The 72089-nt window shown below is 42.6% G+C and overlaps 3 protein-coding genes and 1 long non-coding RNA gene across 7 annotated transcripts in view; 2 read left to right on the top strand and 2 right to left on the bottom strand.

Moving 5' to 3' along the window:
• dus3l (dihydrouridine synthase 3-like (S. cerevisiae)) overlaps nt 1-1369 on the top strand; it is a 9793-nt gene extending 8424 nt beyond the window's left edge. For both annotated transcript variants that reach the window (XM_038724657.1, XM_038724656.1), the window contains exons 15-16: nt 303-431; nt 547-1369. In XM_038724657.1, the coding sequence (XP_038580585.1) occupies nt 303-431; nt 547-619 (202 nt within the window). In that variant the 3' untranslated portion in view covers nt 620-1369. The remainder of the gene's footprint in view (nt 1-302; nt 432-546) is intronic.
• A 7895-nt stretch (nt 1370-9264) lies between these two features.
• Nucleotides 9265-36679, bottom strand: LOC119907082 (zona pellucida sperm-binding protein 4-like). Of its 2 annotated transcripts, none has more exons than XM_038724659.1 (12): nt 36499-36679; nt 33977-34291; nt 33774-33883; nt 33446-33656; nt 33213-33335; nt 32947-33119; nt 31444-31541; nt 30481-30629; nt 10319-10496; nt 10102-10234; nt 9419-9493; nt 9265-9349 (listed from the first exon to the last, which is right to left on the bottom strand). In XM_038724659.1, the coding sequence occupies exons 1-12, from the start codon at nt 36644-36646 to the stop codon at nt 9341-9343; spliced, it is 1722 nt and encodes a 573-aa protein (XP_038580587.1). In that variant the 5' UTR covers nt 36647-36679; the 3' UTR covers nt 9265-9340. The 2 variants fall into 2 exon arrangements, with proteins under 2 accessions (XP_038580587.1, XP_038580586.1); XM_038724658.1 differs by lacking the exons at nt 9265-9349; nt 9419-9493; nt 10102-10234; nt 10319-10496 and adding exons at nt 29136-29223; nt 29293-29367; nt 29977-30109; nt 30194-30371 and having other exon boundaries at nt 36499-36677.
• A 697-nt stretch (nt 36680-37376) lies between these two features.
• Nucleotides 37377-39465, bottom strand: LOC119908162. Its single transcript, XR_005445200.1, has 3 exons — nt 39413-39465; nt 39269-39328; nt 37377-38216 (listed from the first exon to the last, which is right to left on the bottom strand). It is a non-coding gene; the product is annotated as an uncharacterized LOC119908162 (long non-coding RNA).
• A 24485-nt stretch (nt 39466-63950) lies between these two features.
• On the top strand, nt 63951-69220 carry LOC119907109. Of its 2 annotated transcripts, XM_038724701.1 has the most exons (14): nt 63951-64135; nt 64685-64999; nt 65093-65202; nt 65320-65614; nt 65975-66154; nt 66209-66397; nt 66495-66617; nt 66711-66883; nt 67646-67743; nt 67851-67999; nt 68109-68286; nt 68371-68503; nt 69006-69080; nt 69150-69220. In XM_038724701.1, exons 1-14 carry the CDS (start codon nt 63988-63990, stop codon nt 69156-69158), a joined length of 2175 nt encoding a protein of 724 aa, XP_038580629.1. In that variant the 5' UTR covers nt 63951-63987; the 3' UTR covers nt 69159-69220. The 2 variants fall into 2 exon arrangements, with proteins under 2 accessions (XP_038580629.1, XP_038580630.1); XM_038724702.1 differs by lacking the exon at nt 65975-66154 and having other exon boundaries at nt 63952-64135; nt 66236-66397.
• Nucleotides 69221-72089: the final 2869 nt, after the last annotated feature.

Here is a 72089-nt window from a genome sequence, read left to right on the forward strand (position 1 = left end):
GCAAGATGGGACTTAAAATATAAAGCTGCTATACTTATATCCTGGGTTCACAGAGTACACATCTGCTGCTTGAATAGGAATATATGGTGAATGTTTTAAACTGAAATCTAAACTTAAATCTGATCTATGACATCCCTGTTAGGAAACACGGGATGCTCTTCTGTCACAGGACCACTCAGTGAATTAGGTCAAAAGAAATTAAGCAAAGAACTTGTCAAACATTATCTGGCTTTCATATTGAAAACTTAATGAAAAGTGAACTGGAGAGGAAATAAAGATGATGTCCCATCCCTGTCCCTCAGATATATTCCAGTGGGTCTGTTAGAGCGAGTGCCTCAGAAGATCAATGAGAGACCTCCGTACTACATGGGCAGAAACTACCTGGAGTCGCTGATGGCCAGTCAAAATGTTGGGGACTGGGTCAGAATTAGGTGAGCAGAAAACTGTGTTAATCTGCAAGTATCATTCAAAATCAAGCAACACTAAAATGTATTGTTAAAGTGATATATTTACTTATTATAAACTCTGACTTTATCCCCTCTCCAGTGAAATGCTACTTGGACCTGTACCGAACAATTTCAACTTTTTGCCCAAACATAAGGCCAACGCCTACAAGTGAATTTCTACTTCACTACTAAAAAAACAAGCAGGTTTTTCTTTTGGCTCTAGAGAATAAGATTAAAAGAAAGGAAATTATTGTTTTAAATGATAAAGACTATTGAATAGTCTGCTTATTTGACTTGTGGTGCAGTAGTAGACTATATGGGTGTTTCTGTTCTTGTACTGAAAGAATAAACTCTTTTGCCTCCCCGAGAAATTTCTCTTATTTTACATTTTTAAAATAAGTTAAAGAGGCTGAAAGGTGTGATATCTGAACCATCATCATGGAAGAACTTTAAAGCATAAAAGTCCAGCAATGCTCTGTGAAATACATTTGATCATAGCTGTTTACAAAAAGCTTTTCTTTTGGTGATTGAAATGAAAGCAAGCTGAGTTTAATTATTTCAGTCAGTGAAATTAATCATTTAAATGTTAATGACAGCCTTTATTAGATACAACTGTAAAGTTTAATCTATTCAACATCTTTGTGATAAAATGTATTTGTGTGATGCCTGCAATATGGTTTTTACTCAGAGCTGTTGATTCTACTTTTGAGATGGAGAGTAGATTGTTTCATATTGTATTTAATCTATTTTAATGATAAAAACAAAAAAAAACATGATCATACTTTACATGAGGAAGACAATGACAATATTAGAGACACCTCCAAATATAATGCAGCACCCAAAGGAAACCCCTGTGTTGATTAAAAGTATAACAAGCAATATCCATGGTATTTAAAAAAATAAAATAATTCCAATAATTCTAACATGCTTGCATTATTCAAAATGTCTGTCTGAAAGATAAATTCCAGTTATACTTAAGAAAAAATTTCCAGATTTCAAAAAGTGTCCAGGAGGGCCTTCCCATTGATTCATGGCTGGCGTCAGAGTTGAGCTGCTGGTGGTCGTGAGTGTGACTGCACCAGGATGAAGTGACTTAGGTGGCAGTTAAAAATGGCGAGGGGGCAAATCTTTAAGTGTGTGTATATATATGTATATGTATGGTGTGTGTAAATGCTTCAGCACATGCCCTTTTTCTTCCTCAATCAGGGGTGCTTTTTAGAAAAATAAATGAATATGTATATTTATTCCTGTTTTCATACAACTTCCCTGTCGCACAGTGTTTTCTTGGCTTGTGTGAAGGTGATGAACAAAAGACTAAATTACCAGTGCCTCAAGTTTACCGCTAATTAAACAAAAGACATATACAGTGGGGAGAACAAGTATTTGTTACACTAATGATTTTGCAGGTTTTCCTACTTACAAAGTATGTAGAGGTCTAATTTATCATAGGTACACTTCAACTTTCAGAGACAGAATCTAAAACAAAAATCCAGAAAGTCACATTGTATGATTTTTAAATAATTAATTAGCATTTTATTGCATGACAAATATTTGATACATCAAAAAAGCAGCCACTGATGTCACTGTTACTGGCACCAGACCTAGGGGTAATCTGGCCCTGCAGCAAAGGTTACACAGACTAGGGAGCACTGTGTAGCCACTGTGGATTAATAGAGAGATGACCAAAGTTGGCGTCTTGCTCAAGCCAGAGATCGTTTATTTCTGAGCTGCGCATGAGGGGAGCTTGTAGCTGCAGTCTCCCTACTTGATCCAAAGCATTACCAGAGCACCATCTACTGACGAGTAAGTGCATACCTTTATGTTATGACTTAGTGTATACTAGGATAGATCAATAATAACAAAAAAAATGGGGGGTATCTGTTTACATAAAACTAAACATGTAGCATTTCCAACCTACTACATCACCATCAATAATTGTGTGTGTGTGGTAAGTGCAACATAACAGCAACAATAATAATGTATTTGATCAATACATTAATGTATTCAGGCAATTCAGAATTCTGTTACTTGGCTGTATGAAGCTGAAGGCTACTCATTTGGCATCTTGCTTGTGAAACAAAAAGTAAATGTATTTAAATAAAATTTATTTTAAATATGACTGCTGCCCAATGCCACAGTTTAGTATGAAGATTTTTTTTTTATTTTGGAAGTGTTATGTATTCCAATTATTTCCTTGTGAAAAATAAACAAATTATTAATGAAATTATATCCCTCTCCTTGGTGGAGTCATTTATTCTAAATTAGCAGCATAGAAAACATGCACATTGTGGCATAGTTTCCTTTGCTGTTGCCTGCTCCTGTGATAAACCTAGTGAATACTAAAGAAGACCATGGTCTCTGTGTGAACTGATTATTTTGTAGAAAAGTAAAAATGTTGAGTATTAAACAATTGCGTGAGTATGAGGAAATTTAAATAAATTGGAAGGAAGTTAGAGTTGTGTTAATATATTTAATGTTTTGTTTGAAAAAAAAATTATACTTATGAGAAGTGCCCTTTTTTACACTTGAGCCCCTGCCAACCAAAATTTTTGTGCGTGTCCCTGTTCCTTTCACATACCTGGACAACAAACACCAACCACAACCACAGCAGGGACAGATCAGGAAACAGAGGGAAAGCACGGGAACACAGGTGTCTTATTTGCTTAGGAAGATTCATAACTGAGTGAAGTGACCCCGAAGTATTTAAGTGGCGGCCATGATAAGAGCTGGTCGAATTCTCTAAAAGCTAAGGAAAGGTGCCTCAATGCTTCCTTTCTCCTTTAGCATAGGGTACACAGGGCAATCCTTTAATGAAAGGAAAGGAGAGAATGCCGTCCCACAATTCCTTGCGGCGGCAACATTTAAGGCGCTGTACGTTCTCAAACTCAAACGATAAAATCCATTGAACACATTTAGCAAAATCCTTGCAACACAGACGCACATTTGAGATACGTGAATAGACTCTCACAATTTCCTTCTTTCTTTTGGTTTGTTTTATTTTGGCTTTGTTGTAGGCCTAATTTAATGCTGTTTCAACACCATTTTATGTTTCAGATTGTTGAAATATACCATAAAAGTAGTAAAGTAGTATTTGAATTTTCTACAATAGAAAACAAAAAAGAAATCACGGACCATGACGGATAAAGGATGTTGATCACCATGTAAGTTACCATTGGCTATTAAGCCTTTTCTCTCTTATGCCATAACTTGCTAATATGCACATCTTAAACTGCCAACAATAACTGAGACCCATGCCAGCTGTGTTACTAGTCTTGTAACGTGATCACAGTGAGGATAATGTTGCAGCGTAGCCTCACGTTATGTATTGCCAGCCTTCAGCAATATCATTAATTAGCCTTATTTTACTTCAGTCATAGACGCTGACACCCTTAACACCTTACAGTTATTACTGTACAAATTACAATTATTTCAGTGTTTCCCTCATATTGATTGATCTGTGGCGGCCTGCTACATTATCAATGCTGACCGCTGTAGCATGTCTACCTATGGTTTTTAATACAAATGATGAATATTAATATTTCAGAAATATTAATCCATAAATCCTCGTTTTCGGGCACCACCGGAAATTCAGTTCGCCCAGGGTCTCCGGACTCCCTAGGTAACGTTATGGGTTTAATAATTACACAATTATTCCTAGTGATCCGTTAGTAGTAATTGCTTAATCATTTCTATAAAATCAGTCAGTCAATCTCATACTGAAGGACGTAACTCCTCCGTTACAGTGACCTGGAGCTAAACAATACACACACAGTTCCTGTAATTTAGGGAAATTTATTAGCTAGCTAAAAGGTCGATATAAATGCGGTTAAATATACATCAAATAAATAAACAATGGCTAAACAGACAGAATGCAAACAATGAGAATGTAGTGGAGTTCAGTGTAAATTGAGTTGTTCTATTGTGGGGAGAATTTGATTTATAGGGAGGAAGAGAACTAATAAGCGCACGTTATATGATACTAACTCGGTTTAATTTGTCTAGGAGTTTTAGGCTGGAATGATTAAGGATTAAAGCTAATGGATTAAAAGACTATTGGACATCAACTCCACCACAAATGCTGTTGGTTTCTTACTGCTTGTTGTTTCTCTCAGCCGGGTTGCTGGTCGGCGGCCTCACGCTAGCTGAGTTTTGTGCGTTCTCGGTTGAGACGGCTTAACAAGCCGTCGGCCGGTCGCTTTCTCTGCCAGGGAATTGATCCTTGGCTCGGGTTGTCGGTTTGATTGTCCATTGTTACTGCTTGCGTAACTAACTCTGTTGTCGTGGGGAAGAGTGAGTTAACTCGACGAAATAAAGCTTAAAAGAACTTGGTCATTCTTGAATTGATGATGTAAAAAATTTACTGTTTGTAAAGGTGACTTTATAAACAAAAGAAAAAGATAAATTCAATGAAAGTTTGCTGGAAGACAAAGAGAACTACATCAAATCACGGCGCTGGGCCAGACCCTTAGGTTGCTAGGAGACGGGAGCACGCTGAGCGCGTGCCGAGAGCTGCTGAAGAGCCGAAGTACAAGAGAAGAGAGCGAGTAACAAAGAGCTCCGCTGTGTTGTTTGTCTGGCCCCTTGGGGCGTCTCCCCAGGGGGCTTGGCTTCCGGTCTCAGGAGGAGGCTTCGGTGCATTAACTTTTAATATGGTCCTAAAGATTATTTGCGCGTATTTTAATCAAATACCTCTCCACAATGTAACCTTAGATGTCAAACGGTTATACCGTTCTTGGTTTCAAGCATTCGATATAAGGAAAGAAAACAATTACTTAGTCGTTGTAATATTAGAATGGTTAACATTACCAGCTAAACACATTTTCAGGATTTCAGAATGAAAGAGACTTAACTCAGTATTTCCTGGATAATATTGGCTGTTACACATTCTTATTTAGAGAATATAAGCAAGTTACACAAACATGGCATCAGATTACGAACAAATAAGTACAGAGTAATACAATTATACAGTAGAAGCGGCATTTCAGAACGATGGCATGTAATACTTAGTTTGTCCTCTAGGGGGACACTGGTCCCACGAGAGAACAATTGACCCTCTCACTAGGGAAGAAATGGTTATTTAACATTAAATTCGAGCTGGAAAACTAAGTAAGTAGCACAGGATAATATTTCTGTATCATGTTCTTTAACAAGAAACTATATAAAACGGTGTTGAAGCATGGCATTAGTATAACATAAATAAAAGGAATATCAGTGAGTTTTGAGGAAGGTTAAACACTGCAAATTAACTTTCTTTATGGATTCTTCTTTTCAACAACAACAACATGGTAATATAACTACTCAAATGGAGAGACCTGCTAAGTAACTTAACAAAGATTATTTAATTAAACAAGGTAATAGGCAAGTTACAAGGAGACAATATTCTTGTTCCCACAAAGGAATCTGGTGTTCTGGAGTTTCTTACCAATTCACATCTGTGTGTGAAGATGAGAATATCTTTTGATGTGAGGTAATTAAACAAAGAGGAAGGACAGTTGCCATGGTTATGTGTGTGGAGGGGCAGTTTAGGGTTTCCTGCCCTCCTTCCAAAAGAGTTCTGATAGGCTGTTCAGAAGAAAGTTAGTTTCTGGTTAGTGTTGATATTGTCATTTTAACAGTCAGGGCATCAAGTCTTATCTCAGCTTCACCAGAGGTGGTAAGTTTTACGATCTAACTGCCCAAAACAACACTTAGGGAAAGCAAACCTTTCACTTGGGTCAGGCTGTCTGTAGGGGGGTAAATATCTCAAATCTCATAATAGCATAAAATAATTAAAACAACACTGGCTGATCCACTACACCGCCACATATTGATTTTTAATTATTTTTTGTTTTTACTATTTAAAATGGGTAAAATCATATATCATTACAGAGGTGCGGGCAGTGCATATAGGCTATTTGCTCAGCACCCTCTTCTGCTCGGTCGCTCCCTTTCTCTGTCTCACCATAGTTATGCTGTAATTCTGTGGGAAACACTATGTTTACATACAATAATTGGGATTCATGTTGATAAATATGGGTGGGCAGGAGGGTGAGTGTGAGCAAGCATTCTCAATGTGACAAACCTGTCCATTATTTGGTGACCCATCGTATATGCCTTTTTGCTATAGGCCTATTGGTAATGAAGTGATATTCCACAGTATTGTCCACCCTTAGATGGCCTGCATTAAAACAACACGGAGTGCAGTGTCAAAGATGCGCTTTTCGTAGTCCACCTTCAGAACATTGTAGTTTCATCAAGGCAGGTCTGTCAGTAACATCCACCATCGCATAATTACGTCGCCCAAAGAGCAGTCGGATTCTCTGAGTCGTCTTTTCCTAATTTCCTAAGGTCGTCCTTATGAATTCTCCTTCAATTCAATTTCAATTTCAATTTCAATTTTATTTATATAGCGCCAAATCACAACAACAGTTATCTCACAGCGCTTTTCATAAAAGAGCAGGTCTAGACCGTACTCTATGATGCTATTTACAGAAGCCCAACAGTTCCCACCAAGAGCAAGCACTAGGCGACAGAGGCAAGGAAAAACTTCCTTTTAAGAGGCAGAAACCTCGAGCAGAACCATGGCTCAGGGTGGGCGGCCATCTGCCTCGACCGGTTGGGGTGAAGGAGAGAGAGAAGGGGGGGGGGGGGGGGGGGGGTACAGACAGTAAAGGTGATGTTGCTATAGACAAAAAAAATAAAAAAAAATAAAATGAAAAATGGTACAGAAATTTATAGTAGTGTTAACGATTACAGTCGTAATGTTAATGATTATAATAACAATAATAATAACAGGACTAGCAACAATAGTCATTGCAGCAGAGGGTGTCGAGCAGGAACACGGGGGCAGCAGGTGACCCGCAGCCACAGATCCAGACTCCACAGCTCCAGAGCAAGAAACACCTGCAGGAAGTGATAGGAGGAGAGAGGAGAGGGACGAGAAAGCACAAGACTACCAGAAAGGGGAGAAGTTGTGTTAGTAACATGCAATAATGGGATGAGGTTGCATACAGAGGGAGAGAAAGTAGAGGAGAGAGGAGCTCAGTGCATCATAGGAAATCCCCCGGCAGTCTAGGCCTATAGCAGCATAACTAAGGGATGGTTCAGGACTAACCTGAGCCAGCCCTAACTATAAGCTTTATCAAAGAGGAAAGTCTTAAGCCTACTCTTAAATGTGGAGATGGTGTCCTTCACATCTTTCCTTGACCTCATGACGTTTTCCATTAAGGTCAAGGAAAGATGCAGCAATAGCCTAAGCCTGATAAGGAGGTTGGCCAGGGGAGGAGTTAAGTCAAGGCCGCTACACATTAACCTGCACTTGGGGAAACGTTTCCCACCACACAAACTTTATAATCCAAGTATTTTTTTAGGAATATGGAAGAGCTGTGTTTACACCTTTAAAATGGTACGGGGCTAACACTTGAAATGATCCACTGAGAGAGTTAATGTCCAACACTACACAAAAGTGTTATATATAACTAAAACCGGTTGGTGTTAAGAAGTGATCAATTTTAACTCCAAAAAGATTCAAAAGTTACACTAAATTAGTGTTAAGGTACCAACACTCCAAAAATAGTTACATTAACAGTCTTTGATGTGGACCCATATAGACACTTTAAAAGTGTTAAAATCAACTCTGACCGTGTTAATTTGGGTTTGCTGATTTTACTGTGTGGACGAGATGACTCAGTGTCTGTTCTCTTTTATTTCAGTGAGGTCCAGGGCCAGGGAGTAACGTATTACATGTAACGGCATTACGTAATCAGGATACAAAAATAAAGTTACTGTATTCCCACACGGCCTTTCTTATTTCCCAAATTTCATTTTAAAGAGACGTGAATTAAATACGACCTGTTACACAGCTGCATCATCTGTCCACTGTTTCAGCTGTGATCTCTGCAGACCAGCTTTTGGCATTAAAGGCTACAGATCATATCTTCACAATCCAGAGACATGTCTGTCAACATTATGACACGTAGAAACATCTCGAGGTTCCAATAAACATTATAGCATCTGTTGAAAACAGTCATAGATTACAGCAGCCTAATCATTAAGACTACACAGCAATACTTTTTTTGCGGTGTGCCTTTTGCCTGAAAACAGGAAATTACTTCAGCCCTCAGCCTGATGAGGTGAACGTTTCATCATCAGTCCCTTTACAAAATGACACTGTAACATTTATCTCATATTCCCAATTAAAACTGTATACTCTACTATATGTCTGTTTCTGTATAAGTACATTGCATTATCCCTCATTAAGTCCTTACACACAAAATCCTTACGCATTTTGAATGAAACATTTTATTTTGAAGGAGATATAAGGTATTTTGCATTTTGTGTGCAATTTTGGGAATTGTGTGTTGAGTTTTGAAAAAAGGAGACACTTCTGAAAATGTGTGTAAGCAGTTGTAAAAAAAACAAAACAAGAGTCAGAATTCCTTGTACGTGTGGTTTAAACCAGTGGTTCTCTAAGTGGGGTCTGGGGACCCCCAGGTTGTCCCCAGCAAAAAGGGGAATCATTTTCACTATATTATTATTAACACTAAAAATATTTTTAAATTTTGGAGGATGTAGTTTTGGTATTGAACTACTGCATTATTCTGAGGCGTTTCCGTTGATCCTCTATGGAGATTTGCATTCTCATTCCCCCCTCCTTATCTACATATATACACAGTGTAGATTCCTCTGCTCAAACCTTGATCAAAAACACTGAAGATCACTCTACCAACAGTGTCCTTTTATGAACAATGTCACTGTTTCACAAGGGAAATGTGGTTTCATTCCAGTCATTTACAGACTTACAAGTCTACATTAACAAAAACCCACAAGACCAGGTATACTGTGTTATAAAATGGTTCATTTATTCCATCCCCCCCTTTATCTTCATCTTTATCTTCAAGTCTTCTGCAGCATCCTTATGGTGCCTAGAAGAAAAGAAATTGATTAGACTTCAAACTGCGCTGGTAGCACATTTGCATAGTTTACAGACTCACCTTTCCATCAAAGCACCGTTGTTCACATGGCCTATCTGCTTCAAAACACACTTCTGTAGAGCACATGAAATAGATCTACAGGGGGGAGGGAAAAAACCCAAACACATTCATCATGCCAGAAAAATAAACAGTTTACACATTCCATTACAGTGTTTTCTACAGAATGACGGCACTGTGGCACATGCGTTCTCACAGCAACACGAGCCGCATGTGACCCCATCGAAACCAACATGGTACCAAATGACAGCGGTAACAACCAGGTGTTGTCAATTGTGGATGGCCTCATTCTCAGAGTGATTAATAATTAAACTGTCAAAAGGGGTCACCAAATATACTTTGGCAGCCATTAATACACAAAAACTCTTTATGGGAAACAGGGATAAGTTGCCTCTACTGTACAAAATTTCAAGTGAAGACAATTCAATTGGAGCAGAGACTTCTTCACATTTGAAAACTAGACAAGCTGTAGTACACAGACTTATTTTGTAAGTTTCATTTCAGCTTTGCAATCAAAACAGCGGGATAGGATACATTTAATCAACAGGTCACTATTCCATTTTAAAAAAGGACCCCGTAATGAACAAGTCACCACATTACTGTGTCAGGGAACTTCTCAGTCTGCACCGGTTGTACACAGCATAGCTTTGACCATTTAGACCCATAATGGCTTCCTGAATACTCACTTCTTCATCAAGGTATCTGTTTGTCTTTTGAACAATAAACTGGAAGGCTTCAACCACAAACCGCCTCTGGTGACGATTTGTGGAGTCAATGATTTTAAGGACGGACACATTTGGAGCATAAAGGTTGGGACACCTGGAGACAAACATAACTCATGGTTAGGTAGACAGAGGGCGAGGAGGATGTGTTTTATTCCACATGGAGTTCATTCATGCTTACCCTTCATAAATAAGCACCAGAGCATTCCTTGCAGAGCGAGGGTAAGCTACACAGTAGTTGACGAGGATTACCGCATCTGGTTTTGGAGATATCAGGCGCAGCTCAAGATAGACTGGATTGCCAAGCAGCAGTCGCAAGGGCTGATTGTTTGTGGGCAAGTAGCTTGAATACGTCTGATCTGTTGGGGTTAGACAAAGGGTAGACTCGTGTGCAGTCCTACTCAAGCAGAATTGATCAAGATTGTACTTTTTGCAATTGGTTTAGAAAATAAGGCATAAATACCCGACCTTTAGCAATTCTCAAGTCAACAGCACATAAGCCATTAGAGAGGAGCTCTGATGGCAAGCTGGAACTCGGGGTCTTCACCATGTAGCCAGCGCTGGCTAGTGACTGCAGAGCAACGCCTGCTTTGCTATAGCGACACTCAACCATGAACCTATGCAAATACACGGGTTAACATTTAAGCTTAGCACTACACACAAAAAGCAACAGAGTGGAAGAATTGTGCCCACAGAGTCAAAGTGTATTGTGTAACCCACTAACCTGAGCGGATCACGTGTTGTAATTATGCCATACTGGAGGGTTAGAGATTGGACGACAGTCTGCACTTCAGCCAGGTAGATCATCGTCTCACCAACTTCCTGTCAAGAAACGTCAACTTCTCAGCTGTTGGCTTCCAGTTTCCCAGCAGATTACACAGCATGCATGATGTACCGCCTGAAGCACACCCCTTAGAGTCATAATCCCATCACTGAATCCTACTATGGCAAAGCCATAACCCACCCTGCTCCGATTGGTTCCGCCTATCAGAGAACAGGACGTTCTTGCTGTCTTTAGCAAATTAGCTGGAAATTGTTAAACCGTAATACGTCTTCTAAAATGCAGGTCAACTGTTCACAGTATAGGTAGCAACCCCGTTGCATAAAATTAAATAAAACTAACTTTTAGGTTGCTTTTTTTTTTTTAGCCTGAGATTGTTAACGTAACAAGATCAAGTGAAAATGTTGGATAGAATAAACCGTGTTTGAAAGGGTAGTAAGCCATGACTCGGCATAAATACCACCACCATCTCCCCTTCAAGGGATCTTTCAGTCAATCTCAATCAGATGTGGGCAATAAACTGGACTTGAGCATTAAGGTCTGCAGTGTGAATATAGCTTAACTAGGACTAAGCTTTTAAATTAAGTTTTACGGTAGTCAAGTTGTGAAGCATCTTCCAACTGACTAAAAAGTAACAAAGGGGAGGACTTACATAAGCATGAACTCCACATTCTGTAACGTTGAACTTAAAGATGGCAACTTTGTCGTTGGCAATGACTGGTTTACAGTTTGTACTCCCAGTAATAACAAGCTTGGTGGGGTCCACAGGGATGGATGCAGAGTTGGCACGAATGGCGAACACAAAGTGTTGATCGACAGTGCACTCTAAAGAGAGAGAGGGGGTGGGGGTCACTTGAAATACAGACATTTCCTATTTGAATGTTTTTTAAACCACTTCTCCCTAAACAGAAGCCTCACCATCCATTGGGTAGTAGCAAGCAGATGTAGAAGAATCCACACAGCATCCCATCATCTCACAGTTTGAGGACGATATTCCTGACTGGCCACAAGTCACCTGCTCCCCTGTGGGGATGCCACAACCTAATAGGGCAACGACAAAAACATTCTGACATCAAAAATCTAAGTCGTGTGAAATGGTTACCATTCAACACATTTGCTGAACGCAGTTTCTACTCACCATGTGTCTTTGGTGTTGGTGGTACTTGCGATGCAGGCTGTTGCGGCCTCTCTGGGATAGGGTCAATGTGCTTTAATGTGGGACTGGATTGGCCACTGGAGCGAGGGAACATGCCTGGGTCAAACTTCAGACTCCTCTCACAAGATGCCGGCCGCGGCGGCCGCTGGGGCGGGGGCGATGCCGGCCGCGGCGGCCGCTGGGGCCGCTGGGGCGGGGGCGATGCCGGCCGCTGGGGCCGCTGGGGCCGCTGGGGCGGGGGCGATGCCGGCCGCGGCGGCCGCTGGGGCCGCTGGGGCGGGGGCGATGCCGGCCGCTGGGGACATGCAGGCCGTTGCGGCCGCTCTGGGATTGGGACAATGCGTTTTAATGTGGGATTGGAGTCGGCACTGGAGCGAGGGAGCATACCTGGGTCCAACTTCAGACTCCTCTCACAAGATGCAGTAGCAAGTTGTGTCTGATCAAACTCATTGACATACAACAACTGCAGGCTGTAGCGGTCATTCTGTAACAATTCACAAAGAGAAATTAACTCAATTCAAGACATGCAAAACTACACAAGAACTTTGTAAAGACTACAGAGCCAAGGCAGTTACTTTACAGTACATTTACAGAAACCTACCCGTTTCACATAGCACCCGGTGAAGGGTACAGCCAAGGTGTTAGTCAGAGGGTTCACTTCATAACCACAAGACTCTGGAGCATCCATAACAGACAGCAAGTCCTTTGAGCCTAATGAACAAAGTGAAAGCCTAGTAAGTTCACAACATGCATTCAGCAAAATAAAGACTTGAGTTTCAATAGGCAGAAAAGTCAAGTACATACCCACAACTTTAACCTCACTTAATGAACCTGTCGGCAGAGTAATTTGGAAGCCAAGGTCACTGCAAACCACATCTATCCCAGTCCGACGCTGACTGGTACTGCTGGTGTGGCTCCTTGAAGGGATATATTCAAATTCCATCTCAAAACCACCATCAGTACCTCTGCGCCATGTTCTTGGACTAGAATCTACTGCGTCAGTCTGGTCTTCGTTGGCAAAATTAGCGAGGTTTCCACTGGTGGTGGCACCTTCAACTTGAAGTAATGATTCCTCAAGAACTGCATCTTCACCATCATCGTCCTCCCTGCTGTCATCTGGAGGGGAGAGAGGTAATTGTTACCAATGTCAGATGACTGCTGTCAAAAAAAAAAAAAAAAAAAAAAAAACACACACACACCACATCTTTGTTTCAAACAGGCAGTAGCAGACTATATAGCATTACAGGAGAATAGTAAATGTTAACATTTAAAAAGGAGGATCATTTTAGGAACCAATTTGATAGTTTATATTGATTTGTTTGTAAATTTAGATATTTTTGCATTATTTGTTAATGCTCATGTCCTTGCAGGTCCAAAGGGCATAAAGGAGTGTGCCAAAGCCACCCTAAGATGGTCCTAAGCCCCCCCAAATAATAAGAAAAATAATTTTAAGATTTCTTTTTTTTTTTTTTTTAACAGTGCAGACATGTACTCAACGAGAAGCAAGAATATTGCTAAATACTTTAGAATACTACAAATATAATTTGTATTTATTGTCTTAAATAATCCTGGTTGTTTCCTCTGCTTCATAATTAAATCGCTGATGTGGTCGGGCACTAGGACCCTGAGGGAGGCTGCCTCTAATGCAGCAATACAGGTTTATGTGAAAGAAGACATTTGCAAGAACCTGCTTTCAGTGACCACACGCTTATTATCAGTGCTGTGTCATTGGTGATTGTTTACCTGGCAAGGTAACACTTCGTGGTTCAGACCGCTGGCGACTCTCATAAACATTAGTATGTTGAACTTTCTTGATCTGCGCCCATCCTTCTACTGAAACCAGCAGAGTTGCAGTCAGGACTACCAGCAGCTCAACTCTAACACCAGCCATGAATCAATGTGAAAGCTTTCCTGTAGCTGCTGAAAACCCAGACAAACATGCAGCCCCTTGAAATGCTGCTTGAAGTTAATTGAGTGCACCTGATGACCACTGATTGGCACTCGCTTACTCAACTAAAGTCACAGGTTTGGGAATGAAAACCGCCTGTTTACTAAAGGAAAGGCCTATTTCATGTTTCTAAGATGTTACAGTACTTTTAAAATAAATCAATTGACCAACATTTAATTATGTAAATGTATGACTTTATCTTACAAGTTATAGGCACACAGTCAGTGCAAATACTTAATTGGAGTTTTTTCTGAAGTATAACTGGAATTTATTTTTCAGACATACATTTAGAATAATGCAAGCATGTTCAATTATTTATTTATTTTTTTAAATAACACCATGTATATTGCTTGTTACACATTTAAACAACACAGGGTTTTCCTTTGGGTGCTGCATTATATTGAGGTGTCTGTCATCGTCTTCCTCATGTATGTACATGTCATTGTTTTAAAAAATCATTAAAATAGATTAAAAATAATATGAAACCATCTACTCTCCATCTCAAAAGTAGAATCAACACCTGAGTAAAAACCATATTACAGGCATCACACATACATTTGATCACAAATGTTAAATAGATTACACTTTAATTATACCTAATAAAGGGTGTCATTAACATTTAAGTTATTAATTTCACAGAGCTGGCTTTCATTTCAATCTCCAAAAGAAGCGCTTTGTGTAAACGACGATGTATTTCACAGAGCATTGCTGGACGTTTGTTTTAAAGTTCTTCCATGATGGAACTGAAATCACACCTTTCCGCTTCTTTAACCAGAAGAAAGATAAAATGACACAAATTTCTCAGGGTGGCAAAAGTGTTTATTGCATAGATTTCAGTACAAGAACAAACACATAGTTGAGTACTGCACCACAAGTCAAATAAGCAGACTATTCAATAGTCTTTATTTAAAAAATATATATATTAAGATAGAGGGAGAAAGAGAAACATCTTTATTTCCTCTCCAGTTCACTATTAAGTTTTCAATATGAAAGCCAGATAATGTTTAACAAGTTCTTTGCTTAATTTCTTTTGACTTAATTCACTGAGTGGGGTTGTGACAGACGAGCATACCATGTTCCCTAAACAGGGATGTTATAGATCAGATTTTGATTTTAGTTTAAAACATTCACCATATGGCCCTGCAATGGACTGGCGACCTGTCCAGGGTGTACCCTGCCTTTATCCTGATGTCAGCTGGGATTGGCTCCAGCCCCCCTGCGACCCTGTACGCAGGATAAGCGGTTGACGATGGATGGAGGTTTACATTTTTAAGTCCCATCTTGCAGCAATTTGGAGCCACTAGTATATGTAGTGACTATTATAACTTCTAGTTTGTACCAGTATAAACATACTGAGGCTGTTTCAGTATTAAATTAAAAACCAGTAATGAATAAGGCTTGTTCATAGTAACAGACATACAGTATACTGAAGTGCATGTCATTGCCTATCTGCATATGAAGGAGAGCCACTCCAGCATGAAGGTGCGGGTCTTCTCCACACGAGCCCCAGTGCTCCAGGATGAAGTTGCTGAAATCCCCGAGTGTTACTTAGAAACTGTAATGAGTTACAAATTAATCCTAAGGTATTACTTTATTACTCTCCCTTTCCGGTGTGGCTGACCTGCTGCGCATTCACGTCAAGGATGGTGTGTCCAGTAACGCAGCATGACTTGGATTATTAACATTACTGTTTTGAAAAATGTAATCCATTACACTACTAGTTACTGGAGGAATTACTGTAATATTGCCCAACACAGGTAACAGGAGAGTTACCAGTTTGTTTCAAACCCAAAAGACAAAGTTTCATTAAATCAAACCTGTAAGTGAGATTGTCTGATCCTGGCTTTTCCACTTCATAAAAGCACTCCACTGACTGCTGGAAAACTAGGGACCATGCTTTTGACCTGGGTCTAAACTAACACTGTTTAAGTAAACTAAGCATTCTGTTCGATTTTATATTGCTGTGCTGGCACCTGGTCATTTTGCAATGGTGAGCCGCCACGACGACTTAAACTCATGTTGCCATTACTAGCCACCCTAACAAGTAATCTAATCAAATTTGAGGTGCCAGTAAATGGCTTCAACACACAAAACATGACCATCTTTATATTGCAAATGTGGCATGCTGGACCAGGAAGGGGGGGGAACTGAATGAAAGCCAAGCTACGCCACCTAGGGAACTGCACCCTGGTAAGTTTAAACCTTGATTATTTGAAGGACAAGAAAAAAGGCCCACATGAATGTTACTGATGAGACAGAGGCATGGTTCAAAATATACCAAAGATTTTTAATAACAAACTGGGACTTGAACTGCTGGAAAGGAAATGTAAAACAGCAATACTATGATAAAATGGTAATAGAATTTATTACAATAATTAGTTAAAACAGCCGTAACAAAAAATAAGCAGAGGTCACTTGTGACCAGGGGTAGTACCAATATCCACCTTATGTGCACTACAAACCCCACAGCATAATGGTGCAGTCTATATCTTGTCCTGGTGCATTTACATCCAGGCATAAGTGAAGGTACCTTGCCTCCCAACAAGATGGCACCCTGCTCAATATGAAATACAAAAAGAATCCAAAACAATTTCACTTAAAGTAACCCTGTTGGCTGGACAAAGGGCAAACCATCACAAAAACCCCTCACAAGAATATACAACTAAAGCAAATCTAGAAACTAAAAATCTCAAAACTAAATTGACACAAGTTACAGACAAAAGAACTAAAAACAAAATGTAGAACTAAACCAAACATTAAACTATCAAGCCGAAATGGGGCAAGACAGTAGTGGTCTAAACCAGGAGTAACCCGGAGAAGCGAAGGAAACAGTTAGCCAGGGTCATCCTCAGTATGTTTTAAATACAATTAAAACCATGAGTCTACTTACCACCTCAGATAACACTTGTGTAGTAACAAATGATCCTCTGAGAGAGTTAATGTCAAGTCAATTCAATTCAAATTAGCTTTATTGGCATTAATGTGTAACAACAATATTGCCAAAGCATCATGCAAACTACATAAGAACAATCAACCCCATACATTTCATTAAACAATAATGAAAGCGTAAAGTAATTAAAGCGTATGTGTGTTTGTGTTAAAAAATAAAAATATATTAAAAATTAAAATAAAATAAATAAATAAAACTGTAAGCATGTGTGTGTATGTGTAAAAAAAATTAAACATTAAAATAAATAGATAATACCATAAATGTGTGTGAATATTAATAGACAAAAAATAAAAGAAATTATTAATTGATAAAAAAAAAATCAATCAAATGTAAAAACAAAACAATTACTAAAATATCAAGCAATCAAAATAATAATAATTTGAAAATTATTATTTAAAAAATATTTAATAAAATATTTATTAATACACTACATAAAAGTGTTATATTTAACTAAAACTGGTCGGTGTTAAGAAGTGTTAAAGAGGTGGTATTATGCTCATTTTCAGGTTCAAATCTTAATTAGGGGTTGTACCAGAACAGGTTTACATGGTTTCATTTTCAAAAAACACCATATTTGTCACTGCACATTGCTGCAGCTCCTCTTCTCACCCTATGTGTTGTACGCGCCGCTCTTGAGTTACAGAGCGATGTATCTTACTTGTACAAAATCTTTGTTGGGAGTTGCACATGCGCAGTTCCCAGGTAAGGACTACTAGCCAATCAGAAGCAGAGAAGGACGGGTCGTAAGAAACAAGGTAGTGTGAACCAAATCAAAGCCGCTTCAGACTGCGACCGTAACCTAGCAGATGGTTTAAGTTACTCACAAGTCCACAACCACACATCATCATTGTTCCACATCTTACCATAAACCACTACAGAAATCACCATATTTCAACTCAATTTTACATAAAAATTGGCCAAACAATTTGAAAGTTTTCTCAGTAGCTTTCACATCAGCTGTAACATTATAACTTTAGCTGTGATAACGTTTACAAGAACTCCGCACAATCTGAAGTTACATTGCCGTGTTTATTTTAAATATAATTCACAACCAATAAAGCATACTTACAGGTTGTGATTGTGAATTTCCAGGCCCAAACAGAGTCGGAGTTGCATCGTCTTTTAGGACTAAACGTTGAATTGTTGCCGATGTTCTGACGATCTAATGTTATACTGCCTTGCCGAAAAATGCTACCATAGTGCAAATCGATACTCGACTCTACTCGGCCCTGCTCCGTTTTCCATTGCAGATAGTACCCAGAGATAGTACGTAGCTTGTCGTCATAGCGACGCCACACACAACTGCCACGACGTAATGTTCAATGCGACACACATACCAGCGATCCACACAGCTTTCTCTTTTTTAAGTTAAAATGTTTCAACATTACTCAGAATGTAAAGACAGATAAGCGGTATGAAAACCTTCCAGCTGTGTTTTCCTCTGCCGTTGTTGCTGCAGCGGTCTGTGTGACGGCGGGAGCAGAGGGCTCTGTGAGCGGGCGGCTGGCCGGCATCACATGCTCCTCCCGTGGGTTGGCACAGGCTTCCCCCGCAGCCACTTGCGGAGCTCCTCAACTCTGAAAATGTTCAAGCACATATTTGTTCCGCTATCACTTCTCGTAAAACTGTCAATATTCAAAATCTACACAGCTGATTTCTCACCTCAAAACTTCTCAGATGTGGATTTAGTGATGAAATGCCACACAAAACTGTAAAATCTAAAACTTTCTGTTGCTGGCCTCTGTCTGGCACATGCAATGATGATGCAGTGAATAGTGTATATTCTTTCTGACCAATCAGCAGTCTGTCGTGTTTTCAGGTTACGTTTTAGTATCCCTCAGCTCGCTCCCTCTGACCCCCGCAAGCTGCTTGGCAAGCTTTATGACGTGTTTTCATTGTGATGTCACAAGTAAAGGAAGTGAAGGGCTGGACTACAAACGAGTTGTTTTCAAGTGGTTCAGAGCAGAGCTTTCTGTGGGAGATGGGAACTTTGGGCTTTGGGCTTTTTCACTTTGCAAACCTGTTACATGCACAAAAAAGATATATAACTCAATAAAGGAGAGGGGAAAAGCCAAAAAGCATAATACCACCTCTTTAAAAATTACACTAAATTAGTGTTAAGATACCAACACTCCAAAAATCAGGCACATGCACACATAGACATAAAAGGGGCTTCATTACCTGCCCTTTTTCAAGAGAAAGTGGCCTTTTTTGTGGGGTGCTTTTTAAAAAAAATAAATGAATACACAGTATATTCCTGTTTGCACACAGCTTCCCTATAAAACAAATATATTTATTGGGGAAAAAACTAAACATCAGGTCAGAAGATCACACTTTGTTGAGTTCTGATGCCCTCTCTCTCTCCCTCTCTCTCTTTCTCTCTCTCTCTCTCTTGCTCAGCAGCAGCACAACACAGACAGACAGGCCGCAGCCCCTCCCAGCATCTGGCTTGTGTGGAGGTGAGTGGTGATGAACAAAAGACTAAACTACCAGTGCCTCGAGTTTACCACTAATTAAACAAAAGGCAAATATAGGCCTATACTTCCTAACATGCATGACTCATGAGCTGCGCTAATGTAATAAGTTAGCTGAAGTTCAGTTAAGGCAATATCTCATGGCCATACAGGATAATTTACTGTACTTAATGGAGGCACTACATGTGAATACAGTAGGGCCTAACATTTGTGTCTAATAACGTCATCACAGTCGCCACATTGATATGCAAAGTAGGCGCTAAATAATTAAAATGTGCTAATTTGCACACATTTGAGAAGTTACTGCAGGTGAAGATAGATAGAAGATAGACCGATAGATAGCTATAACTTTATTGATCCCCGAGAATAGGATAAACAAAATAACTAAAGCATGTCACCACAGAACTTCCCCAGTTAATGACTTACATCAATACCTTGTTTTGGTTAGTTTAGAATAAATCTATAGATGCAAACAGACAGAGGGTAGTAGCCTTAAAGGTTCAGTGTGTAATATTTCTGAGGATCTACTGACAGAAATGCAATATAATATCCATAACTAAGTTTTAAGTGGTGTATAAAGACCTTGCATAATGAACCGCTATGTTTTTATTACCTTAGAATGAGCCATTTATATCTCCATAACCGCAGGCACTCGCTTCTATGGAGGTCTCTGTATATTGTCATCATGTTTCTACAATAGCCGACAAGGACAAACAGCGCTACAGAGCGCGTTTCGTCATCACCATGGCGTTCTTCTTCTCCTTGTGTAATTCCGGTGTTCTGACGATATATGCTGCCTTGTTGAAAAATGCTACCGTAGCGCTAATCGACAGCAGAGTCTATCGAGTCGCTCTGCCCTATTGAAAAATGCTACCTTATGTGTTACCTTTTCCAATCCCATAAAGTTATAACTCTCACAGTATTTTGAAATATTCTGTTTTTTGATTATATTATAACATCATTTCAGGGGTAGCGTATTCTGATTAATGACTAATATCCCCTATCAAATAATGCTCCCACCACAGAATCATTTCATATTGCACCACTACTCACTCCATGTGTACTGTACGGAGATGGGGAGCATGTGGAAATACTATATTATGCCATCTTTATTTAAAATATCAATTCTGATAGAGTAATAATGTTTTTCTTTTTTTTTTGTTACTGACGATCAGCCACTTTCTCAACGGCATTCCCAACAGCAAGGTTGCACAGATTTATGGCCGTGGAAACAAACCACGCTTGTGGGTCATACGCATGCGCAGAACCGCTAAGTAGCACATCTCGATAGGTAGCATAAATTGGATCTTTGAATTCCTGAGGGAAGCAAGATGGCGTAGTGAACGGCTGCACGGAAGAAGCTGTCTTGCTCAATTTCCTCAGAACACTCTTTAATTACATATCCCCACTGAAGTATCTTTACTGTTGAAACTAAAAAGAAAGAAAATAACTGGAAAATGTCTCAAACGGAGTTTGAAGACATTTCTTCACTCTCTCGAGGACAGGATCATGACTATGCCATGTTGGACCCAAAGGACACGACGGATAGACCGAGTGGTGATAAACGAAGCTTGGAAGACACATGTGAGTTCACTCCCTCCACTCCATCTAAAGGAGCTCATGTTCGAAAGATAGCAAAGCCAAACGAGGATGAAGTATCAAACTCCACAATCCTTGCTGCAATTAACACATTAGCTGCGAGGTTTGAAACGCAAGAAAAAAAACCTAGAAGATCTTAGCACGCAGCTTAAACAAAACTGTGCTATGATAGCTAGCTTAACCAAAGCATCTGACTTTAACGCTGCGGAGGTCAAAGACTGCAAAACGAAAATATCTGTAATGGAAAAAGAAGTGGAATGCCTAAGAGTGGAGAACATTGAGCTAAAAGAAAGGTCAAGAGAAAATGACATATATAAACGGAGATGGAATTTAAGAATCAAAGGAATGAAGGAGAAAGTGAACGAGGAAACCAGAAGAGATGTAATTCAACTGCTTGGCAAAATAGCACCTCACTGGGAGAAGAACATGGATGACATCATGGACACAGTTCATCGGATCGGCCAGAAACCTGAAAACAGAACGTGCTATATCATTGTCCAGTTCACAAGACGACAACACAGGGATTTTTGGAAGATGACGAAGGAGTTGAAGGTGTGCCACAAGGCTGGAATTAAGTTTCTGGAGGATCTCACAAAGGAGGACAGATTGGCAAGAGAAGCTTTGTGGCCACTCATTAGCCAGGCAAAGAAGGCTGGAGAGAAAGCATACTTTCGTGGTCCATTCTGTTTCATAAATAACCGCTGCATTCAGATTGGAGACGATTAATTAAGAGTTCTTTCTCTGAACGATAATCGAAGAGGTATGTGGGGGGTATTAATAAAAGGTGAAATGTCCTAAGTTACTGAGTTTACAACCATAGAAAACTACATTTTCTGTTGAAGTTTAATTACTTTACATTTACTCCTGCTGTGAAGTTTACCAGCAGATGTTTGGTTTGAAAATCTCTTTATCTTTTGTTTCTCTGAAATTTTCTAACATTGCAATTGTGCATATGTGAGTCCCTAATCTCGCCTCCCAACATGGTTAGTTCAAGGCCTCGTTCAACCTTGGCGATTGATGTTATTGTTTTTAATGACTAGTAACCTTTACAACACAGGGTTGTAACAAACTTCAATATTACTTTTTTCTGATACTGTGCGTGTGTGAGCATAACATTAACTGTCACATCCAATAGATCCAGCAACTGCAGGCAGAATGAGTGTGTGTGTGTGTTGTAGTGTTGGCTTGATGCACAATGTGCATTAAACTGGATTGTTTAAATCAGAATTCGGTATTATTGATTTCAAATTATTTATTGATAAAAATGTATTTCTCTGAAAACATTCTGTTCTGACAATATATTCATGAATAATAAAGCTATTGAAATTACAATGTCAAAAGGTACATATTTCAGGCATTGGTTCCCTGATATTGGAGTTAAGGGATTCCCTAAGTGTTTTTCTCAGAAACTTACAGGTGTGAAAGTAGTGAGAGAATGCGCAGGAGAGAGGTGATTTGATGCCAATATATTCAACAATGAGCAAGCTATTGAAATTGTTCAATTGTAATTTGCATAATTAAGAATTTAATTAATGTATTAATTTATTTTCATGTTTGTTTACAAACTTAGAGGTGTGAAATGTTTGAGGGTGGTCACTAGTTGTATTAGCAGTGGTTTGAGATTTAAGTTTTAAGTTTTAGTTATTGAAGATTGAAATGGATGTGTTGCAATTTGCAGACGGTCTCTAACTCCCCCTACAGCGACAGGCGCATTTGACAGACATTCAGTGCATTGCGCTCTGGACTGCGTCGTTATCTTCAGCGATTTTGAGGTGATCACAGCTATGAAACTTCTGCCTGAATTAGCTCTCCAATATATCCCAAAACTGGAAGAAATGGAGATTTTGACACGGAGCTATTGAATGTAACAGGCGCGAAAACCGACGAATGTTGAATATAAAACTAACTTCATCCCGGTGCATCAAAGCTCAGATCAGACAGCTAAACTTATTATACTTATAATCCGCTTTTACTGCGCTGGTAGAAAAAATATGTAGTTGGATTGTAATTTCATGTAGTTCTTCTTCAGCCTCTGTTATGGCTTTGTTAGGGGGACATAAATGTGCCATTACCTTCCTGAGACAGCTGATGAATATTATTGGCAATAAAACAGTAACAGCATGGAAGCTCAGATCAGTGAACTTCTGTTGAATAATGAATACTTTCCGAATTTGCATTATATTATTATTGGATAGTGCTTTGCCACTGTGCACACAAATGTGTGGTAGTAAATTACAGCGGGATAGGTCAACAATTAACCTAGCCCGCATGTGTTTAGATGGTGGGAGGAAGCCAGAGTACCCGGAGAGAACCCACGCGGGCACAGGGAGAACATGCAAACTCCACACAGAATGGCTGGGGCAACCGCGGTTTGAACCCATGACCTTCTTGCTGTGAAGCGACAGTGCTAATCACTGCAATTGCACCCCAATTCAATTCAATTCGATTTTATTTACAGTGAGGAAAATAAGTATTTGAACACCCTGCTATTTTGCAAGTTCTCCCACTTAGAAATCATGGAGGGGTCTGAAATTGTCATCGTAGGTGCATGTCCACTGTGAGAGACATAATCTAAAAAAAAAGATCCAGAAATCACAATGTATGATTTTTTTAACTATTTATTTGTATGATACAGCTGCAAATAAGTATTTGAACACCTGTGAAAATCAATGTTAATATTTGGTACAGTAGCCTTTGTTTGCAATTACAGAGGTCAAACGTTTCCTGTAGTTTTTCCACCAGGTTTGCACACACTGCAGGAGGGATTTTGGCCCACTCCTCCACACAGATCTTCTCTAGATCAGTCAGGTTTCTGGGCTGTCGCTGAGAAACATGGAGTTTGAGCTCCCTCCAAAGATTCTCTATTGGGTTTAGGTCTGGAGACTGGCTAGGCCACGCCAGAACTTTGATATGCTTCTTACAGAGCCACTCCTTGGTTATCCTGGCTGTGTGCTTCGGGTCATTGTCATGTTGGAAGACCCGGCCTCGACCCATCTTCAATGCTCTAACTGAGGGAAGGAGGTTGTTCCCCAAAATCTCGCAATACATGGCCCCGGTCATCCTCTCCTTAATACAGTGCAGTCGCCCTGTCCCATGTGCAGAAAAACACCCCCAAAGCATGATGCTACCACCCCCATGCTTCACAGTAGGGATGGTGTTCTTGGGATGGTACTCATCATTCTTCTTCCTCCAAACATTTAGGCTAACATATTCTCCATCTCCCAGCCAGGTTTCAGTAAGACAAAATAAGTCAATATCATAATCTGATATTAGTTAATTTACTAGTACACCTTTAGAAGAGAGAGATCTGATGTTTAAGAGTCCACATTTAATTTTCCTATTGTTTTGCACTATTGCTCTTGTGGTTTTAATTTTTATGAGGTTTTTAAGCACAGCTCCTCTTCTGTTTACCTTTGATTTAAATAATTTCGATGGTCGGGGGGCAGACACTGCCGCTATAGGATTTTCACTAAGTAACTCCTGAAATGGAGGAGCAGAGAAGTGTGTTAGACTGCGACTCTGCCTCCTGGTCTAAACTCTGGGTTGTCATGGATTTGGTCCACTAATAAACTTGGCCAGATTTCTAGAAATGAAAGCTGCTCCTTCCCAAGTGGGATGGATGCCGTCTCTCCGAATCAGACCAGGTCTTCCCCAGAAAGTCTGCCAATGATCTACAAAGCCCACATCGTTTGCTGGACACCACCTCGACAACCAGCGGCGGAATGACGACATGCGGCTATACATGTCATCACTGGTCAGATTTGGCAGGGGTCCAGAGAAAACTACGGTGTCCGACATTGTTTTTGCATATGTACACACCGACTCAACATTAATCTTAGTGACCTCCGATTGGAGTCATTACCGCCGACGTGAATAACAATCTTACTGTATTTACGTTTATCCTAAGCCAGCAGTTTCAAATAAGACTCAATGTCGCCCGCTCTGGCCCCAGGGATGCACTTAACTATGGCCGCTGGCTTTGCTAACTTCACGTTTCTCAAAATGGAGCTGCCAATGATCACAGTTAGTTTCTCAGCGGGTGTCGCTGAGTGGGGAAAATCTGTTAGAAACGTGAACAGGTTGATGGTGCCCCGTGGGCTTTGAATGCTTACGACTATTCCTCCTTCGGACAGTCACCCAGCCACCCTTTCCTGGCTGCACAGGGGATGCCGGGGGAGGGCTACCACAGGCTAACTCAGGCCGTTCCGCACCGACTACCGGGGACTGGCTAGCTACAGTAGCTAAAGACTGAAGCCAAAGACTGATCTACCAAGGTGCGGAGCCGGACTTCTAAATCACTGAGCCTCGCCTCCATGTCTAAAAATAAACTATACTTATTACACGTACCATTACCGCTAAAGGAGGCAGAGGAGAAACTGAACATCTGACATACCGAGCAGGAGAAAGTAGGAGAGAGAGAGAGGGAGAAGGAGAAGCCATCGCTAGCTGCTGAGCTAATGTCGCTAACGGCTAAGCTAAAGTACTGTAGCGTTAGCTACCAAAACGTTTGAACAACTATGAGATTGAACAGCTGTCACTAAACGTTGGAAAGAACTGTGAGTGCTTAGGCAAAATTACTGTAAGAATAAGTGTTTAGCGGACAGTTGGTTGCTGTAATCTAACAAATTTAACTGGTATTTAGCGAGAGCAGCACAACACGGTACCAACACACAAGCACCGGAAATGGAAATGAGTCGACACGCTTACCGCAGTACGTCAGCAACGTCAGAGCCTCAGGCAGTGCTGCTGAATCGCTAACAGTGTCTGAAAGGGAGGGCTCGTCATGGATGTGGGTCATTTTATTTACTGTGAAATTATTATTCATTCATTTTACTAAAATGGCCATTACAAATTTAAAAATAAATAAATTAAGGACATTTTGCATTGAAAAAGCATAGAAACATCTCGAGGTTCCAATAAACATTATAGCATCTGTTGAAAACAGTCAAAGATTACAGCAGCCAAATCATTCACTAGGCTACACAGTACTCTTCTTGTGGTGCGCCTATTGCCTGAAAACAGGAGATCATTTCAGCCCTCAGCCTGATGAGGTGAGAGTTTTATCATCAATCTCTTTACAAAATGACACGTAGACAGATGCTAGACACCCAAACACAAGAAAAGCAATCTAGTGTATGCGGTCCAATGCAATGAGGAATGCACAGACCTGTATATTGGGGAGACTAAACAACCACTACACAAACGCATGGCTCAACACAGAAGGGCCAACTCCTCAGGTCAAGACTCTGCAGTCTACTTACATCTGAAGGACAGAGGACACTCGTTTGAGGACCACCAGGTGCACATTTTAGACAGAGAAGATGGATGGTTTGAAAGAGGTGTCAAGGAAGCCATCTACACCAGGGTTGAGAAGCCGTCATTGAACAGGGGAGGGGGTCTACGCCACCACTTATACCCCACTTACAATGCTGTCCTTTCATCACTTCCCAGGAAACTCAACAAACTTAACCCATTGGCCTCAGGTGAAGATACCAACGATGGTCGTTCAGTCTTGGCCACAGGTAGTCTCAACGACTGTAACGACTGTCGTCACAACACCAAGGAACACTAACGAACCAGCGGTATCGATGACCCGGGCCAACGACCCCACTGAGGTTAAATAGCTGAGTTTCCCTGCCAGTCAGTCAGAACTGAAGAAGTCCTTTGGATAAGGGACGAAACGTCTTCCAGTATCTTCAACCAAGTCCAGTTGCCCTTCATTTTAACCCTCGTTGGACACGGTGACATTTATATAATCCCATAGTCATATAATCCCATTTAAAACTGTCATCAGAGGACTCTACTGTTGTAATGACGTGCAGACTACATGGGCACTATTATTATAACATGAAACACAGCAGATCAGTGCTGAATGTTCTGGTTGATATTACAGGCTAATAATTTGACTTCAGCAGCCGAGTGCACTGTTTTGTAACAATTGTAGCTGCTGGATTGGTGTGATGCGCGGATCGGCTCGGACATTAAGGGAACTCATATAGGCCTATGCATTAATCATCCACCCGCCCCCACCAACTAATTATTTTATCAGATTTAGAGACCACACCTGCATGGACATTTTACCACACCTCCACCGGTCCCTGTAGCTTTCCATGTGATTTCTTTATTGTGTTATATAAATGTACTCTGAGTGTTTGTTATCTGTAACGATTTACTTTGATGATTAGAGAGGCTGCTGTCAGTCATTTAAACATTTCCATCTGTGCAGTAATGTCACAGCAAATATCGTGGGACAAAACAAAAAAACCCTGCAGTAATAAACTTGACAGGATAGACAGAGGAAATAGAATTAAACTTTCAGCTTCTGTAATCCATGTTTAGACTCTGATAGAGCTCGGGACTGATCAGGAGGACGGTTGATTTACTCCAAACAGTTTCACTGTATTAACCTGGACTGTGTGTGAGAACTTTTAGATGTGTTGAAGAACACAAAACATGAATTAACATTAGATTTTGACTGATCCTGTCGGCTGTCGGGAGATAAATACGCACAGCATCTCTGGAGAGGCTCTTCATCCAGCCGCTATTCAGTGTTCATTTTTACAATCCTGCTGCCCATCCACACACCACATTCAACAATAACAACATCATCACATCAGTGATATCAAAGTGAAATTACATTAAGGAATGTGGTTAGAACAGCGCTTTATGAGACGCTACACAAATGGTGAAGGGCAGAAAGTTTGATTGCGCATTTGATTACAGCTGCATGTCATGCCTCTTTTAAACTTCACAGCAGCTGAAAAGACTTCCTAAAGGATACAGTGATGTATCCTCGCTAGTAGCTCCTCCAGCAAGACTCCTCGATGTGCATTTTAGGAATTGAGATGTCCTTCAAGATGGTGCACTGAGATCGATTTCCGGGTCACAGGCTCCAGGAGGCACAAATTTGGAAATGAGAAAGGTCCCCTGATCAGCGTGTAGCCAGTAGTTGAAGGTGGTTACGCCCCTACCCCATCAATGCAGAGCCTGTGCGACTGATTCCAGCTCCCAGTAACCAATGGAGGCCAGATTGACCACTGGAATACAGTGCGAAGGTAGTTTTCTTGCCAGTTCGGTGTTCGGATCGGTTCATGTTGTTTTCACTTGGAGGCTGCTGAGCGCAGTTTCAGTACCCGCTTGCCCTGTGCTGCTCCTGGCCTGAAAACCTCCAGTGCTTGAGTAAAAATGTAAACCTAAATACACACCCTGGTGCTCTGAGCTCCCAGTCTGGGCAGGGTAAGCTAATTTGACCAGTAGTTGCAGGCTAACTAAGCTAATTAGATAATGGCAACTAGTTAGCAGCAGTTAGCTGACTTGTTACAGCAACAAGGAAAGCTGTCTGTCCATTGGGGAACTCTGTAAATCAGAGTTGAGGCAGAGCAGCTGGGGAACATCCGGTTTAAACTTGCTCTCAATTTACCAACACAACTTTATAGGAAGATAGAAATAGTTAAACACAAACACTGTGTCTCTTCCTAATCTTACATGTAATGATTGCACCCCTTCTTTTTTGGTTTTGGCAAACTTATTGTATCAATGTGCAGTCATCAACATTTACCTTAGTAACTACGGCTGCATGGTCTGAAACGCATCTTTCTAAACTTTACTTAAGGTTTTAGTAGGTGTGTGATGGGTCAGTCTTTCATTTCGTGCAGTCTCTCAACAATGTCCAACCACTAACAAAACTTGATCTGTCTTCGTGTTGCATTTTCCCTTGTCATGTTACAGTAATATATCACAACATTCTTAAGCAATTCACAACCCAATATCACTTTCAGCTCTCGAGCCATATATCATCCAAATATTTTTAAATTTTGGAGGATGTAGTTTTGGTATTGAACTACTGCATTATTCTGAGGCGTTTCCGTTGATCCTCGATGGAGATTTGCATTCTCATTCCCCCCTCCTTATCTACATATATACACAGTGTAGATTCCTCTGCTCAAACCTTGATCAAAAACACTGAAGATCACTCTACCAACAGTGTCCTTTTATGAACAATGTCACTGTTTCACAAGGGAAATGTGGTTTCATTCCAGTCATTTACAGACTTACAAGTCTACATTAACAAAAACCCACAAGACCAGGTATACTGTGTTATAAAATGGTTCATTTATTCCATCCCCCCCCTTTATCTTCATCTTTATCTTCAAGTCTTCTGCAGCATCCTTATGGTGCCTAGAAGAAAAGAAATTGATTAGACTTCAAACTGCGCTGGTAGCACATTTGCATAGTTTACAGACTCACCTTTTCATCAAAGCACCGTTGTTCACATGGCCTATCTGCTTCAAAACACACTTCTGTAGAGCACATGAAATAGATCTACAGGGGGGAGGGAAAAAACCCAAACACATTCATCATGCCAGAAAAATAAACAGTTTACACATTCCATAACAGTGTTTTCTACAGAATGACGGCACTGTGGCACATGCGTTCTCACAGCAACACGAGCCGCATGTGACCCCATCGAAACCAACATGGTACCAAATGACAGCGGTAACAACCAGGTGTTGTCAATTGTGGATGGCCTCATTCTCAGAGTGATTAATAATTAAACTGTCAAAAAGGGGTCACCAAATATACTTTGGCAGCCATTAATACACAAAAACTCTTTATGGGAAACAGGGATAAGTTGCCTCTACTGTACAAAATTTCAAGTGAAGACAATTCAATTGGAGCAGAGACTTCTTCACATTTGAAAACTAGACAAGCTGTAGTACACAGACTTATTTTGTAAGTTTCATTTCAGCTTTGCAATCAAAACAGCGGGATAGGATACATTTAATCAACAGGTCACTATTCCATTTTAAAAAAGGACCCCGTAATGAACAAGTCACCACATTACTGTGTCAGGGAACTTCTCAGTCTGCACCGGTTGTACACAGCATAGCTTTGACCATTTAGACCCATAATGGCTTCCTGAATACTCACTTCTTCATCAAGGTATCTGTTTGTCTTTTGAACAATAAACTGGAAGGCTTCAACCACAAACCGCCTCTGGTGACGATTTGTGGAGTCAATGATTTTAAGGACGGACACATTTGGAGCATAAAGGTTGGGACACCTGGAGACAAACATAACTCATGGTTAGGTAGACAGAGGGCGAGGAGGATGTGTTTTATTCCACATGGAGTTCATTCATGCTTACCCTTCATAAATAAGCACCAGAGCATTCCTTGCAGAGCGAGGGTAAGCTACACAGTAGTTGACGAGGATTACCGCATCTGGTTTTGGAGATATCAGGCGCAGCTCAAGATAGACTGGATTGCCAAGCAGCAGTCGCAAGGGCCGATTGTTTGTGGGCAAGTAGCTTGAATACGTCTGATCTGTTGGGGTTAGACAAAGGGTAGACTCGTGTGCAGTCCTACTCAAGCAGAATTGATCAAGATTGTACTTTTTGCAATTGGTTTAGAAAATAAGGCATAAATACCCGACCTTTAGCAATTCTCAAGTCAACAGCATATAAGCCATTAGAGAGGACCGCTGATGGCAAGCTGGAACTCGGGGTCTTCACCATGTAGCCAGCACTGGCTAGTGACTGTGGAGCAATCCCTGCTTTGCTATAGCGACACTCAACCATGAACCTATGCAAATGTGGATTAACATTTAAGCTTAGCACTACACACACAAGCAACAGAGTAAGTAAGTAAAGTTTATTTATAAAGCACTTTTCTCAGATAAAATCACAAAGTGCTGTACAAAAGAGTAAATAAAAACAGTATAAAATGTATATAAATATATAAAATTAAAATGACACTAGTGAAAACCCATCAACCAAAAGCCTTCTTAAATAGACATGTTTTCAGATCCTTTTTAAAAGAGACAACAGTGTCTGCCAGACGCATGGACAGGGGCAGAGCGTTCCACAGTCTGGGATCAACAGACTGAAATGACATGTCCCCTCGGGTCTTAGGGACTGCAAGTAGGTTCTGGCCAGAGGACCGAAGACTGCGGTCAGCGGAATACGGCTTCAAAAAAGGTCCAGGATGTAATGTGGGGCCTGCCCATTTAACGCTCTGAAAGTCAGCACTAAAATCTTAAAAATCAATCCTGAATTTTACAGGGAGCCAATGGAGGTCCAATAAGACTGGTGTAATAGGAGAACTTCGAGGGGCACCTGTTAAGTCTAGCAGCAGAATTTTGAACAATTTGCAATTTGTTCAAAGTAGACTTATTCAGACAGATAAAAACAGCGTTGCAGTAGTCGAGTCTTGTCGATATGAAAGCGTGAATTATCATTTCCAGATCCTTCTTTGACAACATTTTGCGGATTTTAGAGATGTTCCTAAGGTGATCGAACGAGCTGTTTTGAGTGTGTCTCCAGGGACATGGCCTGGTCAAACACAGAGTGGAAGAATTGTGCCCACCGAGTCAAAGTGTATTGTGTAACCCACTAACCTGAGCGGATCACGTGTTGTAATTATGCCATACTGGAAGGTCAGAGATTGGACGGCAGTCTGCACTTCAGCCAGGTAGATCATCGTCTCACCAACTTCCTGTCAAGAAAAGTCATATTTGAATGCAAGACTTTACCTTTAAGTGCACCTTATGGCACACGATTAAAAATCGGAAATCTAGATGCAACACTATCAACCTGTGACATAACTGTGTGCTACAATGGCAGGTCAGGGTGAGGAACTTGAGGCAAATGTAGAGGTCTGCAGCATCAAACACGCTGCCTATATTTGGGACAAGAGTCTATCAGGGACAGGCCTTTTACTTCCTTTCACTCCAAACTCTTGCTCAGCAAGTTGTTAATTTCAACCAGTGAATTTTACTTGTATAACATTCACTTATTTACCATACCTGTAGGTCTGAATTGTTTCTTTAAAAGTAACTGAATGATTGAACTGCGGGGAAACACACTGATCTTAAGATGAGTGCGTGTCCATATTGACAAGTTTAAACATTTCCATATATTTTTAGGAGCGATCTAAGCAGGTTAGAACTAGCTGAAGATGGCGACTCGGTGGGCTGTAAGGTGTTTTATACATTTAAAGAACTTCTCTGAAAACCAGACCCGGTGTCTAATTGAGTCCTGTGTTTATTTTTTAAACACGTTTCTACACCAGGCCAGTAAGCAAAAAAAAAAGAAAAAAGGGACATCTAGGGCAATCACTATCCAATCTGATTATTTTGCTCATATGTGACTCAGCAGCTTTTTTTGTAACAGTGTGAAAAGTTCAAGTCACATGGAATCTGATTCTTTACAATTCGGGCTACTTTAACATGTAGCCCAAATCAGATAAAGATTCCATTATGCAGATAAGCATAATGACAATGAAGTTGAATCTAATCAGAAGTGGTACTAAATGAAGAGCCGTTTGGGAGCCAAAAGGGCCGGCTCTTGGAAAGGAAGGCAGCCATAAGATCTGACTCCCTTCAAAGAGCCCTAATCCCATCACTGAATCCTACTACGGCGAAGCCATGACCCACCCTGCTCCGATTAGCTCTGCCGGTCAAAGAACAGGACGTTCTTGCTGTTCTGCTGTCTTTAGCAAATCAGCTGAAAGTTGTTAAACCGTAAAACGTCTTCTAAAATGCAGGTCAACCCTGTTGCATAAAATTAAATAAAAAACTAACTTTTAGGTTGCTTTTTTTTTTTTTTGCCTGAGATTGTTAACGTAACAAGATCCAGTGAAAATATTTGATAGAATAAACAGTGTTCGAAAGGGTAGTAAGCCATGACTCAGCATAAATACCACCACCATCTCCCCTTCAAGGATCTTTGTAATTTTCAGTCAATCTCAATCAGATGTGGGCAATAAACTGGACTTGAGCATTAAGGTCTGCACTGTGAATATAGCTTAACTAGGACTAAGCTTTCAAATTAAGTTTTACGGTAGTCAAGTTGGGAAGCATCTTCCAACTTGCTAAAGTGTAACAGAGGGGAGGACTTACATAAGCATGAACTCCACATTCTGTAACGTTGAACTTAAAGATGGCAACTTTGTCGTTGGCAATGACTGGTTTACAGTTTGTACTCCCAGTAATAACAAGCTTGGTGGGGTCCACAGGGATGGATGCAGAGTTGGCACGAATGGCGAACACAAAGTGTTGATCGACAGTGCACTCTAAAGAGAGAGAGGGGGTGGGAGTCACTTGAAATACAGACATTTCCTATTTGAATGTTTTTTAAACCACTTCTCCCTAAACAGAAGCCTCACCATCCATTGGGTAGTAGCAGGCAGATGTAGAAGAATCCACACAGCATCCCATCATCTCACAGTCTAAGGACAATATTCCTGACTGGCCACAAGTCATCTGCTCCCCTGTGGGGATGCCACAACCTAATAGGGCAATGACAAAAACATTTTGACATCAAAAATCTAAGTCGTGTGAAATGGTTACCATTCAACATTTCTATTCAGCACATTTGCTGAACGCAGTTTCTACTCACCATGTGTCTTTGGTGTTGGTGGTACTTGCGATGCAGGCTGTTGCGGCCGCTCTGGGATTGGGTCAATGTACTTTAATGTGGGACTGGATTGGCCACTGGAGCGAGGGAGCATACCTGGGTCCAACTTCAGACTCCTCTCACAAGATGCAGTAGCAACTTGTGTCTGATCAAACTCATTGACATACAACAACTGCAGGCTGTAGCGGTCACTCTGTAACAATTCACAAAGAGAAATTAACTCAATTCAAGACATGCAAAACTACACAAGAACTTTGTAAAGACTACAGAGCCAAGGCAGTTACTTTACAGTACATTTACAGAAACCTACCCGTTTCACATAGCACCCGGTGAAGGGTACAGCCAAGGTGTTAGTCAGAGGGTTTACTTCATAACCACAAGACTCTGGAGCATCCATAACAGACAGCAAGTCCTTTGAGCCTAATGAACAAAGTGAAAACTTAGTAAGTTCACAACATGCATTCAGTAAAATAAAGACTTGAGTTTCAATAGGCAGAAAAGTCAAGTACATACCCACAACTTTGACTTCACTTAATGAACCTGTCGGCAGAGTAATTTGGAAGCCAACGTCACTGCAAACCACATCTATCCCAGTCCGACGCTGACTGGTACTGCTGGTGTGGCTCCTTGAAGGGATATATTCAAATTCCATCTCAAAACCACCATCAGTACCTCTGCGCCATGTTCTTGGACTAGAATCTACTGCGTCAGTCTGGTCTCCATGGTTAGCAAAACTGTAGAAGTTTCCACTGGTGGTGGCACCTTCAACTTGAAGTAATGAATCCTCAAGAACTGCATCTTCACCATCATCGTCCTCCCTGCTGTCATCTGGAGGGGAGAAAGGTCATTGTTACCAATGTCACAGATGACTGCTGTCAAAAAAACCCAGCCATTTCCTTGTCAAATCGATCTAGATAGCCCAGTCAAACGGTTTCTTCCAAAGTCCTTATGACTAAGCGGTTGCTAGAGTGGACTGAAACACAAACATCTCAGGTCATCTATGCTTGATATTATGGAAATACATAGGCTAATACATTTCTCACACATTTGATCCACTAAGTTAACAATTTAGTTTGTTTTAAACAGGCAGTAGAGCAGACTATAGCATTACAGGACAATAGTAAATGTTAACATTTAAGAGGAGGATCATTGTAGGAGCCAATTTGATAGTTTATATTGATTTGTTTGTAAATTTAGATATTTTTGCATTATTTGTTAATGCTCATGGCCTTGCAGGTCCAAAAGGCATAAAGGAGTGTGCCAAAGCCACCCTAAGATGGTCCTAAGCACCCCCAAATAATAAGAAAAATAATTTTAAGATTTTTTACAGTGCAGACATGTACTCAACGAGAAGCAAGAATATTGCTAAATACTTTAGAATACTACAAATATAATAATTTGTATTTATTGTCTTAAATAATCCTGGTTGTTTCCTCTGCTTCATAATTTAAATCCCTGATGTGGTCGGGCACTAGGACCCTGAGGGAGGCTGCCTTTCATCGCTGCTCTGCTGAGCGCGCGCACGCACACACACACACACACACACACACACACACACACACACAGTGAAGGAAGATTGATTCAGCGTAGCGAGTGATACAGAATGAAACTGTAAGTTGTTAGTAACGGTTACTTGCTGAACTTAAGCCACGTTTACATGAGCTGAAGGAGGGGGGGTATTTTAGTTAGCTATGGAAAACAGTAGTGTTGATAATGTGAATGCCGTTAATATTGCCTCTCTCAAGTAGCCTATTTAATAAAACAAAAAAATATAGATGTTGCCTAAATGGCTAGGCTATACATTAGCATATACCCACAGGAAAATATAAAATAAAACCAATCATACATACACACACACACTACATGTATCCATACATATAGTAATCATTACTCCAAATCTTTTATTCCTTCCACAATCAGGTTATTAAAATCAGACAGTAGCCACTTTAAAGTCTCTTTAGAAACAGCTTATGTATGTTTGTATGCAAGCCGAACTACAGAGCAAAATCACACTGATTGAACCAATCCACAGTGCAGTAACAGTAATTAAATAGCATTCTTTGGACCTGCAACTTATCTAATAGAGAGAGGAATTAGACATGGCATTACTATCACATTTACATGAACTGGGTAGCATTTAAGTCCAGTCTGGCCTAAGTGATTTCATTCCATTCAGTATTGATGTGTATAAAAGCTAAAGCTCGTGCCTGCTGCACCGTGACATAGCGAGTACCAAGTACCCCCAGACCTACCCCCATGATTTGAGGATTCATGATAGAGACTGTATTGTCACTGTATACAAGATACAATGAAATGAAGTTTAGAGCAAAACACAAAATTGCATATAAGCAACAATGATTTCTATAAAATAGTGTTAAAAAAACAGCACATTTTATTCTCTTGATATATAGGCTATATATAAAAAACCCACCCACATTTTTTGCTTCTAACGCCCATGTTACATATAGTAACTTTTGTTCAACAGAGGAGAAATGAAAAAGTCAGAGTACGTCTATCGCTTTTTATTTGTTAACATCTTGGCTTCTTCACATAAGTGTAGTCCTAATACAGTAACAAAAGAAACGAGTGCAAAGATTTTGCAAGTACAAGTTACACATACCATGGGGGCTAAGCCCCCCGTCTTTCAATCCTAGTGACGTCCATGCTTGTACCGTTGCCTTTAATACTTCAGTTAAGGTTTAGTTCATACAATCATTTTCTTTCAACCTCTCATCTGGTCATTATTTATTTTTCTGGTCATTTTTACAAGCAAGCAAGCGTCCTCGTCAGCCACTGGTCAATCCAATCATAAAGTCTGTGAATTAACTCTGTAAATAACGGTTACAGAGTGATGTCTGTGTGTTACTGTCCATCATAAATTACATAGTGGTACAGCTGTAAACACACAAGATTTGTTAATATGATGGAGTTCTTAATGCAGTAATACAGGTTTATGTGAAAGAAGACGTTTGCAAGAACCTGCTTTCAGTGACCACACGCTTATTATCAGTGCTGTGTCATTGGTGGTTGATTACCTGGCAAGGTAACACTTCGTGGTTCAGACCGCTGGCGGCTCTCATAAACATTAGTACGTTGAACTTTCTTGAGCCGCACCCATCCCTCTACTGAAACCAGCAGAGTCGCAGTCAGGACTACCAGCAGCTCAACTCTAACACCAGCCATGAATCAATGTGAAAGCTTTCCTTTAGCTGCTGAAAACCTAGACAAAGATGTAGCCTCTTGAAATGCTGCAAATGGTGGTTTGAAGTTAATTGAGTGCACCTGGTGACCACTGATTGGCACTCGCTTACTCAACTAAAGTCACAGGTTTGGGAATGAAAACCGCCTGTTTACTAAAGGAAAGGCCTATTTCATGTTTCTAAGATGTTACAGTACTTGCTACAATTGACCAACATTTAATTATGTAAATATATATGACATTATCTTAATATATTATATATATATAATATTATAGGCACACAGTCTGTGCAAATATTTTATTGGAGACTTTTTGAAACCTGGAAGTTTTTTCTGAAGTATAACTGGAATTTATTTTTCAGACATACATTTAGAATAATGCAAGCATGTTCAATTATTTATTTATTTTTTTAAAATAACATGTATATTGCATGTTACACATTTAAACAACACAGGGTTTTCCTTTGGGTGCTGCATTATATTGAGGTGTCTGTCATAGTCTTCCTCATGTATGTACATGTCATTGTTTTATAAAATATGTGCCATATTAAAAATTTAAATTAAATAAACATTACAGGCATCATATACATTTTATCACAAAAATGTTGAATAGTTTACACTTTACAATTATACCTAATAAAGGGTGTTCTTCCATGATGGAACAGAAATCACACCTTTCAGCCTCTTTAACCAGAAGAAAAATGTAAGAAATTTCTCAGGGTGGCAAAAGAGTTTATTGCATAGATTTCAGTACAAGAACACAAACACATAGTTGAGTACTGCACCACAAGTCAAATAAGCAGACTATTCAATAGTCTTTTATTTAAAAAAAAATATATGTTAAGATAGGCAAAAGAAACCTCTTTATTTCCTCTCCAGTTCACTATTAAGTTTTCATATGAAAGCCAGATAATGTTTGACAAGTTCTTTGCTTAATTTCTTTTGACTTAATTCACTGAGTCGGTTGTGACAGACAAGCATACCATGTTCCCTAAACAGGGATGTCAGATCAGATATAGATTTTAGTTTAAGACCCTCACCATATGGCCCTGCAATGGACTGGCGACCTGTCCAGGGTGTACCCCGCCTTTATCCTGATGTCAGCTGGGATTGGCTTCAGCCCCCCCCGCGACCCTGTACGCAGGATAAGTGGTTGACGATGGATGATTTATATGGAAGTCCCATCTTGCAGGCATTTGGAGCCACTAGTATATGTAGTGACTTAATAGAACTTTGTTCTTTATTAATGTCAAACATTTTGGTAAAAGTGTCAGATACCACCCCGACTCAAAACTGTTTAGTGAGATGACTAACAGCAGGCCTGCTATTAAAATACTGTTACTACCAGTATAAACATACTGAGTCTGTTTCAGTACTAAATTAAAAACAGTAATGAATAAGGCTTGTTCATAGTAACAAATGCAATATATTGAAGCACATGTCGTTGCCCATCTGCATAAGGAGATCCACTCCAGCATAAAGGTGCAGGTCTTCTCCACATGTCGGGTGTCAGAGCCCCAGGCTGAAGTCGCTGAAATCCCCGAGTGTCCAGTCACTCACCGCACAGCAAAAAGAGAAGGGATCAATTTTTGGTGTTTGACAAGTTACTTAAAAACTGTAATAAGTTACAAATTAATCCTTTAAAAAAGTATTACTTTAATGACTGGGTGATAAGTTACATTACCCACTGCGTTACTATATTGCTTTAGCTACCACCCTCTCCTCCCCCAAACACGTTTTAATTATATTCATGACAGCAGCAAGGACTAAGTTTATGGTTTAAAGCAGAGCTTTTGATCCTTTTCTGCACATGCATTTATAAGGAGTGTATGGCCTTCAGTATCTTTACAAAACATGCATTGCCATCACCACCATGACTTAAACTCATGTCGCCACTGTTGCAACTCAAAAAATTTTAGTTGCCAGTGATAAAATAAAGGTTAAGAATGAAAGCCAAGCTATTGCATCCCAGAAAATATTTAAACCTTCATCGTTTGGAGATTAGAGAAAAAGGCACACAGGAACATTACTGATAAGGCAGAAGCTTGGTTCAAAAATATACCAAAAAAAATTTTTTAAATTACAAAACTGGGACTGCTGAAAAGGAAACATGAAACAGCAATAACTAATAAAGTGGTAAGTAAAAAGATTACAATTAGTTTAAAATGGCCTTAATATAAACTCAACTAAAGAAAAAAACTTTTTATAAATGCAGCTACCCAAAAATTTAACAAACTAAGCAGAGGTCACAGACTATGCCGAGTACCCGGGGAGTGCTACCACTACCACCTTGAGTGCAGCACCACAAACCTCACAGCAAGATAGCCAGTCTATATTGTGTCCCCATGACATTACTTAATGCAGAACAGTGAAGGGACCTTGCCACGGGTACCTAGCCTCCCAACAAGAGGGCATCCAGCTCAAAACAAATATAAAGAGAATCAAATTAACAAAGTAACCCAGTTGGCTGGATAAAGGACAAACCATCAGAGAATCTCACAATATATAACTAAAGAAAATCTAAACTAAATTAATACAAGTTAGACAAAAGATTTAAAAAAAAAATGCAAGACTAAACCAAACATTTCAAACCATCAATCTACTCACCAGCTCCGAGATGGGACAAAGATACAACAAACAGTCACAGGGCAGGAGAAAAGGAAGTTCCTAACAGTGTCAAACAACAGAAAAGCAACTAAAATCAACTGCTGAAGGGAAAAAGATGTGCATAACCATATTCCTTTCACATACCTGAGCAACAAACACCAATTACAACCACAACAGGGACAGCTCAAGAAACAGAGGGAGAACAAGGAACACAGGTGTCTTATATAGCCTAAGCCTGATAAGGAGGTTGGCCAGGGGAGGAGTTAAGTCAAGGCTGCATTCAACACCACCACACTAGTGTTGTAGTTATGACCGCTCAAAACGAGACCAAGTCAAGACCAAGACCAGAGTTTATCGAGACCGAGACAAGACCAAGACTTGTAGGGGCTGAGACCAAATCGAGACCAAGGGCCTTTCTCATTTCCCAAATTTCCACCTCCTCGACTCCTCGATCCTCGACTCCTCGAGGCGCATTTTAGTCCCGCCCACCCGAGATGCGAGCTCCAGGAGTCAAGGAGGAGACGCAAGGAGAGAGGAGTGGAGGAAACGGGCATTTAACGAAATGAGATGTCCTTTCCTCGGAGCCCTCATTTTAAAGTGACGTCAATTAAATATGACCTGTTGCACAGCTGCATCATCTGTCCACTGTTTGAGCTGTGATCTCTGTCAGAGCAGCAGAACAGCTTTTGGCACTAAAGGCTACAGATCATTTCTTCACAATCCAGAAACATGTCTGTTAACATTATAACATGTAGAAACATCTCGAGGTTCCAAAAAACATTATCTGTTGGAAACAGTCAGATTACAGCAACCTGATCTTTCACTATGCTACACAGCAGACTAAGACTACCACTTTTTTGCAGTGTGCCTTTTGTCTGTAAACAGGAGATCATTACAGCCCTCATCTTGATGAGATGAGCGTTTTATCATCATTCCCTTTACAAAAAGACACAGTAGCCTAACATTTATCTCATATAGTCCCAATTACAGCTGTCATCACAGGACTCTACAGTTGGAATAATGTGCAGACTACATGGGCACTATTAAAACATGAAACAGATCAGTGCTGAATGCTCTGGTTGATATTACAGCCTAATAATTTGACTTCAGCAGCTGTTTTGTCACGATTATAGCAGCTGAATTGGTGTGATGGGATCGGCTCGAACATTAAGGGAACTTATATAGGCCTATACGCATTAATCATCCACCTGCCCCCCACCAACTAATTATTTTATCAGATTTAGAGACCAGCATCTGCTTGGACGTTTTACCCTCACCTCCACCGGTCCCTGTAGCTTTCCAGGCGATATGTTATATTGATGTATGAGTGTTCTTTAATGATTTACTTTGATGATTAGAAAGGCTGCTGACAGTCATTTAAACGTTTCCATCCGTGCAATAATGTCACAGCAAATATCGTGGGACAAAACAGAAAAAACCTGCAGTAATAAACTTGACAGAGAGGAAACGGAATTAAACATTCAGCTTCTATAATCCACGTTTAGACTCTGATGGAGCTCAGGGTTGATCAGGAGGACGGCTGCTTTACTCCAAACTGTATGGATGTGTAGAAGAACACAGAATATGAATTAACACCAGATCCTGACCAATCCTGTCGGCGCGTCGGGAGATTTATTATTATTAATTTATGTTGCTGTGGCTCGTGCGTAAATGCGCACAGTGTCACTGGGGAGACGCCTCATCCAGCCGCTATTTACTGTTAATTTTTACAATCCTGCATGACATTCAACAATAACAACATCAGCGATATCAAAGTGAAATGACATTAAGGAATGCGGTTAGAACAGCGCTTTATGAGGCGCTACATAAACGTCTCGGGTTACGTATGTAACCCTGGCTCCCCGAGAAGGAGAACGAGACACTGCGTCGGTTACAACACTATGGGAACGCCTCTAGGCGAAGCAGGTCTGAACGTGAATGAAATCACTCCAATCCTATTGGCTTGTTGCTAGAACGGTAAGGTGACGGAATAACCGGAGGAGTATAAAGCACACCTGTACACACTCATCATTAGCTTAAACTATGAAGCAGGCGCTTCAGGCGGGGAGAGAGGTGCGGCGGGCCGACGCAGTGTCTCGTTCCCCTTCTCGGGGAACCAGGGTTACATACGTAAACCGAGACGTTCCCCTTCGAGGGAACTCGAACTGAGTCGGTTACGACACTATGGGAACGAGATACCCACTAAACCGTGCTGAAAACCCCGCCTGCCCCAGTGTGCAGTAAAGTGGCACGACTAAGAGTATAGCGCACGAGTGCCAGGTGCCGAAGGAAGGTCAAGACTGTAAAACCGAATGAATGTGTGCGGAGTGGCCCAGCCAGCCGCTAAACAAACATCCTGCAAAGAGGCCCCGGAAAGGAGGGCTCGAGAGGCCGCTATGCCTCTGGTAGAATGAGCCCTCACAGCCACAGGTGAAGGCAAACCGCGCACCTGATAGGCCAGGGAAATAGTCTGAACAATCCAGTTGCTAATAGTATGTTTGGATGCAGGGAGCCCAGCCCTGGGAGACCCAAAACACACTAGCAGCTGGTCAGCCTTCCTCCAACGGGAGGACCTCAGAGTGTAAATACTCAGTGCTCTGACAAGGCAGAGCAGATGAAGTCTCCCGTCCTCCGCCGTCACATGAGGTGGAGGATGAAATGCCTGCAGCACTGTGGACCCTGCCGCACAAGAAGGCACTTTAGGGATGTATCCTGGACCAGGGTGCAGGATAGCCCTAATATTCCCTGGGGCAAACTCCAGGCTTTGCGGGGAAACCGAAAGCGCTTGGAGATCCCCCACCCTCCTCAGAGAGGTGATAGCAAGGAGAAAGGCCATCTTGAGAGTCAAGTGCTTAGCCTCAGCTGACTCCAGGGGTTCGAAGGTGGTCTCAGCCAACGCCCCAAGAACCAGTGGGAACCTTGGACCGAGTCGCAGGTCTCATCCTCCGGGCACCACGGAGGAAACGTACAACCAAGGGAAGTTTCCCCAAGGACCCCTCCCTCAGAGGGGTGTGGAAAGACGAAATAGCTGCCACGTACCTTGAGGGTGGAAGGGGAAAGACCAGCAGAGAACCGGTCCTGGAGGAACTCAAGTACCTGAACCACCGGGCAGGTAACAGGGTCCACCGACCGCTCCCTACACCAAGTGGAGAAAACGCTCCACTTCAGGCCGTACATCCTCCGTGTGGATGGGGCCCTGGAGCTCAGGAGGGTCTCGACTGCTCCGGCTGTTAGACCCGCCTCTAGGTACTGTGCCCCCTCAGGGGCCAGACCCACAGTCGCCATATGGCGGGGCAAGGGTGAAGAACCCGGGCCTGCGCCTGGGACAGCAGGTCTCTCCTCAGAGGGACCCGCGAACGAGAGAAAACCATAGCGGGCAGTGCGTAGTCTCTTGAGACACAAACAGATCCACGTCTATGGGGCCGAACTCTTCGCACAAGAGCTCCACCACTTAGGGGTGAAGTCTCCATTCCCCGGGCCTCAGCTCCTGCCTCGACAGCAGGTCTGCTCCCTGATTCTGTGTCCCCGGGAGATACATCGCCCTGAGCTATAGTAACCTCTGCTGGGACCACAGGAGGATCTGACGCGCCAGTCTGTACAGAGGGCGCGAGCGCAGACCGCCCTGGTGATTCAGATAGGCCACCACCGGATCCCCTTGCAAAGCGGCCGTCCATGACCGCGCCCCAGCCCGTGAGGGAGGCGTCTGTCAAAATGACCAGCCGGCGACAAGACCCTCCCAGCACCGGCCCCTGGGACAAGAACCAAGTTTCCTTCCAAACTGATAGGGAACGAAGACACTTCACACGCTTAACCCAAATCAGACGGAGAGGATTTCCCCTCGGGGAAAAACCCTTGTTCCTTAGCCACCACTGCAGGGGTCTCATGTGCAGCAGTCCAGATGGTATTACGCTGGACGCAGCCGCCAGGAGACCCAACACTCGTTGAAAGTGTTTTGAGTGTGCGAGAAAGACTCCCCTACCCCGGTCTTCCCTGAGCTCCGTCGGGACTGGATGACGGTCCTCAGATCGCGTCTCTCAGAAGGCTGAGGGTGAGAGCGCCGTCTTGCTGCCCCAGCTCCTCGGGGGGGCCCCCGAGAAGCGACACTCTGCTTCCTCTCCTCTCTGTAGGAGCTCGTAGAGGGAAGGGACCTACGCCTGGCAGCCTCAGCTGCCTTGGGTCCAGACCGGCGAGGGAGGTACTGGCGGAACGCTTCGCCCTGCGTCTAACACTCCGTGGTTCTGTGAAGCTCCGCCAGATCTTCCTCAGAGGGACCCCCCCTCTGAACCATCTCCTGTAGCAGGTCGGCTTGGTAGGCTTGAAGCACCGCCATGGTGTGCAAGCTCGCACCTGCCTGGCCCGCTGCCATGTACGCCTTCCCCACGAGCGTTGATGTGGTGCGACATGGCTGGAGGGTAACGCCGGCTCCTCCAGGGAGGACGCAAGTCGAGGGGAGAGATAGCTCGCAAGCGCATCCTCCACCCGAGGCATCCTCCCATAACCACGGTACCTAACCCCCATCACATTACTGTAGTTCAGTGATCGGGGTGTGGAAAGCCATGTAGAGAAGGGTCTGCCCCATGATTACTCAGTTCATCATGTAAATCAGGAAAGAATGGCAGAGACCGGCGTGGAGGTGGTGCGTGGTGCTTAAGAAACCTTTCATCAAGCTTACCACTAGCCTGTGGTGTCTGCTCCTCCTGTGGCCAGTTGATGTTGAGCTTAGCCACGGCTCTAGTCACCACCTCCAGCAGCACGTCATAGTCGGGCGCCGCCAGATGACACTGCCCCGACACCCGGAAGTCATCGTCCACTACGCTGAGCACGTCCGCCTCCTCGGAGTCGGATTGCTGCAGCGTCTCCGGATCCAAACCGCGAGCGGGAGAAGCCGAGAACGGGCTCCTGAACGAGGAAAGGAAGCGTCGGAGCCAGCGGATGAAGGTCGGGAAAAAGCCTCAGCCGTCCCGAAATCCTCCGACAGATCACGCTGTGAACCCCATGAGTGAAGCCGCCGGGTCCAGTCACTCACCGCACAGCAAAAAGAGAAGGGATCAATTTTTGGTGTTTGACAAGTTACTTAAAAACTGTAATAAGTTACAAATTAATCCTTTAAAAAAGTATTACTTTAATGACTGGGTGATAAGTTACATTACCCACTGCGTTACTATATTGCTTTAGCTACCACCCTCTCCTCCCCCAAACACGTTTTAATTATATTCATGACAGCAGCAAGGACTAAGTTTATGGTTTAAAGCAGAGCTTTTGATCCTTTTCTGCACATGCATTTATAAGGAGTGTATGGCCTTCAGTATCTTTACAAAACATGCATTGCCATCACCACCATGACTTAAACTCATGTCGCCACTGTTGCAACTCAAAAAATTTTAGTTGCCAGTGATAAAATAAAGGTTAAGAATGAAAGCCAAGCTATTGCATCCCAGAAAATATTTAAACCTTCATCGTTTGGAGATTAGAGAAAAAGGCACACAGGAACATTACTGATAAGGCAGAAGCTTGGTTCAAAAATATACCAAAAAAAATTTTTTAAATTACAAAACTGGGACTGCTGAAAAGGAAACATGAAACAGCAATAACTAATAAAGTGGTAAGTAAAAAGATTACAATTAGTTTAAAATGGCCTTAATATAAACTCAACTAAAGAAAAAAACTTTTTATAAATGCAGCTACCCAAAAATTTAACAAACTAAGCAGAGGTCACAGACTATGCCGAGTACCCGGGGAGTGCTACCACTACCACCTTGAGTGCAGCACCACAAACCTCACAGCAAGATAGCCAGTCTATATTGTGTCCCCATGACATTACTTAATGCAGAACAGTGAAGGGACCTTGCCACGGGTACCTAGCCTCCCAACAAGAGGGCATCCAGCTCAAAACAAATATAAAGAGAATCAAATTAACAAAGTAACCCAGTTGGCTGGATAAAGGACAAACCATCAGAGAATCTCACAATATATAACTAAAGAAAATCTAAACTAAATTAATACAAGTTAGACAAAAGATTTAAAAAAAAAATGCAAGACTAAACCAAACATTTCAAACCATCAATCTACTCACCAGCTCCGAGATGGGACAAAGATACAACAAACAGTCACAGGGCAGGAGAAAAGGAAGTTCCTAACAGTGTCAAACAACAGAAAAGCAACTAAAATCAACTGCTGAAGGGAAAAAGATGTGCATAACCATATTCCTTTCACATACCTGAGCAACAAACACCAATTACAACCACAACAGGGACAGCTCAAGAAACAGAGGGAGAACAAGGAACACAGGTGTCTTATATAGCCTAAGCCTGATAAGGAGGTTGGCCAGGGGAGGAGTTAAGTCAAGGCTGCATTCAACACCACCACACTAGTGTTGTAGTTATGACCGCTCAAAACGAGACCAAGTCAAGACCAAGACCAGAGTTTATCGAGACCGAGACAAGACCAAGACTTGTAGGGGCTGAGACCAAATCGAGACCAAGGGCCTTTCTCATTTCCCAAATTTCCACCTCCTCGACTCCTCGATCCTCGACTCCTCGAGGCGCATTTTAGTCCCGCCCACCCGAGATGCGAGCTCCAGGAGTCAAGGAGGAGACGCAAGGAGAGAGGAGTGGAGGAAACGGGCATTTAACGAAATGAGATGTCCTTTCCTCGGAGCCCTCATTTTAAAGTGACGTCAATTAAATATGACCTGTTGCACAGCTGCATCATCTGTCCACTGTTTGAGCTGTGATCTCTGTCAGAGCAGCAGAACAGCTTTTGGCACTAAAGGCTACAGATCATTTCTTCACAATCCAGAAACATGTCTGTTAACATTATAACATGTAGAAACATCTCGAGGTTCCAAAAAACATTATCTGTTGGAAACAGTCAGATTACAGCAACCTGATCTTTCACTATGCTACACAGCAGACTAAGACTACCACTTTTTTGCAGTGTGCCTTTTGTCTGTAAACAGGAGATCATTACAGCCCTCATCTTGATGAGATGAGCGTTTTATCATCATTCCCTTTACAAAAAGACACAGTAGCCTAACATTTATCTCATATAGTCCCAATTACAGCTGTCATCACAGGACTCTACAGTTGGAATAATGTGCAGACTACATGGGCACTATTAAAACATGAAACAGATCAGTGCTGAATGCTCTGGTTGATATTACAGCCTAATAATTTGACTTCAGCAGCTGTTTTGTCACGATTATAGCAGCTGAATTGGTGTGATGGGATCGGCTCGAACATTAAGGGAACTTATATAGGCCTATACGCATTAATCATCCACCTGCCCCCCACCAACTAATTATTTTATCAGATTTAGAGACCAGCATCTGCTTGGACGTTTTACCCTCACCTCCACCGGTCCCTGTAGCTTTCCAGGCGATATGTTATATTGATGTATGAGTGTTCTTTAATGATTTACTTTGATGATTAGAAAGGCTGCTGACAGTCATTTAAACGTTTCCATCCGTGCAATAATGTCACAGCAAATATCGTGGGACAAAACAGAAAAAACCTGCAGTAATAAACTTGACAGAGAGGAAACGGAATTAAACATTCAGCTTCTATAATCCACGTTTAGACTCTGATGGAGCTCAGGGTTGATCAGGAGGACGGCTGCTTTACTCCAAACTGTATGGATGTGTAGAAGAACACAGAATATGAATTAACACCAGATCCTGACCAATCCTGTCGGCGCGTCGGGAGATTTATTATTATTAATTTATGTTGCTGTGGCTCGTGCGTAAATGCGCACAGTGTCACTGGGGAGACGCCTCATCCAGCCGCTATTTACTGTTAATTTTTACAATCCTGCATGACATTCAACAATAACAACATCAGCGATATCAAAGTGAAATGACATTAAGGAATGCGGTTAGAACAGCGCTTTATGAGGCGCTACATAAACGTCTCGGGTTACGTATGTAACCCTGGCTCCCCGAGAAGGAGAACGAGACACTGCGTCGGTTACAACACTATGGGAACGCCTCTAGGCGAAGCAGGTCTGAACGTGAATGAAATCACTCCAATCCTATTGGCTTGTTGCTAGAACGGTAAGGTGACGGAATAACCGGAGGAGTATAAAGCACACCTGTACACACTCATCATTAGCTTAAACTATGAAGCAGGCGCTTCAGGCGGGGAGAGAGGTGCGGCGGGCCGACGCAGTGTCTCGTTCCCCTTCTTGGGGAACCAGGGTTACATACGTAAACCGAGACGTTCCCCTTCGAGGGAACTCGAACTGAGTCGGTTACGACACTATGGGAACGAGATACCCACTAAACCGTGCTGAAAACCCCGCCTGCCCCAGTGTGCAGTAAAGTGGCACGACTAAGAGTATAGCGCACGAGTGCCAGGTGCCGAAGGAAGGTCAAGACTGTAAAACCGAATGAATGTGTGCGGAGTGGCCCAGCCAGCCGCTAAACAAACATCCTGCAAAGAGGCCCCGGAAAGGAGGGCTCGAGAGGCCGCTATGCCTCTGGTAGAATGAGCCCTCACAGCCACAGGTGAAGGCAAACCGCGCACCTGATAGGCCAGGGAAATAGTCTGAACAATCCAGTTGCTAATAGTATGTTTGGATGCAGGGAGCCCAGCCCTGGGAGACCCAAAACACACTAGCAGCTGGTCAGCCTTCCTCCAACGGGAGGACCTCAGAGTGTAAATACTCAGTGCTCTGACAAGGCAGAGCAGATGAAGTCTCCCGTCCTCTGCCGTCACATGAGGTGGAGGATGAAATGCCTGCAGCACTGTGGACCCTGCCGCACAAGAAGGCACTTTAGGGATGTATCCTGGACCAGGGTGCAGGATAGCCCTAATATTCCCTGGGGCAAACTCCAGGCTTTGCGGGGAAACCGAAAGCGCTTGGAGATCCCCCACCCTCCTCAGAGAGGTGATAGCAAGGAGAAAGGCCATCTTGAGAGTCAAGTGCTTAGCCTCAGCTGACTCCAGGGGTTCGAAGGTGGTCTCAGCCAACGCCCCAAGAACCAGTGGGAACCTTGGACCGAGTCGCAGGTCTCATCCTCCGGGCACCACGGAGGAAACGTACAACCAAGGGAAGTTTCCCCAAGGACCCCTCCCTCAGAGGGGTGTGGAAAGACGAAATAGCTGCCACGTACCTTGAGGGTGGAAGGGGAAAGACCAGCAGAGAACCGGTCCTGGAGGAACTCAAGTACCTGAACCACCGGGCAGGTAACAGGGTCCACCGACCGCTCCCTACACCAAGTGGAGAAAACGCTCCACTTCAGGCCGTACATCCTCCGTGTGGATGGGGCCCTGGAGCTCAGGAGGGTCTCGACTGCTCCGGCTGTTAGACCCGCCTCTAGGTACTGTGCCCCCTCAGGGGCCAGACCCACAGTCGCCATATGGCGGGGCAAGGGTGAAGAACCCGGGCCTGCGCCTGGGACAGCAGGTCTCTCCTCAGAGGGACCCGCGAACGAGAGAAAACCATAGCGGGCAGTGCGTAGTCTCTTGAGACACAAACAGATCCACGTCTATGGGGCCGAACTCTTCGCACAAGAGCTCCACCACTTAGGGGTGAAGTCTCCATTCCCCGGGCCTCAGCTCCTGCCTCGACAGCAGGTCTGCTCCCTGATTCTGTGTCCCCGGGAGATACATCGCCCTGAGCTATAGTAACCTCTGCTGGGACCACAGGAGGATCTGACGCGCCAGTCTGTACAGAGGGCGCGAGCGCAGACCGCCCTGGTGATTCAGATAGGCCACCACCGGATCCCCTTGCAAAGCGGCCGTCCATGACCGCGCCCCAGCCCGTGAGGGAGGCGTCTGTCAAAATGACCAGCCGGCGACAAGACCCTCCCAGCACCGGCCCCTGGGACAAGAACCAAGTTTCCTTCCAAACTGATAGGGAACGAAGACACTTCACACGCTTAACCCAAATCAGACGGAGAGGATTTCCCCTCGGGGAAAAACCCTTGTTCCTTAGCCACCACTGCAGGGGTCTCATGTGCAGCAGTCCAGATGGTATTACGCTGGACGCAGCCGCCAGGAGACCCAACACTCGTTGAAAGTGTTTTGAGTGTGCGAGAAAGACTCCCCTACCCCGGTCTTCCCTGAGCTCCGTCGGGACTGGATGACGGTCCTCAGATCGCGTCTCTCAGAAGGCTGAGGGTGAGAGCGCCGTCTTGCTGCCCCAGCTCCTCGGGGGGGCCCCCGAGAAGCGACACTCTGCTTCCTCTCCTCTCTGTAGGAGCTCGTAGAGGGAAGGGACCTACGCCTGGCAGCCTCAGCTGCCTTGGGTCCAGACCGGCGAGGGAGGTACTGGCGGAACGCTTCGCCCTGCGTCTAACACTCCGTGGTTCTGTGAAGCTCCGCCAGATCTTCCTCAGAGGGACCCCCCCTCTGAACCATCTCCTGTAGCAGGTCGGCTTGGTAGGCTTGAAGCACCGCCATGGTGTGCAAGCTCGCACCTGCCTGGCCCGCTGCCATGTACGCCTTCCCCACGAGCGTTGATGTGGTGCGACATGGCTGGAGGGTAACGCCGGCTCCTCCAGGGAGGACGCAAGTCGAGGGGAGAGATAGCTCGCAAGCGCATCCTCCACCCGAGGCATCCTCCCATAACCACGGTACCTAACCCCCATCACATTACTGTAGTTCAGTGATCGGGGTGTGGAAAGCCATGTAGAGAAGGGTCTGCCCCATGATTACTCAGTTCATCATGTAAATCAGGAAAGAATGGCAGAGACCGGCGTGGAGGTGGTGCGTGGTGCTTAAGAAACCTTTCATCAAGCTTACCACTAGCCTGTGGTGTCTGCTCCTCCTGTGGCCAGTTGATGTTGAGCTTAGCCACGGCTCTAGTCACCACCTCCAGCAGCACGTCATAGTCGGGCGCCGCCAGATGACACTGCCCCGACACCCGGAAGTCATCGTCCACTACGCTGAGCACGTCCGCCTCCTCGGAGTCGGATTGCTGCAGCGTCTCCGGATCCAAACCGCGAGCGGGAGAAGCCGAGAACGGGCTCCTGAACGAGGAAAGGAAGCGTCGGAGCCAGCGGATGAAGGTCGGGAAAAAGCCTCAGCCGTCCCGAAATCCTCCGACAGATCACGCTGTGAACCCCATGAGTGAAGCCGCCGGGCTGCCTCAGCGGCCGCAGGGCCCGCACCACGGGGAAAACACATCCGGCCATCCTCGGAAAAGAGAGCCATGCTGTACCTCAGTACCAGCACGGTAAGGGCTTCGCAACGGGCGCAGGCAGCCCCCTCGAGAGCTGCCCGGGCGTGCTCCATCCCCAAACATGAGACACACATCTCATGAGAATCTCCATCCGTGATGTACCGAGGGCAAGAAAAAAACACACCTTCTGTACATCTGGTTGCCGGACATGCTGGTAGACTTCTTCTTCAGGTAAGACACACTGCTTGTAGGACTGGAGCTTTCTTCAAACAACATACAGAGCGCCTGCTGAATAGAAAAAAGCTAATGATGAGTGTGTACAGGTGTGCTTTATATTCCTCTGGTTATTCCGTCACCTTACCGTTCTAGCAACAAGCCAATAGGATTGGAGTGATTTCATTCACGTTCAGACCTGCTTCGCCTAGAGGCGTTCCCATAGTGTCGTAACCGACGCAGTTCGAGTTCCCTCGAAGGGGAACAATGAAGGGCAGAAAGTTTGATTGCGCACTTTGATTCTTTTTAATAGGCTTAACTGATACAACAGGAACACTGCAGCATCCTGCTCCGGCTGTGGATTGGTTCAGCTGCTTGTCACGCCTCTTGTAAACATCACAGCGGCTGAAAAGACTTCTGCAAAGGATACACCAATGTATCCTCGCTTATAGTAGTGTTCAGTTTTGTGTTTTCAGTTAAATCTTGTTACATGCTTGATTTCTCTTTTAAGGAAGTAGTTTTCTGTTACTGATTGAGTTTAATTTGTTAATAAAAATCTTTAGTTTGGTTGCATAGAATCTGTGGAGTATAAATTATTTCTATTAGTATAATACTCTAACATTAAATTAAAACTAATTTCATAGCTCGGCCTACTGTTAGCAGTGTTGGGCAGGAACTGTAATAATATTACTTTTCTCATTTTACATTTACTCATTTTCCCAGTAACTAGTAGTGTTTCCAAAACAGTAATATTATTACAGTTACTAATCCAAATAACACTGCGGTCCTGAGTTACTGAAAGCACCATCCTAGGCGTGAATGCGCAACCGGGCGGTAGGTTAGCTGCACTGGACCTGATGTTATTCAAGGCAGCTATGTATTACTTACATAATCTCAGCATTTCAATACATTTTCATATACTGTATAGTTTACCGCTAGTTTAGGCCTATTATGAATATTATATTCCAGTTACCAGTGTTGTGAAGCAACTAGTTACATGTAATTTAGTTACATAATTTAATTACAAATTAACTGTAACTACTACAGTTACTGGGGAAAATGTGTATTTTATTTATTCACAGTTACTTATGAAAAGTGGTTATGATAACATCGGGGGTTACATCTGAATATTTTTTGTAAAAAGCTCGGCTATATGTTGAATAATATTAATTTTATTGCTTTGCATGTTTTTTAGGGCTGACCCCCAATAGTGGAAGATTCGATGCTTCGATGGGTTGAGCCTGATTCGACTGTCAATCTCGCAGTCAAGCTTCGCAGTGAAACGAGGATCATGCCATTTTGGTGATTTGGGGGTGCTCAAGGTCTGATTTTACATAGAACTACCAGTTTTTTCTCAATAAGTTAATATACAGCCTATTGCAATATATGTAAAAAGAATAAAACTTTCAAGAAATGTTTTTAAAAGTGCGTAAATAAATCCAAAATTGTAACCCTAACCCAGGCCTGCCCACAGAAATGATTGGGCCCCTGAAAAGGTCCAGTTAATGGGCCCTCCCCAAATCTGCTATAGGCTACTCATATCATGCGTGTGCTTTCTCTCTATCTCCTACATTAACACATGCATTTAACTGAGAGAGACTTACTCAGTGATGGGGGCTCCATAGGTACACACACACACACACACACACACACACACACACACACACACACACACACACACACACACACACACACCAAGGTTAACAAAAGATCTGCTACACTTATACTACACATTTCTCAAAAGGAAATTTCTTACCTTATGGTATCATATCTGCCTTTTATACAGCCATCTTCCTTGTCTTTCTGGATGCAAAGTCCTTTATAATGTATTTAAAGTCAATCTGTTTAGCCAGTTCACACTCATTTGCAAGTATTGCCAGGTTATTGAGTATCTCTTGGCTCATTGTGGAGCGCAAGTAATTCTTTATTATTTTCAGTTTACTGAAAGATCTCTCACCTCCTGCCACAGTTACTGGTAAAGTGCAAAATACCCTTAGTGCAATGCAAACGTCACCATAAATGCTCTCAAGCTTCAGGTCATAAATCCTGTTGATGATCCTGAGAATGTGGCACTCTAAATCCTTTTCAGATGGAGCATTTGTTTTTCCAAATCTTCAGATAGATCCTTGGAATATTTTGTTATCAAATATCTACAAGATGACTTAAGATCTGTGAGAAATACATTATAAGTTGCTGATTTTTAGGATTTCACTGTAATTAACTTAAAAAACTTAAGTTAAACTGTAAAACTTATAGAAATTAGCATTGGTCCCAGTTTTTTTTTTTTCCTAAACAAAGGGTTGTCTGATTTACAATAAACGTCTGCTGGCATGTAGGTTAGAGTTTTAACATAGACCAATCAAGAGACAGAGAAACCACATACATTTGCATTTCCTTTCTTAGCTCAGGAAGGGTTTTTGAGTGTATGCTAATACTCTGCCATTTGTTTTCCTTCATCTACCATTTGTTTGCTGTTGTTTGCTTTGTACTTGTTCTGTACTTAAGGAGAGGAAATTCTGAGTTTGGGAGAGTAACTGTGCGTTCTCTCCGTGGCTACGTTACATAAAGAAATGATTCAACACATCTATTTGACTATTCTTTGGGAAGGAATTATTTGCCCTGACATTTTTGGCGGTAGGGATTTTCCCCGGTAGGGAAGTCCGCCTCGCAAAACGAGAGAGGAACCCGCCTAACTTTTGACTTGGTGGTGACTGGCTGGACGTTCCAATCGACTTGAGTACGATGTTTTGAATCATTCCATGAAATTGGGAAAAAACCTAGGTTGATAGGGCATGTGTTGGAGATGTTCGTCAGAATTCGGCGCAAAACCTTCATGGTAGCCAGATACCTATACTGGAAAAAGTTTGCCCAGTTGGGGTTTATAGAACTATAAATATATTTAATCATCGGGGGTGGTGATAACAGGTCTATTCGGGGGAGTTTAGACTTAAAATGGAACTTTAAAAAATACATAAACAGAGAAAAAACAACACACCAGGAGTGATAAATGCATAATCCCATTATGGTAGCATCTCTAGCGATAAACTACCTAGAAGTTTATATAGACTAGCAGGTAACACCATTTAATAGTGGCATATTGAGTAATTTAAGGAATGGCCTATTTTCCAAAATCCTGAGTGATTTTGGAAAAAAAATTTTTTAAAAAACAGAGAAAAAAAAGAAATCTATCCTTGCTGCAGCAGCCTGGGTCAAACTCTGGCCCATAGCCGTGAGTTTGCATGATCATAATTGCCGTAGTTTCGTTATACTATAAATAACACATCATAGAAAAACATTCCAGATGTTTCCCATTTAGAGTTTTAAAGAGTTTATGTGATGTGATAAGTGTTTGTTTTCGAACATTATGTTCCACTAAGGAGGGAAAATATCTGGGTGTGTATGAGATGATAAATATAGAAAAATCTATGATAAACTCATTTCAGTGTCTAGCACACAATTGTAAACGAAAACGCGTGCACCATCATGCAAGTGTCATTGGGCTGAAAGAGTTTCTCCAGAGTGTGTCCACACTAAGTGTGTTTGACAAGATCTGACCATATCACCATATGGGAAGATCAGAGTGATTGTGTGAATGATAAAACGTATTGTAAGTAAAAACTAATTTGTTCAGTGAGTCTGAAGTCAGTAGAAAGACATGGGGAACAAATCGGGGAAAAAACTAAAATCTTTGCCTGACACTCTTTCAGGTTCAGCTAAAACAATGGTAGAGAATGGGGGGAAAGTGTGGTTGTTGATATTCCACTTTTGCATGATGTAACTGAAGGCATTTTTCCTATCCTAGGCACACTGGGTACAGATTGTTTAGGGAGATGTAGAATTATGTTGACAGAGAAAGCAAAGACAGTTGGAAAGAAAAAGATTGATTGGCAAGCTTTTGAGAAATGGAAGCCATCTACACCAGGGTTGAGAAGCCGTCATTGAACAGGGGAGGGGGTCTACGCCACCACTTATCCCCCACTTACAATGCTGTCCTTTCATCACTTCCCAGGAAACTCAACAAACGTAACCTATTGGCCTCAGGTGAAGATACCAACGATGGTCGTTCAGTCTTGGCCACAGGTAGTCTCAACGACTGTAACGACTGTCGTCACAGCAACAAGGAACACTAACGAACCAGCGGTATCGATGACCCGAGATAACGACCCCACTGAGGTTAAATAGCTGAGTTTCCCTGTCAGTCAGTCAGAACTGAAGAAGTCCTTTGGATGAGGGACGAAACGTCTTCCAGTAGCTTCAACCAAGTCCAGTTGCCCTTCATTTTAACCTTCGTTGGATGAGAAGAAAGAGACACACAAAAGGCCAGATCAGATGTTTCCACCTCCATACGTTGTCTCCAAACCACTAATCCTTTTGTCATTAGAGACACTTATGGCAAGTACTGCACTTTTGACTGAGAAACGCCAGGAAAGAACTGACAGACGGAGGAGAGAACATGCATTGTGTCATGACCTGAGGACTGTTTCCCCATTTCACACACCAGTAGCTGGGAAAGGACAAAATGGGAAAAAGACTCAAATTAACTGTCCCAAGAAGTTTTTATTTCCATCAGCAACCTCTTCCTGGCTCAGGAGAAACGGTGAAGGAAGAGACGCACACTTAATGCTGACAGTGACACCTCCAAATCCCCAGCCCAGAACGACGGGAGGGCAGGAACACGCCCACTGGGACTCAGAACTGTTTGCAGAAGAACTACCTAATACAAAGACTGATGGTGAGAAATGGGTTACACCACTGGAACAGCGGCAACAGAGGGAAGAAAAGCTGGAGAACACACCCCAGACACAACAACGCAAAATCGACACAGAATAAAGTGCAACAGATGTGGAGGTTATGGGCATGTTACGTCCCCGCTCTCTAGGGGTAGGAGAGAAGTAAACATAAACCAGATGGATTTGGTATGGGTGGAAAGATTATTAAACAGTCTGATACACACAAAATGGTCTAACAGAAAATGGGCAAGTGGGTGCTGCGTAAAACAAAGAACCAAATATAACAAAAAGAGATCCGTCCTACATGAGGGATTACTAAACTACTTGAAAAAAGAATAAACAAAAACCTCTCTAGCCGTTGTTCAGAAGCAAAACACAGGGAGCGCAGCACCCCTAAACCTAGTGTCTCTAAAACAAGTATTTACTAACAGTTGTGAGTGATCAGTGAACGAGCTTCCCCTAGCCCAAGTCTGTAGACCAACTACTGGGATCAGCCCAGGTGAGCTACCAACTCTCAGTAACACACAGATCTAACAAACACAGAAATGGTTTCCACTGAGGATACGCGCACACACAGAGTTCAAAGTTAGGACCAGCGTCGGGGCAAACTACATGGCAAAAGGTAGCTGCCTCGAACCAGCAGCAGACCAGCCTATTTGAGGGGGAAGGCACGAAGGCGGTCCTGCAGGCAGCTCGGCGATTGGAGAAGGGTTGGTGCGCCGCTCCAATCAGGATCGTCGGATGTGGGAGGCGGGATCAGCCAGACTTGCCGAAGACCAGCCAATCCCCCGCCTCACAGTGTAACACATGTAGGGAGAAACACAGCAGCAGTGACACACACTGCCCTCGGCAGCCGTAACAGGGCACATATCACGTTCAGCCAACAAGAAGAATAAAGTCCAGAAGAATTCTGGTCACACACATCACCTGGAGCCTCACTGTCCAGTCTCCAGGGTTTCCAGTCAGCAAAGACATAGAATGTAGAGGAGAAAGGTCAGAGCAGTGAGCAGCTATATTCACAAGTACACCACTGATGAGAGTGATAAACTAGTATTTACATAAAGACCCTAGTCTGATTTCAGGAGCAGGAGGCTCATTGATCAAATCTAAAGTGCTCCATAATGCTCCTAGAACATATATTTCTCTTCCTGACACATTTTGAAACAGCCATCAAACCTATTTACATATAGACACATATTTTAAACACATTATTTTTTTGAAAAAAAAAAGAAAGAAAAGAAAATGCCAGTTGTGAAATGTTCTTTTGATACCATGCAACTCCTCCATTCTGCCTGATAGATCCTCCTCACTCAACTGCTGGAACTTGAGTATTCCCCTGAAATCATTGCAGATGTCCCTGATTGACTGAAATCTGGAAGTCAGCTGTGCAATGATAGTGTCCACTGCAATATATTACACAGAATTCCTAAATGTTACATCAGGAGTCTCCAGTGCATCTGACGTTTCTTCAGTGTGCCGTCGCTTTCTCTGCCTGCTGTGGGGGAACTCAGGTGGGATACCCATTGCATCCGCTATATTTTGAGCTTCAGCAAGCATTGAATCCCATTGAAATGATTTCCTGCTGTAGAGCTTAAATGTTTGCTGCTTCCTGATCCAAAGATAGGCTACCACTCTGCAGAAGCAAATTCCTATCTTCGATATGTTCTAGTATTTTTAGCCAGACAGTGCACATGATAAGTGCTGTAAATGACATGAAATATTCTCTTAGTTCTCGCGCATCTGATAAGGCCTCATTAGATAATTTACAGGACGATATTATGCAATCGATTGCTTCAATCACACTGGGGAGTTGGTGAGCAATAGGTCTTGCCGCGTCAATTCGTGCACTCCAAGAGTGTGTAAAGGTGATTGACACATTTGAAATAAGTTGACATTTCCTTACATGACTGGACAGCATGTACACCTACTAGATTCAGTGTATGCGTTGCGCAGGGGGAAAATGTGGCCAAAGCATTTACTTTGATAATTTGGGCTTGCACACCGTTACCTTTTCCCGACATATTACTTCGGTTATCATACCCTTGTCCACAGCAGTCAGTGAGGTCGATTCCATGCCTTTGGAGAGAGTCCTCTATCATGCTGGCGATTTCTTTTCCTGTCTTTTTTGCAAAGTCCACAAACTCAATAAAATGTTTATTTTCTATCCTTTGCCGTGTGCATTATCGTTATACACGTATCTCAGAAGCAGGACATTCTGCTCAACATGTGATATATCTGGGGTTGCATCACATATTAGAGAGAAATATATTGACTGGAGTCTTTCCCCGAGAATGTTGTTGAGAACGTGATTTCCAACCAGTTCAATAAATTCATTCTGCGAGCGCCCTGAGAGACGGTAACCGTTCCCCTCTCTGTCTATATTCTTTAACTTTTTCTAGATGCTCTCTAATGACAGAATCATATTTTGCAATCAGCTCGAGTAACCCTAAAAAATTTCCATTATGAACAAGCTCACTGGTGTCCCCTCTGAAAGCTAAATTTCTAGATGCCAAAAAGAGCGTTACATCTAATAATCTCTCCAACAAAGCCCTGTTTTTTTCCACTTTCATTTGGAACTCCGTTTGAAACTGGCCATCAACACCTGTGCCATGCATCAGGGAATGCTGGAGATTTCACCACTTCAAGTAGCAGTGTTTATGTGGGCTGCTTTTTTCATGCTCTGGTAATTTACTGTAGAGTTTTTGCCACTTTGTTGTAGACATCCTAAACCACTCTCGGCTATTAAGTGCGCTTGTAGACTTCTTTTCTAATTCGTCAGAAAAGAGAATGCATGGAACACAGTACAATGACTTGTTACATTTGCTAATAAATAGCTAGTCTCTTTTCACTTTCTCACGTCCATTTGCTGCTTTAGAGTATGACAAATACTCTGGTAAAGGCCTGCCTTTAGATTCTTTATCTTTCTGACATACCTTGTAACAAAGTAATGCTGTCAACACCCGCAAGTGCTCTAACAATGTTGTCTCTCCCTACATCGTTAAGTCTTTTGTGCCATTTTCCTGGATCGGTGTAGCTCCTGGGATCGGTGACGCTCTTACAGGTTTCCCATTCATGTCCAGCCTGTGTTCTTAGTTATGGCTCCATAGAAGTAGACGCAACAACACCATTATCAGTGCTCCCCACAGATGTTGCCGTGGGTTCAAATCCTGGTGTTGGGGATAAATGCAGACATCTTTGCTATTTTCATTAGCATCGTCCTCTTTCTCATAGGTGGTGGTGGCTCCTTCGCTAAAAATAACATTAGCTGTTACATTAGCCTCCTGGCTATCGTTAGCCGGACTGGTAGCAGCTTTCTGAGTTGACTGAAAAAAGTTGGTCAATACATTATTATTTGGGACTAAAGCCCTTGCCAGCTCCCTCTTTTTCTTCTCCTTTCTTTTCTGGCACCCCGATTTATGTGCAGGCCCTGGCATAGCAAGGAAATTCACTCCAACATTAGCTAGTCATTTTCGAAGGTCACTTGCGCTGCTGACCGCGAAGCACTGACGTTTTGATGTTGCATACAACAAAAAATTGCCTACTCATACCATTTTCAGGAGAGGGGGATTTCATTATGACACAGGCTACATTTTACTCAAGCAACATTAAATACCCACACAGACAGACCAATATCTACTCTTTTTCCCACCACCCACTGGAGCACATGCTAAGGGTCATGAGAACACTGCACCACAGAGTGGAATACATACCAACAAGCGCCCAACCCAGAGAGAAGGAACAGAACCATCTGAAGGGGGCACTTACAGCCTGTGGATACCCTAAATGGACCTTTGTGAAAATAGCCACAAGATCCAAGAATAACAAAACTACAGGGGATGAAGAAAAGAAGGTCAAACGCAACAACATTGTGATTCCATACGTGTCTGGAGTATCAGAGAAACTCAGGAGGATTTTCAACAAACATAACATCCCTGTGTTTTTTAAACCCAAGAACACACTAAGACAGATGCTGGTCCACCCCAAAGACCGCACACCCAAACACAAGAAAAGCAATCTAGTGTATGCGGTCCAATGCAGTGAGGAATGCACAGACCTGTATATTGGGGGGACTAAACAACCACTACACAAACGCATGGCTCAACACAGAAGGGCCAACTCCTCAGGTCAAGACTCTGCAGTCTACTTACATCTGAAGGACAGAGGACACTCGTTTGAGGACCACCAGGTGCACATTTTAGACAGAGAAGATGGATGGTTTGAAAGAGGTGTCAAGGGAGAAGCCGTCACTGAACAGGGGAGGGGTCTACGCCACCACTTATCCCCCGCTTACAATGCTGTCCTTTCATCGCTTCCCAGGAAACTCAACAAACGTAACCTATTGGCCTCAGGTGAAGATGCCAACGATGGTCGTTCAGTCTTGGCCACAGGTAGTCCTAACGACCGAAACGACTGTCGTTACAACAACCAGGAACACTAATGCCGCATTCAGACCAACCGCGAATTTTCGCCTTGCAACGCTTTCCTCGCGTGACTGCATTCACTGCAAGTGTTCACACACAATGCGAGAAGGCGATTTTAATGCGATAATGTGAATAAACACAACTCACCTTTACTACAACTGTATGAACCCAAAGTAAACATTTGCTGTGATTAAATAGCAATAAACAGATTAAACTGATGCATAACTACAATGTGATGCAGATTTGTTAAACATATGAATTCATGCTTTGTCAGGTCTGTCAGCGAGACAGCAGGACAACAACTTCTAAAATGTTTGTTTTCTGAATGGAGTTTGGAACTTGGTCACAGTAAAGTACAATGATAGCTGGAATAAAGTTACAGACGCATGTTTTCTGAACTCACCAGGTAGTTCAACCTCCTCGCTTTCTTTTCTCCTAGCAATGTCCAGTTTTGTCCGGTTTTTATATAATTATGAAGTCATAGTCCGACAGAGCTAACGACAATAACAACAACACTGGAACTGGATGTGCATGGAAGCTAGCTGCTGAGAAGCTCCAGTGAAGATAAATCAACATTGAAATCCCAAAAACTAAATTAAAAAGCTAATTTAATAAAAGCAGTTTACTCCGAGCTCCTCCCGCGAGTAAACGGTGTAGTTGTCAGAGCAGAATCCGACCGACTACGGGGGTCACTGTAGCCTGCTGTGAGTGCAGACTTAAGATCATTGCCCCCAAATACTGTACAAAACAAAACACAGTGCCCTTTGAAGGGGAATAAAGCAACCATTCTCTTGGCACAGTTTCGCCATTTGCCAGCCTCCTTTTAAACAGGGTTTTGGAAAAGTACCTCTTTTGGTGTTTATGTTGTCTTTCTGAGGCGGAGACATCTGCGTCTTTGTTCTGACGTTTCAGGTCCTATTTTAGCCCAGTATGTCCTCATATGCTCATCAATTTTATCACGGCATGGAGGATCCGAGCTGTAAGAAGCGGGAGGTGGTGGTGGTAACACAGCACAAGTATAGGATACTCTGTCTCAGACTCCTTACCTAGCAAACTGGTGCAAAAGATTTTGGATTAAACTCCTCTGATTGGCACCGTTGAGCCAATCAGAATTCAGCAAAAACAAGGATCAGTCCAAGTTGGGAGTAGTGAAAGTATTAGTTTGGCTCAGACTGACAGACATACAAACAGCGTTCCGCTGCTGTTGACCAGTCCGACAGCACGGTCGGACTGGTCAACCCTAACCCTTAATTTCATTATCAATAAACTCCCAGTCTTGTGCTAGCAGATCAACTTTGTGTGAACATGACTTTTTGGCTAGTTTTTGTAAATGTCTCTTCCATTCAGTCCTTAAATCTGTCAATATTCGAACCTGGTGACCTGTATATGCAACTTCCAATAATATTTTTTTTTAAAAGCTGCTACTAATAGCTGGCTAAACCACAGACATAATATAGAGATAGACGCCCTATGAATGATGGTTGTTGATGCCAAACTGTGTCTCCTCAATGTGTTCCCCAAGCAGAAAAACATCCTCCGTTCCAATCTCCTCCCGGACGATGTGTGTGACTGTCGACAACTTAAGCCTATTTCACACTACACGGTTTTTAGCCCGATTTGGCGCTCGGCGACCATCAGGCTGTGATCGCGGGTAAATCAGCGTCGCCAGTCGTTATGTGTGAACTACTCAAGGATGTATCAAAACGGCTCCCCGACACATTTCTGACACATCGCCGATGTCTGCCAGATATCTAGCATGCCAAATATCTGGATGAGTCGGCCGACTCGACATCCACATCCAACCAATGAGAGCAGGCTGCTGTGCAGAGCAGGCAGCTACTTTTTCCCCGCAAAACATGTTTCACTCCCCACTCCGTTTACATGACCCTGGACTCACTCCAAAAGTCCACTGAGTCTGTCTGCTTCGCTGCTGCCAGAGCTGATGACAGCCATTATACTAAATGTTAGCACTAATCACCAAATCAACAAAATATAAACATGTCGGCAAAATCCGGCTGGCAAAATGCTCTTATTCTGAAATGCTCCCTGTGGTAGTTGCCCGTCAAGACGATGAATGAAAGTGGGCCACAGAGAGCTTTGAAGAATGTAGTAGAAACACAAAAAGGACACACCATATTAAATACAAGTCATTAACGTGGGGCAGCTACACGCTCCGCTGCTGAAACACTTCTGAGAGGCTTCCAGTGGGCTTTGACGCCATAAATCAACCCTTGTGCAGGCTACGTCCGTCCCTCAGAATTCCCATGATGCATGAGAGGGAAGGGAGTTTTGTTAAAATGTGCTAATAAGTTCACCATTTGTTTGAAATAGAAATGTTTCTTTATTATTTATGTATATTAAAACGTGTCTCCTTAGAATATAGTATTTTTTTTGTTCGTAATTGTCATTCTTGTGGTGGTTTACCATTGAAACCACAAGTGAAGAGCTGCTGAATTTTGCTGGCACAGCAGATCTACGTGCATCAATGCATCAATTGAGCTAAACTGCACTATGCTGAACTGTCTGGCCCACAAATGGGGCCCCCTACCAGCCAGGACCCTGGGGTGGCTGTACCCATTCACTCATGCTATTTCCGCTTATGAGTGGCTCCAAATGGCTGCAAGATGGGACTTAATAAATTAACCTGCCATACTTATATCCTGGGTTCAGAGTAAATATCTGCTGCTTGAATAGGACCACTCAGTGAATTAGGTCAAAAGAAATTAAGCAAAGAACTTGTCAAACATTATCTGGCTTTCATATTGAAAACTTAATGAAAAGTGAACTGGAGAGGAAATAAAGATGATGTCCCATCCCTGTCCCTCAGATATATTCCAGTGGGTCTGTTAGAGCGAGTGCCTCAGAAGATCAATGAGAGACCTCCGTACTACATGGACAGAAACTACCTGGAGTCACTGATGGCAAAATGTCAAAATGTTGGGGACTGGGTCAGGATTAGGTGAGCAGAAAACTGTGTTAATCTGTAAGTATCATTCAAAATCAAGCAACACTAAAATGTATTGTTAAAGTGATATATTTACTTATTATAAACTCTCACTTTATCCCCTCTCCAGTGAAATGCTACTTGGACCTGTACCGAACAATTTCAACTTTTTGCCCAAACATAAGGCCAACGCCTACAAGTGAATTTCTACTTCACTACTAAAAAAACACCCAGGTTTTTCTTTTGGCTCTAGAGAATAAGATTAAAAGAAAGGAAATTATTGTTTTAAATGATAAAGACTATTGAATAGTCTGCTTATTTGACATGCGGTGCAGTAGTAAACTATATGGGTGTTTCTGTTCTTGTACTGAAATATATGCAATAAACTCTTTTGCCACCCCGAGAAATGTCTATGTCTTATTTTTCTTCTAGTTAAAGAGGCTGAAAGGTGTGATTTCCGATCCATCATCGTGGAAGATGAGCAATGCTCTGTAGCCATTTACACAAAGCTTTTCTTTTGGTGATTGAAATGATGGTTTCAAATGGTTTAATTATTTCAGTCAGTGAAATTAATCATTTAAATGTTAATGACACCCTATTAGGTACAACTATAAAGTGTAATCTATTCAACATCTTTGTGATAAAATGTATTTGTGTGATGCCTGCAATATGTTTTTTACTCAGAGCTCTTGATTCTACTTTTGAGATGGAGAGAAGATGGTTTCGTATTGTATTTAATCTATTTTAATGATTTTTTAAACAATGACATGTACATACATGAGGAAGACAATGACAGAGACACCTCTCAATATAATGCAGCACCCAAAGGAAAACCCTGTGTTAATTAAATGTGTAACAAGCAATATACATGGTGTTATTTAAAAAAATAAAAAATAATTGAACATGCTTGCATTATTCAAAATGTATGTCTGAAAGACAAAATCCAGTTATACTTGAGAAAAGATTTCAAAATTTCAAAAAGTGTCCAATAAAGTATTTGCACTGACTGTGTGCCTGTAACTTGTAAGATAATGTCATACATTTACATAATTAAATGTTGGTCAATTGATTTATTTTAAAAGATCTGGAACATCTTAGAAACATGCCTTTCCTTTAGTAAAAAGGCGGTTTTCATTCCCAAACCTGTAACTTTAGTTGAGTAAGCGAGTGCCAATCAGTGGTCACCAGGTGCACTCAATTAACTTCAAACCACCATTTGCAGTATTTCAAGGGGCTGCATGTTTGTCTAGGTTTTCAGCAGCTACAGGAAAGCTTTCACATTGATTCATGGCTGGTGTTAGAGTTGAGCTGCTGGTAGTCCTGACTGCGGCTCTGCTGGTTTCAGTAGAGGGATGGGCGCGGATCAAGAAAGTTCAGCGTACTAATGTTTATGAGAGCCGCCAGCAGTCTGAACCACAAAGTGTTACCTTGCCAGGTAAACAACCACCAATGACACAGCACTGATAATGAGCGTGTGGTCACTGAAAGCACTGTGTGAATCGCTCTTGGACTGACTGAGTCTTGGGACGCTTGCTTGCTTCTAGAAATACATGACCATAAAAAAAAATGTCCAGATGGTGCGTTCCACCGTATGAGAGGTTGAAAGAAAATTATTGCATGTACTAAACATTAACTGAGGTATTAAAAGCAACGGTACAAGCCACGCAAGGTCTAAAAAAACTGCCGGTCAGCTGCACCACTAGGCTGCAGCACACACTTTTATGCCTTTTGGACCTGCAAGGACATGAGCATTAACAAATCACGCAAAAATATCTAAATTTACAAACAAATCAATATAAACTATCAAATTGGTTCCTAAAATGATCCTCCTTTTTAAATGTTAACATTTACTATTCTCCTGTAATGCTATATAGTCTGCTACTGCCTGTTTGAAACAAAGATGTGGTGTGTGTGTGTGGTTTTTTTTTTTTTTTTTTGACAGCAGTCATCTGACATTGGTAACAATTACCTCTCTCCCCTCCAGATGACAGCAGGGAGGACGATGATGGTGAAGATGCAGTTCTTGAGGATTCATTACTTCAAGTTGAAGGTGCCACCACCAGTGGAAACTTCTACAATTTTGCTAACCATGGAGACCAGATTGACGCAGTAGATTCTAGTCCAAGAACATGGCGCAGAGGTACTGATGGTGGGTTCCAGATGGAATTTGATAATATCCCTTCAAGGAGCCACACCAGCAGTACCAGTCAGCGTCGGACTGGGATAGATGTGGTTTGCAGTGACGTTGGCTTCCAAATTACTCTGCCGACAGGTTCATTAAGTGAGGTTAAAGTTGTGGGTATGTACTTGACTTTTCTGCCTATTGAAACTCAAGTCTTTATTTTGCTGAATGCATGTTGTGAACTTACTAGGCTTTCACTTTGTTCATTAGGCTCAAAGGACCTGCTGTCTGTTATGGATGCTCCAGAGTCTTGTGGTTATGAAGTGAACCCTCTGACTAACACCTTGGCTGTACCCTTCACCGGGTGCTATGTGAAACGGGTAGGTTTCTGTAAATGTACTGTAAAGTAACTGCCTTGGCTCTGTAGTCTTTACAAAGTTCTTGTGTAGTTTTGCATGTCTTGAATTGAGTTAATTTCTCTTTGTGAATTGTTACAGAATGACCGCTACAGCCTGCAGTTGTTGTATGTCAATGAGTTTGATCAGACACAAGTTGCTACTGCATCTTGTGAGAGGAGTCTGAAGTTGGACCCAGGTATGCTCCCTCGCTCCAGTGGCCCATCCAGTCCCACATTAAAGTACATTGACCCAATCTCAGTGCGGCCGCAACGGCCTACATGTACACAACGGCCCCAACTGCCGGGTTCCCCGCAAGGGCCCCAACTGCCCGGATGGCCCCAACTGCCGGGTTCCCCGCAAGGGCCCCAACTGCCCGGATGGCCCCAACTGCCGGGTTCCCCGCAAGGGCCCCAACTGCCCGGATGGCCCCAACTGCCGGGTTCCCCGCAAGGGCCCCAACTGCCCGGATGGCCCCAACTGCCGGGTTCCCCGCAAGGGCCCCAACTGCCCGGCCGGCCCCAACTGCCGGGTTCCCCGCAAGGGCCCCAACTGCCGGGCCCCCCCCAACTTCCGGGTTCCCCGCAAGGGCCCCAACTTCCGGCCCCCCCCCAACTTCCGGGTTCCCCGCAAGGGCCCCAACTTCCGGCCCCCCCCCAACTTCCGGGTTCCCCGCAAGGGCCCCAACTTCCGGCCCCCCCCCAACTTCCGGGTTCCCCGCAAGGGCCCCAACTTCCGGCCCCCCCCCAACTGCCGGGTTCCCCGCAAGGGCCCCAACTTCCGGGTTCCCCGCAACTGCCGGGTTCCCCGCAAGGGCCCCAACTTCCGGGTTCCCCGCAACTTCCGGGTTCCCCGCAACTTCCGGGTTCCCCGCAACTTCCGGGTTCCCCGCAACTTCCGGGTTCCCCGCAACTGCCGGGTTCCCCGCAACTGCCGGGTTCCCCGCAACTGCCGGGTTCCCCGCAACTGCCCGGTTCCCCGCAACTGCCGGGTTCCCCGCAAGGGCCCCAACTGCCGGGTTCCCCGCAAGGGCCCCAACTGCCCGGATGGCCCCAACTTCCGGGTTCCCCCCAAGGGCCCCAACGGCCGCCATGTCGCCAACGGCCCGGATTGCCCCAAGGTCCCCAACGGCCGCCATGTCGCCAAGGGCCAGCACCGCCAACACTGCCAAACTCACATGGTGAGTACAAACTGCGTTCAGCAAATGTGTTGAATGGTAACCATTTCACACAACTTAGATTTTTGATGTCAAAATGTTTTTGTCGTTGCCCTATTAGGTTGTGGCATCCCCACAGGGGAGCAGGTGACTTGTGGCCAGTCAGGAATATCGTCCTCAAACTGTAAAATGATGGGATGCTGTGTGGATTCTTCTACATCTGCCTGCTACTACCCAATGGATGGTGAGGCTTCTGTTTAGGGAGAAGTGTTTTAAAAAACATTCAAATAGGAAATGTCTGTATTTCAAGTGACCCCCACCCCCTCTCTCTCTTTAGAGTGCACTGTCGATCAACACTTTGTGTTCGCCATTCGTGCCAACTCTGCATCCATCCCTGTGGACCCCACCAAGCTTGTTATTACTGGGAGTACAAACTGTAAACCAGTCATTGCCAACGACAAAGTTGCCATCTTTAAGTTCAACGTTACAGAATGTGGAGTTCGCGCTTATGTAAGTCCTCCCCTTTGTTACTTTTTAGTAAGTTGGAAAATGCATACAACTTGACTACCATAAATATTCATTTGAAAGCTTAGTCCTAGTTAAGCTATATTCACACTGCAGGCTTTAATGCTCAAGTCCAGTTTATTGCCCACATCTGATTGAGATTGACTGAAAGATCCTTGAAGGGGAGATGGTGGTGGTATTTATGCCGAGTCATGGCTTACTATCCTTTCAAACACGGTTTATTCTATCCAACATTTTCACTTGATCTTGTTACGTTAACAATCTCAGGCTAAAAAAAGCAACCTAAAAGTTAGTTTTTTATTTAATTTTATGCAACGGGGTTGCTACCTACACTGTGAACAGTTGACCTGCATTTTAGGAGTCGTATTACGGTTTAACAATTTCCAGCTGATTTGCTAAAGACAGCAGAACAGCAAGAACGTCCTGTTCTTTGATCGGCAGAGCTAATCGGAGCAGGGTGGGTCATGGCTTCGCCGTAGTAGGATTCAGTGATGGGATTAGGGCTCTTTAGTTGAAATAAACAACTTGTTGAGCAAGAGTTTTGTGTGAAGGGAAGTAAAAGGCATCTTCTACATGTCTTTCCTCTAAAAGATGAATTCATAGGGTTTTAAAGGTATTTTATAAATACATTTTCACTTAATATGCTGGGAGTCTTGGAGGGTGTGCTTCAGGCGGTACATCATGCATGCTGTGTAATCTGCTGGGAAACTGGAAGCCAACAGCTGAGAAGTTGACGTTTCTTGACAGGAAGTTGGTGAGATGATTATCTACCTGGCTGAAGTGCAGACTGTCGTCCAATCTCTAACCCTCCAGTATGGCGTAATTACAACACGTGATCCGCTCAGGTTAGTGGGTTACACAATACACTTTGACTCTGTGGGCACAATTCTTCCACTCTGTTGCTTTTTGTGTGTAGTGCTAAGCTTAAATGTTAACCCGTGTATTTGCATAGGTTCATGGTTGAGTGTCGCTATAGCAAAGCAGGCGTTGCTCTGCAGTCACTAGCCAGCGCTGGCTACATGGTGAAGACCCCGAGTTCCAGCTTGCCATCAGAGCTCCTCTCTAATGGCTTATATGCTGTTGACTTGAGAATTGCTAAAGGTCGGGTATTTATGCCTTATTTTCTAAACCAATTGCAAAAAGTACAATCTTGATCAATTCTGCTTGAGTAGGACTGCACACGAGTCTACCCTTTGTCTAACCCCAACAGATCAGACATATTCAAGCTACTTGCCCACAAACAATCGGCCCCTGCGACTGCTGCTTGGCAATCCAGTCTATCTTGAGCTGCGCCTGATATCTCCAAAACCAGATGCGGTAATCCTCGTCAACTACTGTGTAGCTTACCCTCGCTCTGCAAGGAATGCTCTGGTGCTTATTTATGAAGGGTAAGCATGAATGAACTCCCTGTGGAATAAAACAAATCCTCCTCGCCCTCTGTCTACCTAACCATGAGTTATGTTTGTCTCCAGGTGTCCCAACCTTTATGGTCCAAATATGTCCATCCTTAAGATCTGTGACTCCTCAAATCGTCACCAGAGGCGGTTTGTGGTTGAAGCCTTCCAGTTTATGGTTCAAAAGACAAATGACTATCTTGATGAAGAAGTGAGTATTCAGGAAGCCATTATGGGCCTAAATAGTCAAAGCTATGCTGTGTACAACCGGTGCAGACTGAGATGTTCCTTGACACAGTAATGTGGTGACTTGTTCATTAAGGGGTCCTTTTTTAAAATGGAACAGTAACCTGTTGACTAAATGTATCCTATCCTGCTGTTTTGATTGCAAAGCTCCTTGAATTGCATTCACTGGATTTTTGTACTTTGAAGGCAAAGTCCCTGTTTCCCAGACTTGTGTATTAATGGCTGCCAAAATATATTTGACCCCTTTTTAACATTTTAAATTATCAGTCTGAGAATGAGGCCATCCACAACTGACAACACCTGGCTGTTACTGCTGTCATTTAGTACAATGTTGGTTTTGATGGGGCTACATGCAGCTTGTGTTGTGAGAATGCATGTGCCACAGTGCTGTCATTCTGTGGAAAACACGGTTATGGCATGTAAACTTTTCTGACATGGTGAATGTCGTCCCCCCCCCCCCCCTGTAGATCTATTTCATGTGCTCTACAGAAGTGTGTTTTGAAGCAGATGGGCCATGTGAACAACAATGCTTTGATGGAAAGGTGAGTCTGTAAAATATGCAAATGTGCTACCAGCGCAGTTTGAAGTCTAATCAATTTCTCTTCTTCTAGGCACCATAAGGATGCTGCAGAAGACTTATGAAGATAAAGGGGAAATAAACTAACCATCTTATAACTCCGTATACCGGGTCTTGCAGTTGTGTGGGTTTTTTTTCCGTGTTAAAATGTAGACTTGTAAGTCTGTAAATGACTGAGTGGGATGAAACCACATTTCCCTTGTGAAATAGTGACACTGTTCATACAAGGACACTATTGGTAGAGTGATCTTCAGTGTTTTGAGCAGAGGAATCTCTACACTGTATATTTTTGAAAAGGGGGTGGCGGGGATGAGAATGCAAATCTCCATAGAGGCTCAAGACTCCTCAGAATAATGTAGTAGTTACTACATCCTCAAACTGAGAAGGACTTGGGTGATTTATGGGTGTAGAGCTGAAAATGGATTTTGGGTAATGAATTGCCACATGACAAATACAACATGAGGACCGATATCAAGTTATTAGTGGCTGGACACTGTTGACCAGAGATTACACAAAACTTGGGGGGGTTTGTCACGGTCCAGCGAATTTCATGTGGAAGTAAGGGAATGTGTGAGCAGATGATGGCAAGGCAGAAGAACAAAAGCCACATGTTTAATAATGGATTTTGTGGAGCAGCTCTATGTACAGCAGGACCGTGACAACAGCTGCTCTAGTGAGATGTCAAAATTGCATCAATTCTGACCTGAGTGTCCAGACTAAAGTCTCATTTAAAAAGACAAATCTGAACTCTAGAAGATCAGATGTGAGCCTTGGGCTACATTCAGACTGCAGGCCAAAGTGTCTGTGGATGGGGGTTTGTGTTTTTTTTTTTTTTTTTTTTTTTTTTTTTTTTTGCTCACATGTGACTCTAACAACAGGCCAAGTCACATGGGATCTGATGAAGAGTCGGAACACAAAACAAAGTTGTGAGCGCTTGTCATAATTTGGGAGAGACCCGTGAGGACAATGAAATACGGAGTCTCTCGTGAAAATTGGGAGGGTTGGCAAGTAGGCGCTAACTGGAGCTAGCCTCTGTTATGAAAAGCCACATAGGTCAAAACCAAATACTTCGCTTGTGCATAGTCGATAATATATATGCGCGAAGTGAGTATGTATGTGTAAGGTTAAGAATTAATAAATGTGCAAACTGTATGAATGTATTTGCAAGGATCTGTAGTACAGGGGATAATGCTCTTGCCTTTGGTGTGAGGAAACCTGGGATCAATTTCCACTCAATGTATCTGTCATTACAGCAGGTCTGGGTATTATGGGGACATGAAAGCCGCCTTTTAATTTTTGGGAGGGATAAAATTGACTGCTAAATGTACATGGAAAAGGTTCTGCCCGTTTGATAAGTAGGTGAAACTATGTTAGCTTTCTAACTATGATTCTTATCTGTGCGCCAAATTATTAATGTTCATTGTCTTTATATTTTCAGGTGAATGTAACCTAAGCTGTACCCTTATATGGAGACCTAAATTATATTAACAGGTCGTGCTGTCTGTCAGCCTCTCAGCTCCACTGGAGCCGCTGCTGAGTTTGTAAACCCTGAAAAGAGGGAAAATAGAGCATTTTCAGTTCTAGAAAAAGCAACTTTAATTTATGTGACAGCCCACTGTAGTGAGGGAGGAGAATCTGCCACTCAGACTGGGAGCTGATCAAATAAAAGCATCCGCTAAAACAGTAAATGCCAATGTAATGTGTTGACAGCAAAATAAAGTAATTATTTACTTTTATCTATTTTATTTGCAATTTTCAGCTTCATGGTGTACACATACAAGGAATGTTACTTTTTTTGTTGGATATCATGATGTATTATTTAAATTCTTTATTGTTAAATGTGTGTTGAATATAAACTCCTCAGGAATTTCACCATTCAATGTGAATTTATCTGAGAATATTCTTAAAGAAGGAAATCTATTTAGTGATTGGTCCTTGGCAACATCGTCATCCAAAATCTTGTTTGCGGCGCAGCAAATTGTCATAAATCAGCACTGACACTTAAGATTTAGTCCTACACTTAACTCAAATTAGGACTATGATGCTTGATAACTAACTTTTAAGCACAGCTTTGAGCCAAGAATTTTTTTTACACTTAAGTCAGTTCTTAGCAGTGTTCTTATGAGTAATTCTGAGAAGCTTGATAAATATGGGCCCTGGTGCTGGCAAGTCAAGGCGGACATGGGCAGAAACTACCTGGAGTCACTGATGGGCAGTTGCAAAACTGGAGATTTGGTCAGGATTAGGGGAGCAGAAAACTGTCTTAATCTGCAAGAAGTATCATTCAAAATCTAGCAACACTAAGATTAATTATTAAATTGATGTATTTACTTCTCATTACCTCTAACTGTGTCCCCTCTCCAATGAAATGCTATTTTGACCTGTACAGAAAGAATTCAAAACTTAAAAAAGAACATCCAGGTTTTTTAAATAAAGGAAATATATTGTTTTAAATGATAAAGAGTATTGAATAGTCTGCTTTTTTGACCTGTCGTGCAGTAGTAGAATAAAGGTCTTTGCTACTTATGACCTGGCTCAAGTGGCCCCAACAAAAGGGACACACCGCAGCAAACATTTAACAAAATATGTTTATTTAACCCAAAATAAGTCCAATTAAAAATTGTGTCAAATTTATTAAAGTATGGGGAATGGACATCAGTGGTTTCAGTAGTGTCAGAACAGGATGATAGATGGGTGTGTGTGAGGGTGTTGTAATATGTAAAAAAACAAGATAAATACAATCAAAACAGTATTTGCAGAAACCAAAAGGTGGAGAATGTGGAAAGAAAAAGAGAGGAGTCAGTTAGCAGGGAGGTCTGTAACCTCAGCCCAGAGTGTTTTTGATTCCACTTTTGGAGATGGAGAGTAGATTGTTTCATAATGGTATTTATTCTATTTAATGTTTGTTTATAATGACATTTACATACTGTACATGAGGATGACAGAATATGACACCTCCAAATATAATGCAGCA

This window comes from Micropterus salmoides, unplaced genomic scaffold, assembly GCF_014851395.1.
Source record: "Micropterus salmoides isolate LMB-PRFRI ecotype aquatic unplaced genomic scaffold, ASM1485139v1 Ms_hic_scaffold_17, whole genome shotgun sequence".
Classification (NCBI taxonomy): Eukaryota; Metazoa; Chordata; class Actinopteri; order Centrarchiformes; family Centrarchidae; genus Micropterus; species Micropterus salmoides.

Coding starts and splice junctions, on each gene's coding strand:
- LOC119907082 (XM_038724659.1), bottom strand. CDS start 36,646: ATGGCTGGTGTTAGAGTTGAGCTGCTGGTAGTCCTGACTGCGACTCTG. Junction 33,120..33,212: donor CTGCTACTACCCAATGGATG/GTGAGGCTTCTG, acceptor CTCTCTCTTTAG/AGTGCACTGTCGATCAACAC. Junction 10,235..10,318: donor CTGGTGCTTATTTATGAAGG/GTAAGCATGAAT, acceptor GTTTGTCTCCAG/GTGTCCCAACCTTTATGCTC.
- LOC119907109 (XM_038724701.1), top strand. CDS start 63,988: ATGGCTGGTGTTAGAGTTGAGCTGCTGGTAGTCCTGACTGCGGCTCTG. Junction 65,203..65,319: donor CCGGGTGCTATGTGAAACGG/GTAGGTTTCTGT, acceptor GAATTGTTACAG/AATGACCGCTACAGCCTGCA. Junction 68,287..68,370: donor CTGGTGCTTATTTATGAAGG/GTAAGCATGAAT, acceptor GTTTGTCTCCAG/GTGTCCCAACCTTTATGGTC.